The sequence below is a fragment of the Melanaphis sacchari genome, unplaced genomic scaffold (assembly GCF_002803265.2).
Source record: "Melanaphis sacchari strain LSU unplaced genomic scaffold, SCAv2.0 Contig77_pilon_pilon, whole genome shotgun sequence".
In the NCBI taxonomy this organism is placed as follows: Eukaryota; Metazoa; Arthropoda; class Insecta; order Hemiptera; family Aphididae; genus Melanaphis; species Melanaphis sacchari.
The window spans coordinates 1,403,898-1,475,986 of NW_020271547.1; the positions used below are offsets into that span (position 1 = coordinate 1,403,898).

The window sequence follows — 72,089 nt, forward strand, 5'->3', positions numbered from 1 at the left end:
TGCACCACCACATCTAAAATATAGTGATTCAAAGGTATGTTTTTACTCCACCAGAAAATCATTGAAATAAAATTTGTATACCTATGATATTATTTTTAATTGTATAACTATCTTTTTGTAAATATATACATAAACAGATACAAAATTGTAATTTTCGTGCATGTATTAGACCTTATCAATTAAATTATTATCCCTAACTTTTTTTTTTTACGGCCCTTGAGACCATCTTGCCATAGAACAAATCTTCCAAAAGTTAAAGAGCGAATGATTTTTTCATTTATGTATTATGTATTCATGTATGTAGATAAAAAAGCACACACGTATTTGTAAAAATTGTAAAAATCAATAAATTAATCGATTCTCTCAGAGTCTACAAAATTTTATATCGAGATAATAGACAAAAAATTGTATATAATAATTAATTAGCTTGTTTTGTGTAAAAGATTTTAGCAATCAAAAAAATGAAAAAAAAATGGAATTCCTCATATACCTACATATATTACTTAGGCGCGTAGTTAACATTTTTTAAAACGAAGCATTTTAATTTAATCCATAATGGAGTCATATACGTCAGTACGTCACATTAATAAATTAAATATATAATATATTTAACTTTTGAATAATTCTTTAAATAAAGAATATGAAAAATATAATCAATCCAAACCTAAATACTATATCAGCAATTTTTATACTTTTATTCAAGTAATGCATGTATTTGCGATTGCTATTTTGCAGTATAAATGCCTATGTAAACATGTTTAGTAGTTAGGTACTATATGTATAATATTACACCGTTATAAATTTATAGTGTTTATGACCTACCTATGTATTTATTTTTATTACATTATTTTTATGTAGGTATGCATATTGAAATATTATATTAAAATATTCAGTTAATTGGATTGTTAGAATTACTATACGAGATTTCTTCTACTTTTTACATCATTAATGATAATGTATAGGTTTATCATATATATATATACATATAAACGAAAGGCTAATAAGATTATCCTCATTTATTTAATGATAATAAAAAAACAGCTTGAAATTTAGGTAATAAAAGTAATGTCATTTTGTTATTTTATGAAGTAGAGAAAGTGCAGATTAACAAAAATTTTTATTTTATTGTACTGCAACAATCTTTTTAAACATCTTAATAAAAAATAATGTAATTATATGTTTATGTTATGAATAAAAAAAAATATTATGTGTAAATATATTATAAAAATTACTTATCTGTGGTACCTCTGAATACGTAATATAATTTATACAGTATTTTGTTGTTATTGATAAGCTGAAATTCGCATTATACAGCTAAAGGAACTAACTAACTTTAGGAACTAATTAGGTATAGTTTAATACCTAAATATTAATATAATATAATGAACAGATAATTGTTAGAAAAGCAAGTACTTATAATTTACAAGTTCGCATAATATGTACCTACATGAAATATATGTTTTAACATGTTAAGTTAAGAACTTATTGTTTCGAATATTAGTTGCATTTCATTAATATTACACAATTAACTAAATATTATACAAAATTATAAAAAAATATTAAAGTTTTATTATAACAATAAATTACATTCATTATTTGTACCTAAATATTATAATATAATATAACTTATAAGTAGAGTTAGCATGTTGATGACCTAAAAAACACACAAAAATGCCCTAAAAACTTCAAAAAATGACCTTAAAAGTTATCTAAAATACTAATTAAGTAAGTGAAAAAACTTATTTATAAATAATAATTTTTATTAGAGATATGGGTATAATAATGGGTGTAATAGTAGAAGCATTTAAATAATTTATAAATAAATTTCAATATTAAAAATAAATTAAAAAGTAAAATATAAATAAAAAAAAATTATATTAAAAATATTTGCGTAACATATTTTATGTAACATTTGCCCAAAAATCTATAAATTTGTGAAAAATGCCCCACATTATATAAAAAGTACAAAAAATGCCCTAAAAGATGAAAAAATGACTTAAAATGTTAAAAAAATGACGTTAAAAAAACAAAAAAATGCACTTATAGCTAAAAATGCAAAAAAATGCAAAATAAAATTAGAATATTCTGCATCAAGGGAGCATGAAACAAATTTTTAGCAATGATAGCATTGTACAAAATAAAAGGAAAAAAAATGCAAGTCATCAACATCCTAACTCTACTTATAAGTTATAAGTAATGCAGAAGTAGACAGAGCACTGTGCTCTGGTAAAGATACTATTAGTATAATATGTATATAGATATATGAAGTAAAAATGGAAATCTTTGTCACTCATTTTCTCTGAAACAACTTATCCGATTATTTTAGTTTATTTTTAAATAAAAAAATAGATCGTGGAGTAGGCTTTAAACTTATTTCTAATTCTATAAGTTAATGAAAAATCGAGTAATTAATTTTTTAAATAATCGGAAAATACAAACATAAAGATATTTCTTTTTCATCTGTGTTACTAATTATTATTAGTTATTATTAGAAATAAGTATTTTAGTGGAAAGTTGATGTAGTATAGTATAACAATACAAAACTTTTTGTTGCTTATGGTTAACAGTATTGAAACTTTATGAGTTGTAGAGTAGTTGATTTTTGGTTCGGAATGAAACGGAAATTAAATTTAGGATATTCAACAAAAAAAAAAAAGAAATTTAAAAACAATGCTGCAGTTAAATGGTCAAAAAAAAGTAATGCGGGGCGGGACAGCTATGTAAAGTTGATATGTCGGAAATATCATCTTTCACTAAAACCAAAAATATTATTTATTCACACGCGATACGCTAAATGTTAGCATTAGGCGACTATATTAAACACGGATGCATTTTGTACAGGCAACGTTGTGCATGGGGATACCTTGTATAATATATATAAACACATAGTATGAGACAGGTGCGTTGTTCGGTGAGAAAAATCATATTACGCTCGTCGAATAACAATACTAAATAAAAGGATGGAGAACTGAAAAAGTAAAACGGACGTAATAAAAAAAAAATCGCCAACCACAACGGAAGAGTCCGCGATTACCGAGTGACGGTCAACGTTGTTCAAGTGTCGAGTTCAAGGTAGGGCGTCACACGCGTGCGCATTTGGACCGCGGTATGTAATGGTAATAGTGGTAGCGGCCGTGGTATCTCGCGGCAGCGTCAGCGGCGGTGGTAGAACCGTGGTACTGTAGTACTGTATTACTGTAGTCTGCTCATTGCCGCAGTCAGAGCGTCTTCGATATACCTCGTCCACTACGCACACCACCACTGCCCTACGATTGCCTCGTCAGTATTATTATATATTGTAGTGGTAATAGTAGTACTGCACATCTGTCTCTCCAATCCGATAGGTGTCGCCGGGCGATACGTTCCTCGCCGGCTCACCGCTACTCGACCGGCAGCCCCTTCCCTTTCCCCATCGTCGATGTTATAAACAAATAACAACATTACATAGTACGGAATCGTAGTAATCGTAGCCGACCGGCAGTCCCGTTGTTGCACTCTGCGTGTCTGCTTGTGTGTGTCGTGTCTCCTCTCGTCTACAGTTTTACGTGCACCATCATCTCTACATCCCCTGAAAAAGCCCGTCGTCGTCGTCGTATAAAATAAACAGTACCCAGACGCAGTCGGTATGTATACACAAACGACATCAATTATTATAATAATAACACGGGTTATCTATTTTACATACTTCGCGATGTATAATCATGTCATGAGATCCGAGTAAAAAAAAATTTAAAAAGGATTACTCTCGATGACAATAGTATATTTTAATATGATCTTTGTGACGAATACATAGTCAGGTTGTTTTAAATATTAATAAATGTATGCGCGTTCCTCGTCCGAGCGGCTATTATAGCGTACGGTTTTCCCGACGTCGAATCGCTCGGCGTCGTTTTCGTTGCGCCGAAAATCGATTTTCCGCATCGCGGATATCATTTTGTGTACACGATTGAATCAAATTTTCAGGAAGCTCATGTGATATATCACCGCCGTCGTCTCCAATAGGCACCATACAGTTGTTTACTTTTAAATAATATTAATTTCAGTGCACGTACAAACGCTATATATTTAATATTATTATAACAATATACTATACATCCCTCTCTAATACCACCCCAATAAAGGGTTCTCGTCTTGGTGGTAGATATGAATTGTACCATAAAATCGTATGTAGCGTAGCCGCCCTCGCTCTGTCTGTGACCAACCCTAAACCATTACTTAGTGCGCGCTTAGTTGCTGCTGGTTTGCTGACTTTTCCTCTATACGTTTCTGTAGGTTATATTTAAATATTATTTAGTACAAATGTATAAGAGATTTATATCATAATAATAATTTTATATTTATATAACACATTTAGTAAACTGACGAGTAAGCGGTTTAATTATAATTTATATGACTGGAGGGTATTCCGTATTCGTTAGACTTAATTTCTTCAAATTTTCACGCGTTATGTGCAGATAATATTTTTTTCAGATAACTTAAAAATTTATATTCTTCAAACTGGATTTCTGCACAAGTACGCCAAACATCAATGCTTTCTCATCTGTGCGTATATGGTTGTGTAAAACCATATACAAGCATTGGTTAATTATTTTCTTAACTGGAATTAATCAATGGTAATAGGTATTCAAATAATATATGTACCTATACAAAAAATATTGCGAGAATTTAACTAATCCAATGATCCATGTGTTCTACGATTTCATAAATTTTTGTCACAATACAATGAAATTTTAAGCATTGATTTTTTGGTTTTGGTACGTTTAATTATTATAGTAGAACGCATAGGTACTTCATCGACTGTGTATATATATATACATGATTTTCCAGAACAAAATGCCACGAGGTTTATATTTAAAACTTTAAAGGTCAATCATTTATTTTTTTGTTTGGCAGAATAATACCAAAATTAAAAGTCTGGTCCATTATTATCGGCGTTCAGTTCCAACAATTCAATATAATTCCTGATTTATAATCTTCATATTAATTATTACATATTATTATTTATTTGTGTGTGTTGATTAATCCAATTTAATATACAACGTTTGTCTTTACAGACGTTCCACACGATATAAATATGTTCTAATTTTATAAATTTTCGTTATTACATTATTGCGTTTACGTATCGTTTAATCGTGTATTTGTGTACACTGAATATTAGTTTACAAATATTGTACATCAAATTGTTGTTTCCATTTAATACAATAAAACATTTCAAAACTTTAAAGAACTTTTATTATCTAAATGTTAAAATATTTTTAATTAATTAAAAATTCTTGTTTTTAATTTTAAATAAGTTCTTAGTTATAACTATTTATATTACATGTAAGTGTATCACATTTTGGAATTTACTTGCATAAACATATTTTGAAACATATCATAACAAGTCAAAGTTTGCATAAATTACCTAGATTAGGTTAATTTTTAAATTATTATCAACACTTAACGTTTTATTATATTTAATTGGAGTTGAAAATTAAGGTTATCAAAAAATTATTAAATTATTAATTTTATTTTATAGGATTCACATTGTACCCTGTGTATGTATATATTAATATATTAAAGTCCTATAGGTATTGCCATCAGGTACTTATTTATACTTTCAATTATAAACTTTTTATTCTACTTATTTGATGTACTTTTATATTTTAATGTGTTTATAGACTGGATTAATAATAAATAATTCATGATGGTTGTCTGTTAGTAAATGGTTATGATGTACTCGTTATCTATAATAAAATAAAAATAACTATATAAACATAATATATTGAATAGATTATAGACTGCATGAAGGCTTCATTATAGATGGCAAAACATAATGCAATTGATGTGCTTATTAAGAGTGATATGGTTTGTACAGTATTGTTAAATACAAGGTTGAACACAATATTTGATTTTTATACTTGATACCTATCTATCGTTTTAAGAAAAAAGTATACTAAGACAAGCAGTTTGAAAAAAAATTATTATATTTCATTAAATATTTTTTTTATGAAATATGTTTATAATTATATAAAAGTAATAAGCTATTAATATTATTACAATAGTTTTATATTTGCACTAAATAAAACAATCATTAAATACATAAATAACAATTTTTTAACTAGGTACCTATTTAATTTTAAAGCATCTAATGATAATATTAATTTATGTATTCATTTGATATTTTCATAAAACATTTAACTTGGTGAAATTAAACCTGTTATGATTTTTATTAAATTAAATCATTTTTATTTTTAGATTGATATTCAGTCATGAACGGATTCAATAATCATGAAATCAATGAAGGAGGTCATAAGAATTCAGTTTCACCATGCAGTTGCTGGACAATTGGTTTAGTCAATGTTGATTCTAAACGTTATTTAACAGCTGAAACATTTGGGTTCAAAATCAATGCTAATGGTGCTTCGTTAAAAAAAAAACAGTTATGGACTTTGGAACCAAGCACTAATAATTCATTATTAAGTGATGGTCCTACTACCACAATTCGACTGCGATCACATTTAGATAAATATTTAGCAGTAGATACTTTTGGAAATGTGACTTGTGATGGTGAAGATCCTACTGATCCTGGAACTGTATTTCAAGTTTCTGTAACTGATGGGAACTCTGGCAGCTGGGCATTGAAAAATGTTGTACGAGGTTACTACTTAGGTGCTTCCTCAGATAATCTCAAATGCACAGCGAAAGCACCAGGATCCAGTGAACTATGGTTGGTTCATTTAGCTGCAAGGCCACAAGTAAGAGATTTGTTATAATTTAATTTAATGTGTGTATATATTTATGTAATTTATTTTAAAACACTTAATTTAATCTAAATATATTACTTAAGGTGAACCTGAGATCAGTTGGACGAAAACGTTTTGCTCATTTGTCTGAAAACTTAGATGAAATTCATGTTGATGCAAATATACCTTGGGGTGAAGACACACTTTTTACCCTCGAACTGCGACCTGATGATGATTTCAAATATGCCATACACACATGCAACAATAAATATTTATCTAGAGATGGAAAATTAGTTGACACGTGCACATCCAATTGCTTGTTTTCACTTGAATACCACTCAGCTGGGTCTCTAGCTTTGCGAGACAAAGTTGGTGGTTATTTATCTCCAATTGGTTCTAAAGCACTTCTTAAAACACGATCACAGACGGTTACCAAAGATGAATTGTTTACTCTTGAAGATTCTTTACCACAAGCAAGTTTTATTGCTGCTCTCAATTCAAAATATGTGTCAGTTAAACAAGGTTAGTACCTAATTAATATAATGTTAATCAATATTTGGATTGATAAATAAACGATTTAGTGTTCAATTCCTTTGCATACTTTCAATATTCTTTTAGTATGATAATAAGGGTTAACTTTACAGGTTTCACATATTGATGAATCTCATATAATATCTCGTAATCAAAAAATTATGTGTTATTATGGTGTTTGATTTTTAGCCTATTCACTCTATTCAATATTGTCTTATCTTCTTTTTAATTTGGGAAGTGATCTATTATTTTTCTTGAAAACTGTATTATTTTTATTTGTTGCAAGCCTTTTTTATCACCATATTATTTTCAACTTCAATTGTAAACTATAACTTTAGTCTTATTTTTATTTTTGATTCTTAAAATTAATAAAAAATATTTAATGTTGAGTAGATAATTAAAAAAAAAATATTAAATTACTAATCTGGTTTCTTAGAAATAAAAGTAATAAAGTTACGTCTTATTACTCAAATAACTTTATTTTTCAATCAGAAAAGTAACTACAATATTTTAGTGTTTCATGTAAAAAAAAGTTCGCTGGTATTTATTTAATTTTTTAAAATTTACCAAACAAAAAAAGTAAATATATATGTACTTCTAATTTTAAAAAAAAAAAAATGTAAAATTTTTTAATTAGCAATCCTCAAGATGGTAATACATTATATTATTGGAATTACTTATCAAAAGTAATTTCAATTACATTTTCCGTTTTCGTTACTTGGAAACAATACTTATAATATTATTAAACATTTATAAATAAAGTTAATAATATCGTTAAAATAACATAATATTTACGTTACGTTTGCCCACACTGGATATAAATAGAACAAATTATAATTTAAATTAATTAAAAAATTTGCAGTTTATATGGATATCATTTTAACTTATTTTCTGAAAATAAAGTATAATATTTTAATTTAATAATAATATATAATTATGTCATTACGTTGTTTATAATATGAATTATTCACAAAAAAAAAAAAATTATAATTTTATAAACGTATTAACTACAAATTTATTATTGAAAATATTTGGTTAAATACAATTCATTAAAATCCGACTAAAAATTTGTGAACAAGTAACTTTTACAATATTTAGAAAGTTTTAAATAAGTTCATATGTTTCAAGTGTCTGTGAATGATAGATATTTTTTAAACAAAGTTTTTGTCTTAAATTTTAAACGCTAGTAATTTGTGTGGAATCAACTCGACATCATTAAAACCTGTTTGCTTTCTTGTAAAATTTTATTATGCACAGATAATTGACCCCTTTTATTCAAAATACATTTTATTAAAATTAAGTTTTAAAATTTAATTTGTCGTGTTAATTAATACAGTTATACATAAATTAGAGGTATAAAATGTTTTTATGTTTTTACTCATTAATTTTAATTACCTATACATTTTATTTTATAATTTTAACATTGAATTTATATATAAAAGCATTTTTTTTTTTTCTATTGGTTTATTTTTAACAATTTTTATTTAATTCTATAAAAATAAGTATAAACAATCGTCGTGCATTAAAAAACTATGACTATACGTATTTAATTTTAAAAATTTATTGAGATTAAATTTGATATGGCTCATTAATTATGCTCATTATAGTATATATTATGTTCTTGTATAGTTAATAATTTGTACAGTAGCTATTATACGAGTACTACTAAAATACTATATTTTATTTATTTATGAGTTTTTTTTTTTCATACATCCTAAAATCATACTTTCTTAACTATGTTGTTACAACTGTTTTAAAAATAATAATATTGTGGTACTCAAAGGAAGTTAACATTACATTGTTATACGGATAGAATAATAAAACATAATGGATGCAATGAATCAATATGCGTCATTCGTATTAGTTTTGTTTTGATAAATTTGTTAAACAACATTTTTTACGAAATGTGTTCAACTAAAAATCTAATTTATTAAAGTTAAGCATAATTTTATGTGAAAAATAATATGCAAATCGCTAGAAAAAGTTAACTCGCGATAAGTCACTATAGGAACTTTATTATATAGCTTGGTACTTTTTAGCAATTTATTATATTATATAATATGTTCTAATTAATAATTTTTTTCATTATATATTAACATCGACAATTCATCTTGACGTCTTGTTAAATACCACAGTACGGGGATTAAACCAATTATAACACAGGTGAATAAACCTCATTTTTCTTCTTTATAATTGTTGTTTTAATTTGACACGGTCTGACGGAGACGCATTTTCGTAGCTCTTCAAAATACATGCTTGTTGTATCTTCAATTTTAGTTAGTTATCGTGCGTATCTTCAGATATTCTATTCGCATACAAATAGTGTATAAAGCGACGTCACTACGTCAGTCATTTTTGTTTGCATTTCAATTTGATTATTAAAATTATTCTTTCTTTATAATATAATATCGTCATTATTTTTTTTTTAATTTATTATTACACAGATGTCTTTGTTATTTAATCTAAACTTACACAACGCTATACTTGCATGTACATAGACGTTACATGTATCAACGAATAATATATAATAAATATAATTAGTATTTCAGAATTCTTTTCGGCCATCAAAAATAAATTATTGACACTTGGGTGATGTGTTCTCACCTCTTCGTTAAAGTTATCTATAAATAACTTACACATGTACTGGTTGTGGTACTTATCTGGATTTTTATCTTTCAAACGTAGGGTAAGCACTGTTTGTAAGGATATATGTGATAACTACATTGAATACATGGTTATGTCATATGGATCTGTTGCACAGTTTAAAATAAATTCTTAGTCTCTTAGAGGTATAATAGGGTTTATAGTGAGACACACCCTTATTTTATCTTAAAGCAGTACGCAAATAGTATGTTTAACAGCTGCGTGCAGTAGTTATAACTGAAAGTATTTGTAAAGTAAACGAGCAATACTCTTTTTACTATGTATATCGTTTGATGAGAAGATGTATTCGTTTATTTTTAACTGTTCAAAGTGATAAAAATTAAAGAAAATATATCATAATCAATATTATTATTAGTTCTAAGGATAATAACATTTTGTAATTTATTTTAGTTGCTATTTGCTAATCGTTTTGATTATCCATGTGCAACTCATTTCTACTTAATTAATTTATACATTTTTAGATTTGCATGTACTTGATTTTAATTTATACAACATACTTTGTTATTGCAATTATTCACTAATTTACTTAAAATTTATAATTTTTTTTATCATCTTATTTTAACCATTCCGAGTGGGCAGTGATGTTTATTAATTATTATTATATATTGGAATACTACGAATTTAATTTGATAACTAAATTTGATAATAACACATCAACTATATTATGATACTCTTCGTTTAATATATATATTATTTTTTAAATAATTAATCATCACTTGTTACAGATAATGATTAATGAATAACTAATAAATATTGACAAATAAAAAAATAATGAATAATGATATGTTTTTTAATTAAACGGCGTTATCAAAATGGTTATTTTTAGATTGAGTCATTTAACATATAGGACTAAGTAAAATTTATAATTTTAAATAATACAATATTAATTTTAAAATGATTTGATGTTTAAAGTAAATTTTTTAATATTTTAAAATCATTGATATAAGCTTTATCTAAAATAGTATAATATACTAGCTATTATACCTAATAGTTATGTACATTGATCTAATTTTAATCGTGTTGTAGTAACTAGTAAATAATATTTAGAGACATTGAAATTTGATCAAAGTACTTTTAAATTATATATCTATTAAAATATATGATTTTATTTATTTTAAATGTTAGTTATTATTTAAATTAAAAAATTATAACTATTATTTATATTTTATATGACGCAATCGTTATATATATATATATTATAATGGAATAAGGATAATTCGTCAACATAAATAAAAAATAAAATACTTGATACTTTTCAAGTGAGTATTTTGATACTCAATTTACAATTGTACAATTTTATTTATGATACATGTATCTTCGGTACTACCTACTCTTGTACTTAATTAAAGTATATTATCTATTAAATATTATTAATTTGTAATAATTAATAAGAAATATATCAAATAATACTTATTAACATATTATACAATGATTATAATTTTTAAGTTAGTATACGTAAACTTAATAAGTAATCATTTAGAATCATTTTTATTAATTGTATATACAATATAAATTGAAAGTTTGAATAGCTATTAATTACCTATCATATTTTTCTCCTAATGTTTTTTCGAAGAATTAAAGGAGTAGAAATTATATTTCATTAACTATAATATTATACAAATGTAAACGGTTTTAATTTATATTTTACAGAATATATCAAACCTACTCTTAACTAGTCTATACTTTATTATTATACATTTATAGTTGATAATATTATTTTTCATTTAAGAAAATGAAAAACTGATGAAACTCATTAAAAAAATATCATACTTTAAATTATAGTTTATAATTATTGTAGTGTAGCAGATGCAGATTCTAAATAAAATAAAATATAGGTGTTATGAATATTTTCTAATGTAACCTTTCAGAATATTTTATTTCAGAATAACATAAACTTATTTATGGAGTTCAAACTAGGTATTTATTAGAATGGTTAAAATGTTTAGATGGTTAACTGTACAAAAACTTACTAAATTCTTTTCTCTATTGTTAATGTAGCTAATTATAGTTGAATCACAGTCTACTAAACACAGTGAAATAGTAAAATGTTGTTTTAAGAATTGGAAATTTTGCATTACCTATGTTTCTTATTCATATAACAATTATTATAACAGCATGTAGTTTTATGGATAGTCTTTATAGATAATATACATTTAAAATAAATAGTTCGCGTGAAACAATTAATTTAATTATTTTTGTAACCAGTCTGATGGTAAGATTTAAATCAACGTGCACCTAGCTTCTTAGGTGTGTGATGTACTAATATATCTGTTAAAATTAGTCATAAAACATTAACTTTATATTTAATTTAATTTTAAATAAAATAAATAAAACACTATTATACCATTCTTGGCTTTTTACTTCACTTAAAACTAAATCGTTTTATATTAGGTAATTATAAAAAAATTATGTTTTCAAGTTATTTTTTTATGCCTATTATACTTTAAAATATATAAGATATTTGTTTGTCTCTGTTAAATTTATTTATACCTACTATAAGTAAATAGTAAATAGTATATTTACGTTTAGCTTCATTAGTTTTAATATTATAACGAATTGATCTATCACCTAGCACTTATCAGATTTAAGGGTATCAATATTTACTGTACTTAGTTGGTGATATTTTTTTTATATCTGAAATTTAAAGCGAGCTTAAGAAATTTTAAACTATATTATTTTTCACTCTAACAAATTGTTTATAATAAAGTATATAAAAAAACTTACCAAATAAAATAAACATTTTCGTTTCCTTAAAGTTTGATAATAGGTCAGTTCATTTAAATATTTAAACTAACTAAAAGTGAACGGCTATTTGGCTAAATATACATTTTTTATCTAATTTTCCACTTTTAAGACGGAGACAACAAATGTTAGTAATTTTTTATCCTCTAAAGTCTTAAGTCTTTAAAAACTATTTCAGTGTTTTAATAGCAGAAATTTAAAATCTATGAAACGCTTGCTAAAAATTTAACGATATTCAGAAAAAATAAAGTTAATAATCATAAAATTTAGAATTCCCTACTTCCAAACATAATACATTTTTATTTACAAAATGTGGCTCATTCCAAATAATTCAATATTCATGTCTACATACCTATAAAAAAAAATACATACATGAAAATTTATTTTTAAATTGTTTCAAATCAAAACAAAATAATAATACATTGTTGAATAAAGATAATGCTATTTTTGTTTCATTAAAATATTTGAGTAACAAGACTAACAAAATACACAACTAATATTAAAAAATTACCGTGAAATTTCTTAAAACTACCCTTTACGCTAAGAAAACATTGTATATATAATTACGTATCTATATTTTACATATTATAACATATGAATATAATATTACTAGCACGAGTATTCTTTTTATAACTGTTTAAATGATTTTCGTTCGTGACCTGAAGTAAATTCTCCACTACTGATAAACACTAATTAATACTATGTATAAAATATAATATAGATTTCGATCAAATTCAAACTTTACTTGAACTTATTAGTTAATCATTTTGTGAGTTTAAAAAAAATGGATATAATATTAATTATTATTTTATTCTTGTTTTTCGTATTTAATTCAATGAAGTATCCGATATTTTATCTATAGTATAGACATCAACTTTAATCATGAGCGTAGATATGGGGGGATATGAGGAGATATATCCCCCCCCCCCCCGAGTCTTAAAAAAATATATACCTTCTTATTTCTTATTTCCATATCATATATATAAGCAAAAAAAAAAATGTTATTCAATATGATGTCCCGGTTTGATAATTTCAATATATATCCTATCACCCCTCTCCCGAACAAAATCATAACTACGCCACTGACTTCAATGGCTTCTTATATAATAATATTTTTTTTATAAATATAATTCGATTGTAGGGGTGGATGTAACAGCTAATCAAGACGAAATATCCGATCACGAGACTTTTCAACTGGAATTTGATCCTTCCACTAAAAGATGGTACATACGTACAATGCAGGACAGGTATTGGACTCTCGAAACCGGAGGTGGAATACAAGCTGTGGCCGATAAAAAGTATGCGAATTAATAACATTTTCTTATATTTTATATAGATCGAAAATTTAAATAACTTATTATAATGTTTTTTAATATCTATCTAATTACTGGATAATTATAATATTATTTAAAAAAAAAAAAATAGATCGTCGAATGCTCTATTTGAGTTGGCGTGGCAAGGAGATGGGTCAGTTTGTTTCCGTGCAAACAATGGTAAATATGTCTCTACAAAGCGCTCTGGTCATCTGTACGCAAATGTTGATGCAATTGATGACGCTTGCAAATATTTCTTTTATCTCATAAACAGGTATAATATACTTGCATAAAATATTTTACTAATTAAAAATACTAAATTATATTAAATATTTGTATCGATTAATTTTTTTAGACCAATATTGGTATTAAAATGCGAACAAGGATTTGTTGGATACAAATCATCATCAAGTCTACGCCTTGAGTGTAACAAGGCATCATATGAAACTATACAAGTTGAACGGTCAGATAAAGGAATTGTATTTTTTAAAGGTATTATCATAAAGTTTTGATTAAAGGATTTATTATTATTTCTTCTTATCTTTGTTTAGGACAAACTAACAAATATTGGCATGCAAATGATGAAAGCATTTCTGTGGAATCTGATGTACCTGAAGGATTTTTTATTGAATTAAGAGAACCAACAAGGATATGCATTAAAAGTGTTACGGGTTATTATCTTTCTGCTGGAAAAAATGGAATGTTTAAACTTGGTGATGGAGATTATAATAACGCTACAAAATGGGAATATTAATGAGTATAATACACAATATTGTAATTTCTTTGAATATGCGTGCACACAGAATAGGAAAATAAAAATTAGTAGCCGTGCATATAAATACTATGGGATTTTTTTGATTTACATTTATAAATATTTATTTATATAAACTATATGTTTAATCAAATAGTTTTATGATATATACTCAAGTTTATTTAATTATTATTATTTATATTTATAAATAATTATTAATTTCAAACAAGTCTTAATTTAACTTATAAACAATTATAATACAAAATAAACATAAATATAATTTGAAATATTAAAATAATAATTTATAACATGTAGGTAATTGTTTAAATTTAAGTTAAAGTATCATATCTTGTATTATAATAATTTTTTCATACTAAGTGTCTCAAATTTCCGTGTATTACTATAGATACAGTTTGATTTACTTTTCATTCACTTTTACCAATTTTCAAACTTATTTAATTGTTTATAATTCGTTATATAAATTGAATTAAACTAACATAATTTTGTCATAATTGTCAACAAATTCAATGGCAAATGCTTTCATAGTAAAATAATCCAATATTGATTCCATTTTATTTTATACATTGAATTTTTTACTTTATTTTTGAGATATGTTTAAATTACAAATTATAAAATATATCTGAATTTGAGGTTAATATAATTTTAGTAATAACATTATGTATCTCGTAAAGATACACATCACTATATGAATATATGATGATCATAGTTAATGGTCGTCATACATGGTTTTTTTTTTTTTTAATCGGGCATTTGTATTTAAAACACTTACTTACTTAAACTTAAACTAACAATAATACAATATTTTTGTGGCAGGCTTAAATTTACTTTAAAATATATATTAATGGAATGAATCAATAATATATTTATAAAATTGTATTATTATACAAATAAAATTGAATAAAATCAGGTTTTTTTAAACAGCTTATATTGCTCAATATTGGTATAATTTTGCTTAAAACAAATTGTAAAGAAATATATTTATAAACAAACAATGTTTTTTACTATACATTTTACACTTTTTGTACAAGATAATATCATCATTAGACTTAAGTCATATTACATAATATTATATATTAGTCACATAGTAGTTACATTTATATTATGTTCTCAATATTTTAATTAAAAATAAAAAACAAAACAACCTCAATATTTTTCTACTGTGTTTAGTTTAATGTGACTTAATAACAAAACATAATATAGAATTATTTTTTATGAGAATAATTAAGATATTTATACTTTAAAATAAATAAACACTAATACTTTCTTTAAATTAAAAATATTAAAAATGGAATGTGCAATATCAAAAATGTAAAAATTGAAATCAAGTCATAAAATTATAGTTATAAAAACAACTAGTTTTATGCAAGCAATTTTGCTTATATTATAAATTTATAACACATATAACATATATATACATACCTCAACTACCGAAGTACATTTAGTAGTTAAATATTGAATGAGAAGTATGAGTAATTGTCCTAGAATTCCATTTATAATTTATTTACATTGGTTACTAGTCTTCCAAAGAAATAGAATACTCATTTAACATAATATTTATTAATTTTTATACATTTTTTTACGTATTTATGGAGACTGTTTGGTATTTATTAAAATATGTTTTTGAAACTATTTTTGTGTTAAAATTACGTTTGCAATTTTATACTTGTAATTTTATTTTATATTTATTTTATAATATATATATATATATATATATATATATATATATATTTTTTTTTGTTAAAAATATGTATACTTTATATTTAGAATTATAATTTGTCTATACCCCTTAAATGTGTATTTATAATAATAATATTACTGCTTGATATTTTTTTTATATTAATTGAACAATTTTTTACTTACAATATAAAATATATTATGATAAAAGAACAAAATTATTTTATGAAATGAACTTCATTTTTTAATTCCATTTGGCTAAATGATATAAAAGTTACAGTTCATTCTTATCGGTTCTAATAATAGTTCTTTCCTTTTTTACATTAATGTTTCAGAAAAAGGTATTAAAGGCACATCATTTTTAGTGCCTATCTATCTGTTATCCATTTAAATAATGTTAAAATTAATTTTTTATTAATTTTAATTATAATTTAATGCGTTTACTCAATTTTAATTCTGTAATACAAACAAAATGTATGATTGATTCAAAGAAATAAAAATGAGTCTTAATTCTTGAATTGTAAAATAGATGATTAAAACTAGACAGTACTTAGGAATCTAGGATTCTATAACACACGTTAAGTATAATTTAAATTAGTTATTTTTTCATGCACTTTAATAATTAATGCAATTATATCTTAAAGTATTTATATTTAACTGTTCTATAATTTTCTTTACTTTCATATAGTTCATTTTTTAGAAATGTGTGCTGCATTGTTTTATATATATATATAGTTATAATCACTATAAATGGAAATATTTTATGTCTAATAATATAATATTCCAAAAACAATAATGGTATATATTTAATATTATTGTTTCATTATAGTTTTTTAAGTAAAGTGGGTGTAAAAATGCTTAAAATTTCCTTGTTTATTATTTTTTTATTAATGAATTTTTATAAAAACTTATAAATTTGTAAAATAGAGGAACATTATCAACAAGTATTAATTTATTATACTGAATTTATATAATTATTTGTATTGGATTATTATTTTGTATTAGTCCTACATTCACCATATTGCATATGTTACTAATATTCCATTTGATAAAAAACCATGTATAATTTACTAGTAAAATTGTAATAAAAAAATTCGAAAATATTACAATTTAACAAAAATAATCTTAAAGCTAATATAATCTTATATTTCCTCTGAAATAGTTCAAAGCACAATAATTAAAAGTACAGTACTTCTATATTACAAAATTTGATATGTGAAGAGGTTTTAAATAGATTAAATAAAATAAATTGGTTATGGTTCTCAAAGATATTTTGTTAAAAGGAAATTTGTTATGTGGAAATGTTACTATCTAATACTAACTAATAACAAAAAAATAATAATGATAATATTCACGAAATATATTTAGACAAATAACAATAAACACATTAAATATCATAATATTATTATTAATTAATTTTAATAATATTAACATAAGAGATTTAGGAATTAAATTTTACACAGCCTCCTAGTTATAGTTGGAGAGAATCATTGCCTCAAGATAAAATTATATGAGTTTCTTTGAAATCGTTTTTACTTCTTTATCACATATCCTTTTAGTTCCATTGGTTCTATTAATTGGGGTTTTAAGACATTAACTTTTGATCCAATGTGCACAAAAGACAGAGAAGATTCATAAATAGTTATGTTTTCAGTCGATGAAGATGTCAGTGGTTTAAGATCGATCTATAAGTTACCATTAAAAATTAAATATAATATTTTCAAAATAAAATAAAGTAAAATAATCACTTACTGCAACTGGACCATAATCTAGATTAGCTTCCTTAAAACCATAACATTCAGTTGTCTGGGTTCTATGAAAAACTAAACCTACAGCTGGTTCTGAATGCTGAATAATCATTGAAGCCGTAACTAAGTGAACGTCCTTTGGTAATAATGCCAACTTTTTATTAATATATGTATCTTTGAGGTCATTATATCTCGATATATCAATTAACTGCACAAGTGGATACAACATTGTTGACGTTGATGTCATACCAAGTGCTGTTAGTTGTGGTACATCCATCTATATTGTATATTATATAATTAATATAAATGAAAATTTTTATAAAAAAATGTATTTACTTGACAGTAGCCAATCTTTTCTTCAACAATTAATCTGAAAAATGTCAAAGTGGGAACGTTATCCAAAACTCCTTGGCCTAATCCACGATTGTCGTCTTGACGTAATCTACGATCCTGTATTACCTATCAAACAGATTTCAATTTAACACAATTATTATTTTATTTTTTTCATTTAATTAAAACCTATTCAAAATATGAAATTAGTGATATTACCTCCATTTGACCATTATATAATGAAGACGCACCCAAAGGTTGGGCTGATAATAATGATACTCTGGTAATGTCATCTTCTATATACATTGCACTAGACATTGGATAAAAGTTTCCTTGAATTGGTAGTTTGTTATAATGTTTTCTCCTGGTCATCTAATTATGAAAACATTATCATAATAAATCAATAATATAAGTAAATCAATCTTAAATTTATTATTATTACTTGGAATCCATTTAAGTCTGTGTAGAAAACATTATCGTTATTCACTTCTGTGGTAACTCTCATTGAAAGTTCATAATTCATTTGTTGTCTAATGTCAACTAAATTTCTTATTTCAACATCATTAGCATCTAAAAAAAAAAAAATTAATTGTTTAAATAAATTATCTTTTAACAATATATTGCGATTTAGTTATTAATTTTTTTTTTTTTTTATTGAACTTATTTTAAGCTCAGCAATTTTTACACCAATAGCTGTAGAAGAAACCGTTGGTTTAATTTGATATAGGGTTTATTTGTTAAGTTGGAACACGTGTGTAAATGTGTGTTCATCATGGATTTATCATTAAGAAACCGGGTGATCACACATCCGAGAGCTAGAGATGGCAGCCGATGCTTGACCTCGGAACACACTAGTGACTGAAGCCAACCATCGCACCACACCACATCAGACCACTAAATCATTTTAAAATATGCAAGAACTATGCAAATATTGTAACAAATGTCATATTCCATAAATGCTAAATTAAATTCTTATGATTTTTGGTTTTTGCGAGCTCAGCAAATTTCTTTCCATGGATAGTGAACATGAATCATTTGATCATTTGTTTAAAGCAATCAGTAACCCATGGCTTAGCCTCAAGTACCATTTATTTCTATGAGTTATTCAATTTAACACGTAAAGTATTGAATTTATAATTACTTATTTGTGTAATTCATTGTGTTTTATTTTACACAATGATATTTTAATTAAGTTAAAGATATTGACTTTTTTTATAACAGTTTATTATTTTTGGATTTTTTAAGTACACTCAGTGTGTTACTTGAGTAGTTAATAAACTATTTTGAAAAAAGTACATTTTAAATTTGAGTTGAAGAATCAAGAACACACAATGAGAAATTACCTTTTGTATGACGGAGGAGTACTGAGTGTTTTACATTACTATACTGAATTACCACTTGTGACAAAATATGTCCTTTAACCACATAAATTGTGGGTTCATTCTCTGTGACATGAGCATCAACAGCATCCCTTGATGGCATGAATAAATAAGCACCACTCATGTCTTTACCATAAGCCGCATCATATCTGGAAGTAATGATGTAGTATTTCAAATGAATTCACTATTCATAACATAAGTTACTGTAAATGTACTTACTGCACAAATTTCAATGAAATAGGATATTGTTTTCCAGAAGACTTAAGGGTAATATTTTGTAACATACCGTTTCGACCAAACGATGCAACAATATTTTTGTTTTGAATTGAAAATTCTTCAATATTACTATTTTCAACATGTATCCTAGGATCCAAAGCATCATCGAGTTTTGGGTTGTAAACACTGATTAGTGACATATACTTTCTAATGAAAAATTATAAATAAATAATATTAATAATCAATACTTAAAACAAGAAAAAAAATTCTACAACTTATACATTTTTTATACAAAAAAAAAAAACTCAGAACAAAGAATTTGTATCTAATTTACTTGGAACTGATGTGTGTGGGCTTGTTAATGATAGTATACTTTTTAATTTCCAAAGGACCAAGTTCAGCAATAAAGTGTAATTGAAAACATGGCGCCATTATCTGTGTATCTAAAAGATTACAGGTAGGATCAACTTGAAATGAAATATCTACACCTTCTGAATTGACTACCTGTATTGTTTAACATATAAAACCAAATGAAATTACCATAAAATAATTAACCACTCTAATGCTTAATTTGCAAATAAATTCAAATGATTTCTTTCACACACATGCATATTCTTATGATGTCAATTTTATAGATAGAATCAACAACTTGTTGCTATGTATAATTCATACATATGAAAAATATTTGTTTTAATGCGATTACTGATTATATTAAATGAATGCATGTTGTATTGAAACATAATTATGAATATAAATAATCAATATAGTTTATTAACTGTTAATTATTATTATTATTATTTATTTTTTTTTTTTTGAATAATTGTTCATTTGTTATTATAAATAGACTTATTTCCTAAAACTAACCTTTACATTTTCACTTTCCACAACTAAAGTGATTACTTCATTTCTGGTGATTGAAGTCAAAGGGTTAAATACAATAACATTCTGTGAATCTTGATTATTAGTAAATTGTATAACACGATATTGGGCAATACTGTTTGTATAGACTCTTGAACGATCTACATCAAAGTATTTATTATTTGTATCAAATACATATTGTTCCTAAAACAAAATAAATATTTCATGTTTTAAAACAAATCGCTATTAACTAACTCATCAATGTATATAACATGTTTCAGGGCCGGATAAGGTAAACATCATAAACAGCAGCTCCAAGTTTTAAGTTGATAGTTGAGTTTCAATATATTCAAATGTGAAATTATTTTTACTCCTATCCTGCCAAAATTTTATTGAAAAAATAACTAAGGTTGACAAAGCAAAGTAAATATTTATCTAAATAATACAATTTTGTAAATAATAACTCTGACATTTGTTAAGAATAATTATTAACTAATAAGATTATCTATAATAGTAATGCAATTTTCTACATGAAAATATTAAACTTATAACCTAATTTAATAAAACAAATATAGAATTTTTGTAATTAGATATTTTATTTTAAGATTTTCTTGAAATTAAGTTAAGCTTGATAAAATTATTTTAATTTTTAGGGCCTTTTCTTATACTTTTTTAGACCATTCTGTGGGTCTAAATCCGGTCCTGATGAGTATGATTGTTTATAGATATAAAAAAAAAACCTGATTTTGATTTAACAGAAAATATATACAGTGTTGAATGATATGATTTAGATTAGTTAATGAATCCAACATCCTGAAATAATGATAATTGTTTAATATTTATTTATGTTATATACAAATATCATTAGTTTACTTTTGTGCATAATCATTCACTACAGCATTTTTTGCTGTTCCTGTGATTCCATCATGATGTTGAAACAAACTATGAGCGTCTCTAGCAGCTTGTAAATAATTATATAATTCAGAATTTGGTTTCCATAACCAGGAAGTTAAATTTGAAGGTGCATCAAGCCATACCAAAGAATATAAAATTTCTGTTGCTCTATAAAATATGAACACAAGTATTAAGTAAAATTCATAACATTTTTAAGTTTTATTTTAGATTTATAGATTAATGATACATATACTGAGTGTATTAAAATGATCAGACATATTTAAATTTTATTTTAATGTAAGATTGCCATATCTCTATAATTTATTATCCATATTTAAAAATAAAATTTAAATGATATATCATAAACATACCGTAATCTAGCAACTAGTTCTCGATCCATACATTTGTAAAAAGGTCTGGAAGTGAAATATCCACTCCAGTAATCTTTATCTTTATCTGCATAAGTAAAGAAATCGCCAGTCAATGTAGGAAAATTCTTGTAATCAGATGACATTTGTACAGCATTAAAATAATCGCTTAATGTACCAAATGATGCCTAATAATTAAAATAAATAATAATTTACTAACTATTGGAATCAAAAAAATATTAAACTATATTTTATTTATGACAGTAACCTCTGCATATAAAGTGTCACTATTGCTATTTATATAATCAAATAATTTTTGATAGTTTTTCATTTGAAAATCCCATTCTCTGTCCGATGAATATCTAAAGTCATCCCCTAAAGGAACGAGTAATACATTTGTTTTATACAACTCTGCTTTTTTTTTATATTGATCCAATAACATTAATGCTCTATTAATAATAATAGTAATATTTTAATTAAATAATATTAAAGCAATTTTTTTAATCTAAAATGTAATGTTTAACCTTTGGTTAACATTTGATGAAGTAATTGTTACTGGTGATACTTTCCAAGGACAAGTTAACCCAAAAATTGAAAACACTTTAAAATCAAATTGACAGCAAATACTTGGATCTGGACCACAGGTATGAGGAATGTCATAACTGTAAAATGGCATCATATGTGTAAACAGCTCATTTTTATCATTGTTACATTCTGTATCTAAATGAGAATGATAATTAAAATAAGAATAAATCATTGTGCTATTTTACAAATAAAATAAAAGTATTATTTATTTATATTAATATATACCCCAATGTTGTCTCCATCGAAATTCCAATTGTTTTTGTTTTGCCAAATACTTTTTAATAGAATAATGAGTTCGTTGAATAACCAAACTAGAAAATTTCATCCTATTCAAAATATATGGCATAGTTGAAGAAACACCAAAAGGATCAATACACCAGCTGCGACTGTAAAAATAATGATAATAAATTACTTAAAATTATCTTTTTATCGAAATATTAGAATAATTTAAAATTGTATTGCCATGTTTAAATTATTAATAGCTTCTGAAAGTATTAAATCTTACTTGACAGTAATATTTAAATTTTTCAATAACCACTGGTGTCCATTTGTAAGTTGAGTGATCATTGATGAATAATGAGTATTTGCTTCATCTGTCATTACCCAACCACCAGTGACTATTTCCAATTGTCCATTGTGAATCAATCTATACATGCACAGACATACATTTTATAAAAAGGAAAGTATTTAAAATAATTAGTTAAAAATGTTAATTTATACTTCTTCACTTTAATTTTTGTACTTTCATCAATATCATTCCACCACAATGATAAATATGATATCTCCGCCCATATGAACTTGCGTCTATAGTCTTCTGATAATTTAATTACCATATTATCAAGTATATTCTTTGTATCACTTCGATAGTACTCTTCAAAGGTTCGTCTCCATCCTGGATCATTATGTGAATGAGGCACAACGAATACCCTTAACTTATTATTTGCATTCCATCGCCCTTTAGTTATCTTGACATCCCAACCTTGTTTCCATGCACCTCCATCTATATTATCGAATTGTAATTTATCATATAAATCCCACATCTAAAAATTAAATTTTATTATTTGTTTAAATACTTAAATTAACACTCAAAATTAAAATTTCTTAAATTTATATGAATAAATAAATTATAATTTATAGTAACAGAATATATAAGTAAACATTTATTTTAAATTAACATCGTGTTTATTTTAACTATACAAAACATTCAATAACTTTTATTAGTAATATAGAATAATGCTAATATTGTTTGTAGCTATAATCTACAGTGATGTATTTAAATTTTGATTAAAAATATATTGTTATCTAATAACAAATCAAAGATTTTAATATCAAGAAGTCCTATATAGCATTAATATATTTATTACACTACAAATTTATAAAGGTCCTCCTTTAAATATTTTTAATAATGTTTTATACAGCTTGAATAATTTATCTTACAGTGGCATATTTATGAGGAGGAGGGTTCCTTGAGTTCAACCTCCCACCCAGAACAAAAAAAACATGTATCTATGCATCAACGCATCATAGAAGTTTTTAATTAAAGTATTATTTATAAATCATAAGAAAATATCTGACCAGTATGTGTGTACAGAGTTTTTGATAAACAAATTATAAAAATATTGTCCAAAATCCACAAAAACTATAATAGTAAAGCTATTACACCTTTTTAAATTTAAAATTTGAAATGGAAAAAAATATAAACTAAAAGATGGCGTTATAATTATTTTATTTGAAAAATTATTATACTGATACTCTAATAGATGTACCTAATTACACTAAAAACTAATTTTACTAAAATTGTGACATTTTTAATAATTTATAAAATAATAATGTTTGAATGTATTAATTTTATCTTTCTATTTCTTGTTTCATTTCTAGCTTTATTATATGATTTTTAAAAATTTAACACTCCCCCTCCCCTCACCATAAAAATAAATAAAATTATTGAAAATTTGCCACTGTTATCTTATAATAAACAATCTATATTTACCATAAATAATTAAATTATATTAAAACTGCATAAATTAAAATAAGGAATTATATATTTTACAAAAATTTTTTAAATTAGTTTACAAGAGAAACTTGATTTTATAGTCGCTACAATATTTTAAATTAAAAAAAAAATACTAAAATTATCAATTTAATCCAAAGATAACTTTGCTTACTAACAAGTAAATTGTTTGTAAATGGTATCTAAGTTGAGAATTAATGCAGTTTATATTGCTGTTTCATGGCCTGAATATTATATAAAAATCTCATTTTTAACATATTGGATTTACTGTGTACTAAATAGGTAATTCTAAAATGATAATAATAACTTACATTAATTTTTGGGTTACATACTCCACTTGATAAATATGTGTCTTCAAAATTATCTTGTGATGCAGACTGAAAGCATGAAATTAAACATGAAGATATTATTGAAAAATATAATTAAAGCAGTAATGTAATATATAAAATGGTACACTACAATATGTAGTAGATGCTTTAATAATTATCCTATAGGTCTATAATAATTAAACTTTACCACAGATGAATCAGGTGTTTCTGCAGGTTCATGATTTAAATCACCGTATTCCAAATCATTTATATTTTGTTTATCGAATGTATATAACTGTGATTGTAACTTATCTACGGAAGAAACTGGAGTTTTCACTGTTTCAAACTGCTAAAATATAATGTATATTAAATAAATATAAAAAATAGCAATACAACAATCTATGAACTATTGGAAACTTACAGAGCAAATACTTTGATTCTCCAAAAGAAAATATAAAATGAAACATATAATTAAAACTATAAGTAAAAGTACAAAAATAAACCTTTTTTTAAAGTTCATTTTTATTTTTGAGTTCTTTAAATCATGGTACGTAACTAATTTTCCACAATATTTTAAATGGAAATGTTTAATAGATAGTGTTATAAAATAGGTGTAAAATAATGTAAATAATGAAAAACTTGTTTAAATATACGATTGTTACTATAGTAAATAACAATTCATGGCGTTAATACAACGTAGCTTATGCTTTATCAAATTATAAGCTTATTTTATCACTTTTCTTATCATATTTTGAGTTTTATTGAAAACAACAACAATGAAAACTTTGAATAATATTTAATACATTTTCATGATATTAAATACAAAGGTAATTTATAGTAAGTCCAGTGCTCGACTTTTGGGGGGGACGCTAGGGGACGGAGTATCCCAACTAATTTTTTAGAAATTTTAGCGTACCTCTACTTATCTTCTATTATTATTTATCAGTGTTACATTATCACAACGGTTGCCTTATCACATAATAATTATTAACAAAATCTCCGGCTCTACCGGAATCCGAACAGCATGTATATGTTTACACATGTTGTTTTTAATACTGTTGTCATAACATGTGCATGAAAACATTGAAAACAGATGAACACAACATTCACATACAAGTTACAACAGAAATTACCTTGCAAGAACATTGTTCATTTTATTGAATTATTAAATAATCTAATTCTACTGAATTAGATTCCTCAGACCAAGTATCATCTGATATTTTGATGATATTATAATTATTTTTTAGAGCAGAGCGATGTCGAATGATGTTGATGCAATAAATGTAGATCTTCAGGTCAAGCGATTTGCTCAGAATCCTAATAAATCTTTAAATCCTATTATTTTATGTAAAATACAAGGAACTGAGTATTTCCCATTAGATAAAGATGATTTCTTGATGATTATATTAACTGAAACACAAAAGGCTATTCTTGAGAAGTTCAGTAGTGAAAAATTATGTATAGATTCTACTCACTGCACAAACCAATAAAATTTTAATTTAACAACTATTATTGTAATTGACGAATTCGGTGAAGGATACCTTGCTGCTTTTTGTATAAGTTCAAAGATTGATAATGTGCACATAACTGGTTTTTTTTTTTAAATAAAGGAAATTACTGGTTTTCTCACCCCTAATGTATTTATGAACGATGATGCTCCTGCATTCTGGAATGCATGGATTAAAATTATGTCCCCTATTCCTAAATTTCATCTTTTATGTAAGTGGCATGCTAATAATAATTGACGCAAAAATTTAAAAAAAATTGATGGTTTGCAAACTACAAAAGCTTATATTTATAAAACCCTTCGTGTCCTACTAGACGAATCAGATGTAACAGAGTTTGAAAATGTATTAAGTTCTTTTCTGTGCAAGTTAGAAGAAGAGCCTGTAATGCATAATTTCAAGGTATACTTATTGTAAACATATATGTTTACCGGAAAAAGCTGTGGGCTGCATTCTATCGACGTCAGGCTATGCTCAATAGAAATGTGGCTTTAGAAGCTTTTCATAAAACTTTGAAGCATGTATATCTGAAAAGAAAGAAAAATCAACGGCTTGATGTTCTATTGTGGTATTTACTAAAAGTAATGCAAGATAAAAATTTTGAACAACTTGTTAAACTATGTAATGGTGGTAAAGTTACTCATTTTGTAAATGCGATTAATAGTCGACATCGCTCTGTTCTAAAAAGTAATTATAATATTATCAAAATATCAGATGATACTTGGTCTGAGGAATCTAATTCATTAGAATTAGATTATTCAATAATTCAACAAAATGAACCATGTTCTTGCAAGGTAATTTGTGTTGTACCTATGTGAATGTTGTGTTCATCTGTTTTCATGCGCATGTTGTGACTACAGTATTAAAAACATGTGTAAACATATACATTGTTCATGTTTACAAATTATGAGTAGGTAGTATTTTGTTATTGTCGACTGGTTGTTATGGTTTATAAGATACCTATCAGTATTTTACTATGCAATATATATATATACATTCAAGATCTATAAAGTTCTACCTGTTTAATCTTGAATACTCAACACTAGATTAAAGATTTACGCATCTCAATAACATTCATTGTAGTTACAAGGATTTGTAGTTTTTCAGTTTTTACTACAATACGCACGGCTAAATCCACCTAGGTACTTGAAATTAAATAGATAGGTACTTATAAGAAGTTAAACAAGTAATTGAAATAGGATTAAACACACTCCTTATAAGTCATTGACCATTGTAGTATATTATATTACATTTGTATTTATTTTTATAATTTAATTTCTAATTGTCTTCAGACTTAACTATAATAATTTTTTCCACTTTTATTGATTTAGGTACCTTGATACCTAATATTTAATTATGATTATTATATAAGTATTTATAGTTTTATAATTTGCTTTACAAAAAAAGTAGGTGTTCACGAAGATATTAATAGTACAAAATTGAAAAATATTTAGTACAGTATAATGTTTACTTTTAAAAAATCAATAAATAAATATGCTATTCTTCTATCCACTTATCTCCATAGTCTTTGTAGTCAATATCCTTCGCTTAAGTACTATTTGTTTTGAAGTGCTAACCACCGGGCGACTTTTTCAACCACGTCTCCATGTCTCCTGACTCCTTTTTAGGTATTTCACGTTTACTTGCTGTATATATAAATATATTACATAAGTTGTATAATTACTTATTTTAGATAAATTTAAAAAGGAAGGTACGATTTGTATATTTTAAGGAAGATTTAACTTCTATACCTACAGTTATTAAACTTTTAATTAGACATAACCGTTTAAGTATAGCACTATAAAGGTAGCGGGTATATGCACACTGTGTTATTTTAGCTTTATACAAAAAAGTTCAATAATTAATATACATTTATTATTATATAATATTGACAATATTGTGTAAACTGTACACAGTAAAAATTGATACATCAGTATAATAATACATAAATGGAAGTTATTGTATTGATTAATTTAACATTCAAATTGTAAAAGAAACTAATACTTTGTTAGTTATTCTAAATTATTCAACATTACTATTTCTTTTTTTCCATTTACTTTTTTCGATTTTCATTGGGCGACTTCCGACATATTTTCCTGAAATCATTAACTTTAAAATTAATTTTAATCATTTATTTTAATTACATTATTTAATTAACTTCTTATTCTTAATAATGTCCTAAACTAATATAATTATGTACTGTATTATATTTAAACACTTATTATTGATGTCATATTTAGGCGTTTATAGCAATTAGTAAGTACGTACTTATATAATATACACAAATAGTTTATAATATTCTATTATAGACATTAAACATAGTTATTTTATGTCTAATTTTATTTTTCTATAATACATAATTTTTTATTTTTATACATTACCATGTAATTCTTTGATAGCTCGTAAATAATCCACCGAATTTCCAAATGATACGAATCCATAACAACCACGTGACATGCTTGTTTCACGATTTTTTACTACATGAGCTTTGATGAATGAAGGATACTGCATAAATGGCATACTCAACATATGGTCATTAACTTCTCTTCCCAAATTTCCCACGAATAAACGAAAGTCATCTGTGTGATAATTTTACATTATATATTCTGCTTATCAGTTATCATCGAAAGCAAAAAACAAATAATTTACAAGTAGGTATTTACTATTAATAAGGTTAAGGTATACAGTAGTTTATTTATTATTTTTAATTATATAAATACAGGTGGGTACAAATAAAAATATAATATTTGCTTATACATTTAATATTAGGTTATGGGTAGTCTCAAAAGTATAGTAAGGAAGAAGGGAATAGATCAAATTAAAGTTTAAGTAGATATATTTATATCCATAAAAAGTATGTTTATTATTTAACATTTGAGAAATTGAAATCAGTCTTATTTTGAGTCCAACAAAAAATAGTGCCCAGAAATTTTTATTTAATATTATATATACTTTTAATATATGCAAGTGTTCACGTTAATGCGCCCAGTAATAATAACTAATAAGTTAAATAATAATTAATTTTAAATAGGAATAAAATAATCTTATGAAATTCTCACCATTTGACCATTGCGCCAAAGTTGGATCGTACCAAACTTTTCCAGCGGCCTTACGATAGAATTTTTTTTGTTTTGTACCGAATACTTTGGAAGACGATGATGCACACCCAGCAGCCGCAATCGCTATGTGCGCTTTGTTATTTAATTCTCTCTCGCCTATCAAAGACTTATTTTTAGTCCTAAACAAAATTATATTATATTTGCTTAAAAAGATTAACATGGTTATTATTGTATGATAAATAAAATATATGTTGTATAAAGAAGTAAATACTTATATTTTCTTACTTAGAAATTAAAGTAGACACGCGTTGATTTTGTAATAGTGAATCGATTTCTTTACACAAAGTAATATTCAAGGGAGATTGTTGAAAACGATAAAAATAATTTTCTATTTTTTTTAAACAATTTTTTAGTTTTATTAACGTTATTAACATCATTGTTTATACCAATATCTTGTTCAAATCTAAATGAACATATATTCAATTTAATATAGATCAATATGCAAAGGTATTTAATACTTAAATGTTAATACGTAATAATTAATAAATTTGTGAATGAAAAAGTGATTGTTGATTGCGTGTGTAGAGAGAGGTAGCCCCTTGTGGTATTTCAAGGTGAATTATAGGTAATTTTTAAATTGCCTCTCTCTTTGATATAGAACTTAAGATACATCATTGATTTGAGACAAACAATTTTTTTTAATTAAAATATTTTCATAATTATTTAATAAAAATTAATTAGAGTCCAAATATTTATAGTTAGAAAGTGATAATAACATGTATATTTATTATTTATTATAATTAGTATCATGGGATCAAAATGTATAAATAAATGTTTGAAAATGTTTAATCATTTATATCCATTATATTATATTATTCCTACTTAAATTGTATTTTATTTTATGCAAAACTTAACTTACAATACAAGTATCAGTTTCTAGATGTCAGTTAATTACTTATTACATATTTATACTAACTATTACAACAAGTTTTATTTATAAAAATAACCCTATGTTCTAATGGTTATCACTCTCTATAAGCAAGTTTGAAAAATATAAATATTAAACTGTATATACATAGATATAGATTTAAAAGTAAAAATTACTTGTTCATTTCTTCTTCTATTAATTTCATTTTTTTTAAATAATTAGTCATGATTTGGTATAACTGCTTAAAAAAAACAACAAAAACTATAAGTAAGTACTCGTAGTAAACAAATTTTTGGACAATTAAAAGTTTCAAAAATGTCTTTAAATATTCACTGTTTACTGTTTAGTGAAAATGTATTATGCAATATGATATTAATAACTGTTTTACATAGATATAGTTAAATTATATAATTTATATTATATCCATGGCCCTAATTATAGGTACCTAATCGTTTACAGCGGTAGAAAATAAACATAACCATGGTAAACAAAACGTTTATTTTAATTAATTACGAATAGGTATCTAATAAGGGCCACGGATATAATATAAATTATATAATTTATCTACCTAGGTAGGCGAATAAAATGAACACTTGTGTCACTCGGTATAACTGTATAAGTAGACATATTATGATATTAGGTATACTGAATACTTATATCATATAGTATAGTATTTTATTTTATTTTCCAAAAAGTTTATTTTTTAATCATGAAATTATTAATTTAGATACTAATATATTTGTAACTTATACACATGGTCACAACTATTGTATCATAATATATTAATTACAATTTATAATAATAGAATAACAAATATGTTTATTAATATATAGATAGTTATATTTCATAAAAAACAAATTTTATATAAATTAAGAACTTTTATATCATATAATTAAATTAAATGAAAAATAAAACAAAATTGTTAAAAAGTTGCTGAAGTCATCCTATTATCGCGGTGTACTCTAGATCTAGATAATGTTAAAATTATTTATTAATTTTTCTTAAAAATAGAAACAATCTGACAGAACCTTGCAGTTTACATGTTTATCCATAAATCTCATGCATTTATATTCCTATAAACTAAAAAATCGAGCGCTGTTTTACATGAAACTTAGTTAACTTACTATAGATACCTGAAAGAACAGCTGTCTGATAAATATAACAGTTAAATAGCTTGTGGTTTTTCATCGTTTCGTCAGCACACTATCCGCTGAGTTTTTACAAGGAGCCACCACAAAGTTCTCCGCAGATAAGTCAACTCAAAAACTCTCAGACAAGCTGTTGCAAATGATCTCCAACACGTTCATCTCAGCAAACGGTGCAATAAGTAATGACTGACACGTTAGGAAACGGATATTGTCAGGTGACGATTCGACATGAAAATATATGTATATGTGATAATGGGGACATGGGGTGATGAAATAAGAGATTGATTTCTTAACTATTATAAAGGTAATAGTAGAAAATTCATCAAGTCACTTAATATAAATTTTACAGGAGAACTAAATTGTACATTGTTTGACTAAGTCGGAAAATTAGTTATTTCTGTTGTGGAAAACGTTTATGGGTTTATGTTATAATCCGTTGGCGAGGGCTGTACAATTCATTCAAGATTTAAAATCCTTTTTGTACAAAACACGCCTACTATTTTTGCTTATACAACATCACTTACTTAAAGCTTAAAGGTAAAAATATTATCTATTCATCTGTGTTTATTCGTGGAATTATTACAATATTATATTTTTTCAGTAAATTCTGAGTACGTAAAATATACTTGTTTAAATATTTTTAAAGCTTAGGTACTTAAAAATTAAAGTTTCGTGAAAAATCCACAAGAAGTATTAGTATAAGTACTGATCTAATTAGTAAAGTTCACTATACTACATCGGAACTACTAAATAAAAATTAATTATGACGTATGTTAATTTAACATTGTTATTTGTTAATAAGTCATGGAGACAACACGTGCGGATAGAATTCTATTAAAAATCTAAAATACAATATATTTTCTAATTTGTGAGAAAAATTGTTGGAAGGATTTAAGGTCGGAACTATACATGGCGTATTCCGAAAGACTATAGCTATATAAGGCGTATCCGCTGAGCGTATTTTACCGTGTATATTTGAAATTTGTACAATATTTAAAAAAAAAATCATAAAATTTTGGACGTTTTCTGTCACCAGTATAGCCCACCCTAATTTAAAACGATGTAAAATTAGGAGTTTGTGTTTTTATTACTTCGGCGTTCGTCCGCCAAAACGTAAGCCGACCGGCGTTTTCCGCCGTGGATGAAAACGTGACGTATTACAACCGTCATGTATAGCTACTTTGATATAAGAGAATGAATCTTGAACTCGACGGAAAATGCCTCGGAATATGCCGTGTATAGCCATGGACCCTCGGCCTTAAATTTTACATTGTTTTAAATTAGGATGGACTATATTGGTGACAGAAAACGTCGCGTTTATACTATAGTTTTATGATTTTTTTTTAGATATTATACAAATGTCAAATATACGCGGCAGAATACGCTCTAAGAATACGCTTTGTATAGCTAGTCCATCGGAAGACGCCGTGAATAGCACCGTTCTAAGTCATTCTTGTTTCCGGTTGTTTGCAATTCAAGCAATTAAAATTGAAGATAAGAGTACGAATTCACTGATTTGTTCATTCCGGACGAATCGAAGTAAACAATCGATTTAATAATATTCACTATATCGGTTACCATTCTCGGAGATAATGTAGTTTATCAGCCACAAACAGTTTTATATATTTTTTCGGCCGTTTGGTAATACCCTACGTAGTATGGACATGTTGTATACGTCTGTAGTTAGAAGTAGATCTATAGTGGGGTCGGCGAATCGATTACCAGCAATAATATTTTGACATTGTTTAATATACCTAAATCTTATCACGTGTCGTCATTACGGCGGTATGTTGTCACGGAGTCACGCGAAATTTAATGACACGAGTCTAATCACGACCTACAGTACATATTATATCACGATACATCACCATATAGTTCGATCGATCGAACGAATTATTCTAATATAATATCAAATCATCTGTGAAGCGTTTATTATTATTCAATTAGTTTTGGTATAGCATGGATCGAGTGTTCGATGTGAGTATAATATTTAAAAAAATATTTGGTGCTATAGTAGATAGGTAGGTATACAAATAATCAACAGTAAGAGGTAACATAGTGTAAACACGATATATACTATAATAAACTGCGTATTATTGAATAATTAATTAAAAAGTTGAGTGTTAAATGATTTAATTAAATTTGTATTCATAAAAAACTGCACTTATCATCAAAGTTAATAATTAAAACGTAACATATTTACATTACCTATGCTTCTTCAAAATAATAATTAACTTTTTTTGTTTTAAGAACCATAGTTTTGTGCTAGTTATGTTAATAAATAATAATAACGAGATAGGTGGTTTTTAGTTACGATCATTGTACTTTTTTAGGTGAACTCGATACAGCTATAAATATCTTATCTTTAAAATTGATAACGACAATTTTAAATTTATTACTTTCAGTTACATGTATAATATTATGGTATGTATTTATCGAAGGAATTAGGTATATATTTATTCATAATATGCGTACAAAACTATAAAAAAAAAAAAATATAAAAACTATTCGTTGTATTTGTACAAATATTTTTAGACTTGAAAAACCTAAGAATGATAAAAATAAGTTAAAATTCTGTTTTATTTATAATTTTAGTTTATGATTATTTAGATAGGTATATTCCGTCTCAATATGATAAATAAAGAAATAAAATTAATTCTACGTCAAACACGACGTATCTACTACTTTGTAATTAAGGTGTAATAAAAATGTTAGATTAATATTTTTGGAATTTTAAATGTTTGTTCTATGTAATTCAGGAATGCCATTCAACGCTAGTATTCAAATAAAAATAATGTCGATAATTTAATTTATTTTTGTAGTGAGGAGAGAGATGCTTTAAAAATGTCAAATGAAATGTAAATAATAATAATAACATTGTGTATTTACGATGGTTGACGCCTTTTGTGTTCAAAGCATTTGCGGTATGTCCGGTGTCCGACGTGTTCCCGCGTTTTCTGCTGCACCAAACACCGGGTGCAGCATGAACGGCGCGTACATGTCGCGGTTCCAGGGGGGCCGGTGATCAGGCGTCGCTTCCGGTCGTCGCATGCGGTGCAGCAGCCTGCAGTAAAACACAAGACGACCCATGTCGGCGGCCCTTCCCCCGCCAATTGTCGGAAGAGGTTGCACGTGGCCATCACCCCGACCGCAGCGCAGTCCATCAGCAGCGGTTTGCGAATTATGGAACAGCGGCATCACCGCCGGGTCGAGGAGCTTCGCCGGACCGAAGAACAGCGCCGGACCGTGGAACAGCGCGCGGTGATGATAGAGACGTGCGCCCGGAACATACTCAAGGCCCGTCGATCCAGCCTCACCACCATAAGACACCTGCGACCGGTGGCCGAAAGCAGTCCCGCGGTTCCACTGCCGCCGCCGTGCACGCCGTACACCACGACCACGGACGTGGCCGAGTCTGCGATCACGCCCGTCGAGTGGTCGGTAGTCGTTTCGTCGGTGGGCAGCCCGCCGAGCTTTTACCAGACGCCGATGCAGACGCCAACGCAAACGCCAACGCAAAAGATCCCGGACACACCGTCGTTACAAAAGCTTACAGAAACGCCGTTACAAACGCTTTCGGACACGCCGTTGCAATCGTTGCCGGACACGCCTTTGGAAACGCTCTCAGACACGCCTGTCAACGGCAAACCCGTGTACGACGGAGGAAATGTTAAGCGCGTACCGTCAGGCGGTGGTTCAACGCAAAAAGGTGTGTATTTTATTATCCGTCTTATGGGTTAATATTTACCGCACAATTTTTTGAAAGTTACAAAATATACAAAATTAAATAGTTTGAGTTTTCTCATAAACATTATTCAAATGTATTATTCTATAAACCGTACGGTTTGTAATTTGTATTGATATTCGGCAACAAAATCGATTTAAAAAAAAAATAATGGTCCTTCTTACCCTTAGTTCATGGTTTAATTATGATATTTTTTTTCAATTTAACAGTTTCTGTATGCCAGGTGAACTGAATGGGTTAACTTAATTTTTTTCTTCAAACGTTTTAAAATTATAAAAATTGTGCTAAGAAATGCTTTAAGGCAAAAAAAAAATAATAACTTTAAGATAATGTGAATTTATGATTTCCAATAATTTACTTGAAATGATAGATAATAATCATCAAATTGGCATTCGATAGTTAAAAATTAAAATCTATAACATCTAAAACTTGTAACAGGATTTTTCTGGTCGAACATGGCTCGTCGCTTCCGGTTAGCGCTGAGGCCTGCCAAACCCAAAGTCGTCGAGAACAACTACAGTTCGTCGACGCCTGTATCAGTAAACGTAGACTGCATGGTTAATCCGTATGGCAACATCCAACCGAGGCGACCTATCTGTAACAACGACTCGTTGATGACACCCGTCCATCCCAGGCCGTCGCTTGAGGCCATCCGCAAGGCCCATGAAGAAGCGAGCAAGGCCTTTAATAAGTTCATGACCGATTAAAGTATGTTGTCTGATAAGTGCAACAGACACACTTCACTTAGTGTCAAGTAATTTTTTTGTATACACATATATTATGTTATCATTCTATTGATTTTTATATATTTTTATTTTAGTTTTAGACTTGGGGAATTAATTGAATTTTTTATTTATAAATCGTTCATATTACAATTCATGGACTTGTTGTGTTTTTTACTCACTTCTGTATTTTTATCCGTAATGTACTAAATATAATAATAATTGTGTTTATATGTTATAAAAATAAAATTTAAAAACTTGTAAATTGTCTGTACGAGTTTCTCGTTTTAATTAATCATTATCATGTTGGACGTTTCTTAGTGTGATATTTAAATATAGATGAATTAATATTATAATATTGTAAATGTTATTTCATTACTAGTCGGATACTGTCGGGAGTTAACTTCTGTTTCTATCCTTGAATATATGTTATGAGTTAGGCAAATTTAATTTAATTTAATTTTTTTCATTTGTATTTAATATTTAAGAAAAAATACTTACAACGTACATAACTTTAAAATAATTACGTATAATAAATAAAATTGTGATAAAAAAAAAAAAAAAATAAAAACAAATATATGGATTATGGATTTTAATGTATGTAGATAACTGCAAATTCGACATCATACTAAACGGATTTACAATTTTGTTTGTAATGCACTCGACTAAATTAGAAAAAATACTTACATGAAAGACAAAAGTTATAAATATAAATATTCTTACACTATTAATATTGTAATAAAGTATACAATATATTATCATCGATTATAAATACTAGTAATTTTATTACAGTCAATCATAAAAATGATAAAATATACAAAATATGCAACATAATAAAATAATATTATGTGACGACGATAGTGTAGCCTACTTATAACGCCGCATAATCCATGGTTAACGATTGAATTATTAATGTAATATCATTGGCAAAATCGTTATTACTAAAAACTGCCAACTGGTATCTGGAAGTCGATAATGTATTTACATTGTATTTATATTTTTAATTGGCAGTGTAATAGTATATGTATTACTTTTACGTATTACTGACGTACAGTCAATCAGTAATACACCGACGACCGACATACTGTAATCGCACACCGCATCAAATTCAAAAGTTTTATTGAAGATTATGTTAAAGATCAAGAGTTACTTGCTAAATTGTGAAGGTTATCCGATATAATAAAAATAATTTAAAATATTTCAAAAGAAGGATAATCTTTAGGTATGTTAAACAATGTTACTTTAAAAATTGTTTTGATTTTAATTACATAGCTGAATAAATATAATCGTTTAATGTTTTATACATTATATAGGTAACCTGATTTATTACATACTATATAATTGTTTAAATACAGTAAAGCCAGTAAAGGTTATGGTATTTAGGCTTACTGAAAATCTTTTACACATTGATAGTATAGAATGTATAATATAGTTATAGGTAGTAAATACCTATAGTCTGATTTTCATTTCTCATTTTATTATTATTTAAATTTATTAATATGAAATGTTTCATATTATGTTTATAATATTAAAAAATCAAACAAATAGTAACAAGAAATAACAATATTGCGTGTTGAATTCATTCGCAAACTTGATTGATTTTTTCAGTACTTCAGTACGAGTTTATGTTTACCTATGTTTGCCTTAAAACGTTAATAAAATACACACTGTTACTAAGCAGTTAAATGGTGTCAAAATATAGTACGCGAATGTTTCTTATTGCATTGAAAAAAAAATTTTTTTGAAGGTTAGTATTAAATATAATATAATTTTAAGTGAATTATTATCATTACAGAATTACCTATATTAGATTGATGGTGTGGCTGTGTAGGTGGTAGAAAAGTAGCACGATTATTTTTTTTTATGTGTGATTATATTTGTTTTTACGATTTAAAAATTTCTTCGAGAGATTGTACTAGGTTATTTAATATTTTAAAATAGACTAATTATCAGACGATAAATGTGGCCCGGAAATGCATATTATTAACTTATAACTCCAAAATTAAAGATTGGCTCGTACTATTATTATACTATCCGTGTCGATAAAAATTATAAATACCTCAAGAACCGCATATATGATTTATTTTTATCTGTTTTTCTTATTTTGTCCTAAATTATAGTTTTAACTTTATTATATTAAATATCATTTAAGAATTGCTCGTTGAATCGATACATTGGTTATGTTGATGTGAACTTTAATTAACTGAATGACAATAGTGTTATAGTAAGTATTATTTTATATTGCAATTTTTCTTTAAAGTATGTACAAAGTATATTAATTTTTTGAAAATTTTTAATAATTAAATATAACATTTAAAAATACTAAATGAGTTATAATAGTTTATATTTTTATAAAAATTAAAATTTGTGTTGTTTAGGTAGTTCATAGTTTAATTATTTTTATATTTTTCTAATAGTAAAAATATTTAACGTATTATAATTCATAATAAGATTTTTGTTATTTATTTTAAACATTAACATTTTTATATATATATATATATATATATATATATATATATAGCAAATTAAATAAAACATTTAATATGACAATAACACAAGTAACATTATGATTCTTTATTTTTACCTCGGAATTTATTTATACCATTTAAATTTATAAACATTTTTGATTAACAATAATATAAATTATTTTTTGATTAATGTAATTTTTTTTTAAATAATTTTATTTATTACTATAATGAAAATGATGATATGTGGAATGATGAGATACTTTTGGTAGCTTATTAAATATTATAGCTGGGTCGAAATATTATCAGGATGATATTGGACTGGTATTTAACATTATTTTTTAGATTCATTATTCATTGAAGGATTTGTAGTTTGGTTTATTTTTAAAATTGAATCGTGCCTTACTACTTGCTTTTTAGTTCAGCTGTATTTTGTTAAAAATTGGTTTTTCATGATTGAATATTTTTTAAAACTGGAAAAAAGACATTTTTTTGTATTTTATATATGGTAAACATTGATATAATACAGCATTCACAGCATAATTTTTACAGTAGAATTTTGTACGTTTATAATCCAAGTAGCATATGAATTATCGTGTGGGTAAATAAATCACCTGTAAATAACAAAGTGAATTAATTTTAAATATATTACTGTTATTTAAAATTATATCAAATGGCACAGTCAACAAAAAATAGAGTCATCAAGATTTATTTGGTTGGTACAATAATGTTTCAGTGAAAAATCATATTGGCCTAGTTCCCCTTTTTTAAACTCTATTGGTGTTGTACAATATATATAACGATGCAATAAAGTTTCATCGCTTTCAGTTGTTAGGCATTTTTTTACTTTAGGAATTTTAAAATAGCCAAAAATAAATCTGATTTAAATAGTGTTAATTTTACAAAACTCATAGTATTTTTTCAAGATAATTTGGTTTCTAGTCTATTTTTTCTTTTAATATTTTCACAAAAGCCAAAATAGTTAAGTAAGGTGGTTTTTTCTTCAATAATACTAGTATTTTTTTTCATGTTACATTATTAAACATAATATTAAAAATTATTATTAAACATCATAGGTATATAAAAAGGTGTATTGAAATACTCAACAATCATTACCATTATAGAGTGTCAAGGCCCAAGGGCTAAGTTTTGATTAATATTTATTATCGTGTTAGTTGAATTTATACTATAAATTAGAAGGACATATTCATTGAGCAATACAAATTCATATACGATTTTTTTTAAATAGCATAAAACATTTTACAGAGGGGCCACCCTTATTGGTTAAAATTGTTTTAGAGTGAGCAACATTTGAAATCTTTCCGTGACGGAAGAAGAGTTATCCAGAAAGTGACGTTGAAAGTGCTTTTAAAGTATGATTAATTAATTTTTAAAGATATATTTTAATTTTAAAATCAGTCGGAAGTAATGTGTAAATATAGTATTATTATTTTCAGATATTAAAAAATAATATGGATACAATCAAAACTACCAAAGTTTCTTTTAACATAGTGCCCATTACTGATGATGATAAAAAAGCTGTTATTAATTCCTTAAAACAGTATTTTTTCCGCGATGAACCTTTATGTGCATGTTCAGGATTAATAGAAGAAAATGAATCAGTAATACAACTTGAAAATTTTTGCGTTGATTTATTAAAAGACGGTAAGTTAAAAGATATTAACTGTAATTAATATATTCTTAATAGGTGTATACTATTTAGGAGTAACCGAATTGGTTCCCATTTGGCCGAATTGGTTCCCGTTTAAAAAAGGTATTTTATTAAGTAGAGCCGAATTGGTTCCCGTTTGTGTGCAGGTAATTTTTAATTTTTAATAATTGGTACAAAATATAAATTAGGTAGTATAAAATATAAATATACCTACACGGCTACACTCTATAGTTTATAGCAGTTAGTAAATATTGTTTCAAAAAAAATTCGCGGGCTAAGTTTTTAGTGTCATTTTTATACTTATACACTAAAAAGTAAAAACTAAAGGCAAAGATACATACAAAATCCATTTATTTAAATATGACTTAATATATTATGAAATTACTTTTATTATAATTACTATTATTTATTTTAATTTTAATATTTTGTACCCACACCTATAAGTGATGACTATAGTTGATTCTAAATCAACAATTTAAAATTGTATATATTATATCATTCTTTTTTAAACACACATTAACGCACATTTTCAACCAAGCCTACTTTTTAGTTGACAGTCCTAAGCCTGTAAAATTAAGAAGGAAAATGTGCTTAATTAAACGGGAACCAATTCGGTTCAATTTAATAAAATACCTTTTTCTGATGGAAACCAATTCGGCGGGAATGGTAAATTAGGTCCCAAATGACCTTATCTTGGTAAATTGGGTCCGAGAAAAAAAAATATTGTAGGTAAGTTGAGTCCCAGAAAAAAATATATAAATTAAAATGTATGTGGTTTTTATAATATTATGTTCTCAATAAATAATTTTTGGTATAAATGATTAAAAAATTGTGTACCGGGAAAAAAATATCAATACGCTAAGTAATATAGTACGTAACATTTTACAATATATGGTATAAATGATTAAAAAATTGTGTACCGGGAAAAAAATATCAATATGCTAAGTAATATAGTACTTCAAATTTTACAATATACCTGTCTATACACACATTAACATCATGCGTAGAATTAATTGGTGTCCAGGCGGTGTACCACACTGTATGCAATATGACGTATTATTGTAACAATTATTTAAAAGTAAATTATATAATTATGAAATATTAAAGTTTTAAGTTTTTAATATTTTAGACCTAATTGCGCCAATGATTTATAGCCGGGACCCAACTTACCTATTACCTTTTTATAGCTGGGACCCAACTTACCTACTATCATTTTATACCCGGGACTCAACTTACCGCTTTCAAAACGAACCCAAATTATCGCGGACCCAATTCACCTAGCTCCCAATTCGGCACATGGAGTTGGAGCTTGAGAACCAATTCGGTATCAGCCTACTATTTATTTCCTACCAGAAGTAGGATATTATTGTATGTATAGTTACCTGTCTAAAATAATAATATATTAGATTGTAATGTGTTAAGGTGTTTCACGTTGAGCGATAAAAAAAGGTTAAAATACTTTATCTTATTAATGTAGTTTTAACATAGTTAGTTTAAATTATCCGTCACTAGAAAATTTACTGTATCTTATCGGACCTATTTTTTTTCAGCGATTTTTATTATTTTTATTTCAACTTATATCGAAATTATAAAAAATATGATAGTGTTATAAATCCATAAAATCTTGAGTGGGAACTCTTCTATATATATTCAGTGATATATATTTTAAATGTTAAAAATATAACACTTAAAATTAAAAATATAGTAAGGCACGTGATGTTTATTAAGATAAGATGATTATATTTTATGAACAATAATAAAAAAAAAACTGATTACAAAAAAATGTAGGTGCTATTGTGGCATCGAACATGTTTTTGAATTTGGTTAATATTAATACATAACTTGTGAAAAATGTTTAATCAGTAACAATTTAACATATTTAACTTGACTTTGTTTAAAATATAAATGAACAAAGTAAGTTAAAAGTTAAGTCTTAAAAAAATAAGGAAAAAAGTTAAAAAGTAAGCAAATAATAAAATGTGTATTAAGGTAAATTTTCTTTAAGGAATTTTGTCTATTGTAAACGTACATTTATAAATATATAATTAATATAAATAATAATACGAATTTTATTATTCAGGAATATCGTTTATGGCTGTATCTACAGAAACAGGTGAAATTATGGGTGTCTCGTTGAATAGCGCAACGTGTAGGGATACCAAAATAAAAGAAATCGATGAAGAGAAAAATGATAAAAGTCCAAAATTTAATGATATCATGGATCTTTTAAGCAAAGCTGAGCGAGATATTAATATATTTGAGAAATATCCAAGTATTGATCGTATAATGGAATTAAAGATTATCACAGTAAATGAGGCATATAGAGGACAAGGGGTTTGCAAAACCCTCGTCAACAAGTCTAAGTATAATAAATATAATTTGTTTATAATTATAAATTCTTCATACTTTACCAGAAGTGTGTGTACATTAAAAATTAACTAATAACATTAATTGCTTGACAGTTGCTATTTGATATTAAAAATACCAATGATACCCATAATTGTTGATCGAGTATTCATTTTATATCTTTAGATATTCTTCTTGTTATCAATATTTTATTTGTGTTAATAACAATTAAAAAAAAAAAAAAAAAAAAAAAAAAAAAAACACATTAGTTATAATTGATAGTTTAAATACTATTATCTTGTTAGTGCAGTTATTTAATATTTTAACTCTTCTCCTCAAATCGTTATTCAATAACATTTTTTAATTAAACATTTAGGTATTATAATAAATTCTAATTTTTACAATACCCCTCCCTCTAAAAAAAAAGTACTTTTATGTGATCACAACCAACTAAAAAATCTGTTTTTTTTATTTAAAAAAAATAATAATTTTCATATATTATACCACTGATTATAAATACTACAATCAGTATAATCAATGATTATACATAATAATATATACGAGTAATATACTTTATTAACATTAATTTAATAATATCTTAATTTCTAGAGAGTTGGCATTGGAATTAGGATATCAAATGATTTACGTGGAGTGCAGCAGTACTTTTACTGCAATGGCTGTCGAAAGACTTGGATTTCAATGCATATATTCGTTTCCTTATTCAGATTACGTGAACGATCAAGGCGAAGTAATATTCAAGACACAGCCTCCTCATAAATACCTCAAAGTCAATGTATTACTTCTTTAAAATATTTTATATTTATTTAAATACCTAGTTACACTAATGACCGATTAAACCAAAAAATCAGTATATTAACATTAAATAGTTTTAACCTTATAATAATAATTATACCACAATAGAAGTTAAAATTATAAATAAAAAATAAATAGTTTGTCATTTTGGTTTAAAAAAGAAAATTTGATGGCAGTTTACCGTCAAACATAAGTGTGAATAATAAAGGCAATATGTAAAATATTATAACGTATGAAGTTTTAATTTTTAAATATAATAATTTAAACTCTGAATCTTGATTCCGGTTTATGATTTATGAAAATAGTGTTAGTAGTACTATAGAGAATATAAAAGACACATCTATAAGTTAAAGTATCTATTTTTAACCTATAAAATATATAATAAGTATTTAATAATAAATTAGAAAATTTATTTACCTAGAGTAATAGTATTGTTTCGATGTACCTAAGTCGTATAATGATGTAAAATGTGGCAACACCATTTATTTTTTACTATCTGACATTTATATTAGTTTACAGTTTTACATGCATTAAATGATAATGTTTTATTATTTATTCTTTTTAGACATTTTATAGATTTATGATTTTAATTATTAAATCTAAGTATAAATTATTATTTTTAAGTAGGTAATAAAAAAAAAAAAAACAAAATTGTCGATGGATAATGAAGATCGTCTTTAATTTAAAGAATTGAAATCTATCTTACATTTTCAATTTTTACTAATTATATTCAAAAATTCAGAGCCAAGTAATAAATTAACTGAAAAATTCAAAACAGTCATCCATTTAATCTTAAAACCTCCTTAAAATCTTTTATTCCCCAACGTGGCTGTAAAAAGTTGCTAGTACTCAGTTAAAATCAGCGTCAGTGCCATTTATTTCCGTGATCGTGAAAGACTTTCAGCAAATGCACAATGAATCGATCGCTATAGATAGGTACTATTATAGTCGTTAGATGATACGATTTAGTAATAGTATCTGGCATCTGCTGTATCATAAACTTTTACCTAGGGGCTAGGACCTAAGTATTTCGATGACAAAATAGATAAATATGGTCACAATTTTACTGTTACGCCCATCCTTCACCGAACTCTACTAGTAACAGTAGTAACTAGGTTCTTAATTGATACTTATAACTTATAAGTTATAACTATGTAAATTATTACAATTTTAAAATATTCGTAACTAGCTTTAAAATTTATATTATACCATTAAAAACCTAGTATATTTTATACATCATTTTATCATCTTTAAGTTTGATATTAGCCATACTAGGTCAATGCACTCTAATATTTAAACTAAAAATTGAAACTTTTTGAATGAACGATAAACAAGACTGATGGCTAAATTATAAAAGTTATGTATTATGATAAATGATTGACGTCATTGTGGATTGATTATGATTAACTGTTGCACGATAAATTTGATACAATGAATTGACAGGACACTACAGTATACATAGTTTACATAATACATCATTAACCTATTATGTAATCACCAATTGTTTTATATTATTGCAGTAATAATAATTAATAATAAGTAATAATTGATCATGTTTATTAATATTCCATGTACAGTGAAACCTCTAAACACCGGACACTTTCGTTCGCCGTAATTTTGTCCGTTATTTAGAGATGTCCGTTCTTCAGAGGGCGTGGGGGGGATACTTTGTCGTGTGTCCAGGCTTCGTGAGGTTTATTTTTCACACGATTATTCTATATTTACGATAAAAATTGTCAAAATCAAAATTAAATTGCTATAAAAATGTTTGTTATTTAGAATGTCCGATATTTAGGGGTTTTCCTATATGAAAGTAGTGAAAATGTCCCCATTCCCATAAAAACGTTCGGTATTCGAAGGTGTCCGTTAACGGAGGTTTCACTGTACTATACGCCGTGTTACATTCAAAATGAGTATCTGACAAACATAATATGCTAAATCATGGTTTTATCAACTTTATTATTCACAAGATTGTATGATAAATAATTATATTGCCTGTAGCATTTTATTTTATTAAATGGATTAATTGTATAAATCAAGGGAGACTGTTAAAGAGATTAGATACTGTCTTGGTTTGGTACTTCAAAAAAAAATTCCAACACCACTGGAATTAGTTTGGTGTTAAAATAAATAATAATTTATATATGATATAATTTTACGCGTATTTGATTTTCATTTTTAAATGAATCGAGAATTAAGAAAAAGCATACCTATATAATTGTCTCAAAAAGTAAGTATATTGAAAGATAAGGACGATGATGCATCGATTGTCAAAATACAAAGGTTATTAATTTTTAATGTTAAAAGCACAACAACGATTGGATACACAAATTCAAATTTGATGATAAAACAAATAGATGACATAAACATAATAATATTATAATCATATTATCATTGTATGTAGTGAGTTATTTATTTTTAATACTCTGGTAATATTGATACTCTAAAAGTATTATGTAGGTATAATGTGTGTGACATTAACCATACTTAAAATATTTTGTGACTTTTTTATAAACTCACGTCTTGATTAATTTTAAACTATTTTAAGGCTTTTAGCTCAAATTTACATGATATATAAATTAAAGATAAATGCCCTATAAACGATAAACTTTATGAATATTATTAAACATTATATCATTATAATACTCTTAACGTACTAGTTACAAGATTTAGTTATTGTGAATTATTATCCTCTTTAGACTATTACCATAAATTATATACTTTAAATATTTTAAGAGAGATTGACAAGTTCTATAAAATTATGTTAGTGATTCAACTACATATATGCCATAATAAATAATCATCACTTTAGAGTACATAAGTATACCTATACGAATTACGAATATACGATAACAAGAAATCTGCTGCCGGTCCATATCGGCTGCTGTAATTTGACAACTAATAAGTAGATTCTTACCTTAACCTTTTGTAACTTTTGTATGAAATATCATTAAACAATAATTGCTCGTTGAATTTATACATCAGTCCGCGTTGATGCGAACCTTAATCGATTCAATGATATTAGTGTAGAAGTATTATTTTCATATATTTTTGCAACAATTTAATTGGATTATAAGTTTTTACATAACAATTACACATATTAAACATATTAATTTATTGATACTTTTTTAGAAAAAAGTATTTTCAATGTAATTAATATTTTGGTTATTACACGAATTTATATCATTAAAAAAATAATAATAATAATTAGAAACGATAAACGGGATACAATTGATTATACTTTTATAAATAAAAATATTTTTTGTTTTGTTAATAATTTTATTAATTTTATATATTTATATTTTAAGCTAATTTGAAAATTTAACTAACAGCCAACACTCATCAATTATTAGAAATAATGAAAAGATTTAGTGATTTTAGGCGAATGTTTCTTATGAGATAAGGGCTATAAAAATAAGGAAGGATGTGATTTTTGATATTTAATAGAGCAAAAATACTAAATAGTTAAGTCAAATAAAATGCATAACTACGTTGTATTATAGTATGATGAAACAAAAATGACGTAAAATACATCGAGAATTCGAATTTTTAATACAAAATATGATTACATTTTTTTTGTTGCGAGTGTTCGACTTTTTTTAAATACAGATGAATAATAATGGCAGCGTCATCTATCGCCACTATCATGTTTGACTTGAAATAAATGCATGTTGAAGCGACCACAGCTGTAGCTAATAACAGCTACTAGATAACGCTGTCATAACTGTTTTTTTTCAAATTTAATTTTCTGATTTATAAAATAATTATTAAGTTTAATTAACATGTTTCTTATGAGGAGGACGAAAAGCGATAAAGATACTAGAGACTTACTAGTGTTACTACATAATACCTATATAAACTGCTTATATAAACACGAAAATGTCAAGTATTTACAATTATTTGTTTATAAATTATAATTTATAAGTAACAAAAAAAAATAAAAAAATAAATATTTTTGAATACTAATCTTGACTTTTGAGTAAATTTTTAATAGTGTTCTTTAAATTTTTTTTATACTAATTATTTTGAAAAGTAAGTACTTGAAATTTTTAATTTTGACCTAGAAAAGTACTAATTAATTTCACTTTCTTACCTTTAATATATTTAAATTGAAAATTAAAGCATTTTTTCTATTTCAAATCGTGTAGACATATACAGAGATATAATTATATAACACATCATTGTAAATTAATTTATTCAACGCCCCACTCAGAATTTAAAATATTTAATTGTTATTAAAAATATACTAGCTAAATAGTAAATAATAATTTAAAATCATTAGAAATCTTCACTATTCAATAAATTATTTATTTATAGTTGATACAAATGTATCGTGCTCATAGAAAAATATAAACAACAATGATAATTTTATATCTAGTCTTTTGTCATGTTTATAAATTATTATGTATTGAATAATAAATTGTTTATTATTTAATGAAATATTTAATATGTATTTACTACATTACTACATGATATAATATAATATTTATATTTTATGTACAATGAAGTGTGTACTGTGTATCGTACTTATAAATTAAAAAGATAATACAATCACCTTCATTTTTCTAATAAAACCCGCCAAAATTATTCATGGTAAACATGGTTTGTTGTGTAAGACCGTGGTCTATTTCCACTATCTTACAGACGCGCAGAGCCAGTGATAAGCACTTGTCCGAAAAATGATATGAACACCATAGAGTTACTCTATGCTCCATGTACTGAGACTACAATTATGTGTTCATTTTTATCTCGTACGTAATTTGTTGGCACCACTGTAATTTTTAACAGTGGTATAATATGTTTGGTCGTCAGACTGAATGATTCGATAACCCCCTCCTTAAAACTGGTATGCTCTGAAGCGGTTTATGCTCTTGCCGGAGAACTCTGGTTACATGTTATAATCTTTTTTGCTCGTGCTTGTTGACGACAACATTACCAAAATGGTGAGTACACTATTTTATTTTCGATTTTTATCCATTCTGATCGCAATGGGGTCCGTCCAGAACAAAAAAATGTTGGACGCGATCGCTACTAAACGCGTCCGTCTACTGAAATCTGACGGCACCTCGTTCGTTGACGTACCTTTCGCAGTGGGTTTAGTCGTTAATTGACGATTAATATTTTTCAGTCTTTGGTCATCCCAGAAAAATTCCAGCACATCTTGCGTATCCTCAGCACCAATATCGATGGCAAACGTAAAGTTATGTTCGCCATGACCGCCATCAAGGGTATTGGTAGGCGGTTTTCCAACATTGTGTTGAAAAAGGCCGATGTCGACCTCAACAAAAGAGCTGGAGAATGCACCGACGAAGAGGTTTGTATGATTTGTTATTTAGTTACATTTGTCAGATCTATCTGTATTTAATTTTACCTATTTCCGTTGAAGACGGTTGCAAACGTCTTTGAGAATATTGCGTCAATTATTTCACGTAGTACTATTATATGTTTGCTAAAGAAAATGCCTTGCAATTACCAAGGGCTTTTGGTGGACTTTTACTAAGTGGCCCATGCATGTGAAGGAATAAGTTCAATAGTTGGCAATCAAATATGATTTTTGGTCATTGTTTAAATAATGAAATTGTCAAGTCTTCATTACATATTATATTAAAATTTAGGTTTTCTAGTATTTATCTTTTATTCTGTTTTTGGAACCTATATTGTTGATAATTAGCTCTGTATAAAGAGTCCTTATTGCACAAATTGAGAAATTTTGCTTGCTAATATCTGTAATGCTAAATGGTTGAATTGTGCAAAATTAAATAGCACTGTTTGTTTTGGAGTTATTTATTTATTTTTAATTCTTACATTTGTGTTTACAATGTCCTATTATTAAGTATTAAATAGAAACATATGTAAGTAGGAAATTAATTCAAATCTTTATTTTCTGAAATTTAGTTCAATGCACAGTAAATTATAAATATTGTATTTATTTCATTTTTAAGTAAATGCTGCAAATTATGTGCTAAACAAAAAATCTTCATTAGGATAATATAAATGCAATTTATTCATTTGATATTCTATCGGTGAAGAGACAACAAACTATTGTTATTTTAATAGAAATGTACATACTTAACCACCTGTGTATAATGTGATAAAATTAAGCATAATCAACGGTTCATTATGTTAGTATGTAATGAAATTGGTAAATTATGCAAAATTAATTATTTATATATAAATCTATTTAGTAAATTCTATTTAATTGCGATTTATTAAGATTTATTTTAAATACATAACTACAAATTATCATTTCTATATTGTGTCAACAGTATAATGATTTGTTACTATTATGAATCTATTTTAGGTACTTAAAAAAGCATATTATTTATAAATTTTAGTTAATGCTTAGTATAATATATACTAAAAATATAATCAAAAATGTTATTATATCTATTCATGCACTGTTTTTAAATAACTGTACATTTATTTTCTTATTAAATGTCAAGAAATCTGTGCTAAAACAATAATCTACATTAGGATAATATAAATGCAACTCATTCATTTGATATTCTATCGGTGGAGAAACAATAAAGTATCAATATAATTTTTATTTTACCATAAAAGTATTGTGGATTATTATACAAATATTTTACAAATAATGCTTTTTTTATAATTTTAATCTTTTTACTGTTATGGATTCTTGTCACTTATTATTGTTTTTTGTCTATAGAATAAAATATACAAGTATCATCTTTGTAATCATACCATAAATACATATTTATTTACTGTGGTTTAACTTTTTTTCTATTAGAAATTTAAATCTATATTATATATGCTATTTCATTTTTTTATAAAAAAAAAAAAGGAAATAATTTAACAGTGATAAAAATTTTCATCAAAAATATTGTTTACACAAACACTTCTTAAGAATATAGTTTTTTTCTAAATTATATAAAACAGTTAGCGTTCTTAGATAATAAATTAATTGTCCTGTATATATGTATATTTATTTATATGTTTGTATTTTTGAATTCGCGTATTCAATGGTTCATTATATTTGTTTATAATTTAGTAATTCTTAATAATTGTATTTTGCTAGATATTTTAACTATAGTATTGTACAAAATAGTGTTAAAAAATAAACATATTTCGTTATAATTTATCTTGAATTTGTATTTAACTGCTATTTTAATGGTGCAAAGCACAATCAACGGTACATAATGTTTATATGTTATGGAATTGGTAAATTGTGCAAAATTGATCATTATTTGTAGAGATTTCTTGACTAATATCTTATGAATTTTGTCTAGTTTCTATTTAATTACATTTATTTATTTTTATATTTTATTCATTCAGTTTGTTTTGTTTTTGTATCAAAAAGTTAATATGAATGCATTTTAAATATTTATTTTACTTTTTTTAGGTTGAAAAAATTATCACAATTATGCAAAATCCTCGTCAATATAAAATTCCAGATTGGTTTTTGAACAGACAAAAGGATGTTGTTGATGGAAAATTCTCTCAAGTATGTAAATTTGTATTAATTTATAGTATGATTAAAATTTAATTTATATCATTCTTAGCAACGTTTATTTTTTTTATTTATAGCTTACGTCCAGTACCCTTGACAGCAAATTACGTGAAGATTTGGAAAGGTTGAAGAAAATTAAGGCTCATCGTGGTCTACGTCATTACTGGGGGTTAGTATATTTTATTTTATTAACTTAAATGAATAATTAGGTTAAATTAAATAAGTATTTCATTGCAAAATTATTTTTAAGAAATGTTAGATTTTAAAATAGATTAAGTTGAATTCAAATCTGTTTAACTCCTTAGACTGGTATGCCTTGTTTCAAATACAATTATTTATTTATTTTTATATACATTGCCTGTATTTAAATATAAGTATTCTGTGTTATTACTTCACTGTATCTCATTTTCATTCCTATTTTGTTACTTTTTTTATAATGCCTTTATAATATAATATTAATGTTTTAAAATATATTATGTATATAAATGTATTTTATAAATATTAATTTTTATTTTCTACCAAAAATGCTTATAATGATAAGTGTTTATTTTTGTGCCTAGGTTTTATTATAAAAAAGTCATTTTAATCTAAAGTCCAATAATGCAATATTATTCTTAATAGTTCAGAACTATTTTATTGTTTTAGTGTGTAATTTAGTATAATTATTAAAAAGTAAATTTTATTTATAGTTTGAGAGTACGTGGTCAACATACCAAAACTACCGGACGTAGAGGAAGAACTGTTGGTGTATCTAAGAAGAAATAAGTTAATAAAAGTGATTATTTTTATTCAAATTTTTAGTTGTTGTTTTTTACCTATTATAACTTCAATTTTTCATTCTATCCTTTTAAATTCTAGTGGATCAATTAATAATGTTAAGACATTTTCTTTTGAAAAAAAATATTCTTTGTAGTTAATTATTTACTTAGTTATTAAGTATGAGGTTAAAAGAGGGGTTTAAAAAATTACTTTCAAGAATAATAAGAAAAATCTTACCAGAAATAAAATTATACCAGTTATACTAGTTTTTGGCTATTTTCTTTTTTTATAATTCAAAATTAATATTGGTAGATTTGATTTTAACTTCAACCCATGACAATATTTTAACACTGATAGATAATTGACATTTTAAGTTTCTTCAATGTATATTGATAAAAATTTTTGTTTACAAGTTTGTAAATTTAATTCAAGGTTTTTATATAATTTTTGAGTGCAAATTATTTTGTAATTGTAAAAAATAAAAATATATATATTCTGAATATCTTAAGGGTATAAAATGCAATACAAATGTTCATGTTCTTATCCCTTATAATTATATAATTTTTAAAATATTATAGTTTAACATACATAATAATTAAATGATCGAAATTGGGAACTGCTTTGCTTACAGTAGACGTCTTATCACTGCGTGTGAAAAAGGATTTGAGCAGAGAGTTATTTAAATGCCTTAAACAGTTTATTTATAGATTTGTTAGATCTTTTAATTAAACTACTTACGAAGAAGCTTATTTTAAATTTTCAATCCTTAACTATACATGTTCTATAAAAAATTACTTAGGTTGTGAATTTTGTTAAAATTTGAACTTCAAATTTTATAAAAATGTGCTTTGTATCTTGAATATTTTTTAATAATCAGTTAAAACTGAAAAACCTTGAAGCTTGAATTACCAAACGAAATAAACCGAAAATATTTGTCTAAATAATACAAAAAGATTCAATATATTTTTTAAATGCTAATAGCAATATTTGTTGGGAATTTCAATTATGAAAACAATTTTTCAAAGAAATTTTCGTTTTTTCGAGGACGTCGTAATCGTCTGTAGTATTGACTTGTATTCATACTTGCGTACATCAGTAAATTTTCATTCAGAATCTATTTTATGATAGTTTTTGAAATAGTCAATTTGCTATTATCAAACTTAAAGGTTAGAAAATTATCTTGGGCATTATGTAGGCTTTTATTGATATTTTAAGTGAACCATAGCCAGTGGCGCCACCAGGATTTATTCGAGGGAGGTCCAAAAAAATTGATTTATCTACTATTTTTCTGTTCTTTCCTTAAATAACACATACATTATATTGTGTAATAAACAAAATTATATTGTTTGATATACATATTATTAAAAAGTTTATTGAAAAAAGTTTTCAAGCTTACATCTTTATATATTGGTACCTAATACCTATCATACTCTTATAACATATTTATAGTTATGTATAAACATAACTTTATAGGTATTAGGTAAAACGTATATTTGTACAATATAACATAATCTATACAGATATTTTAACTTTAAATAATTGATATTGATATCTATAGAATAGTCAATAGTACTTGCCGTATATTAAATAATAGTACAAAATTTATATATTTTCCAATCAATTAAGACAAAAAATATGTAGTTTTAATAGTTATATAAATAATTAATGTTAAAAAAATTGACACGACTAGTTGTTGGTGTAGTATATGTATTATATTTTTATAATGTATTGCTATAAACTCGATGATTTGATGATGCGAACCTGACTCATCCGCCCATATTATTATGGTATGTTAAATAATATTAGGTATTTTAAGGCCATTGAAGTGAGTTTGAGATGCTAATGCACTATATGTTATTATTATTGAACTGCACATTATTATTATACTACGTATGTCATATAGTGAGCACGTACACTCACCGCTATAAAATTGTAGGTCGATATGCAGCAATAGCCAATGTAGGTATTTACATAAACTTAAAGAACTAAATAATCCGCCTACTATTGGTGTATGTATATATTATATCATATCATATGATGACGTTATTCGCATATACTTTTATCTATTTTCGATGCGTATATCTTCAATGTTAGTTTATTTTTTTTTTGCCCGGATTCTCCTATTTATTATAATTTATGAGTATTATACTATCATCTATCCAAAAAAATGGTCTCGCATCTAAAAAATGTTATGCATACCAAATTGACAATTTTAGCCTATAAGATCTATTTGGTTATAAGACACTTTGTGCTGGTCCCAATGTGAGTATAAATGGCATCCATTGTTTAATGTATGTAAAAAATAGATACTAATAAAAATTATAATTTAATATAATAAAAAAAAGAGATATTTTGAGTCGGCAAATTAATAGGCGTACCCCCCTCCCATGAATTGTTTGGGACAGCCCTGGTCGTATAGTTAGTTCCGCTTTGTATAACAAGTCGATAAGCATGAATGTCTATAATAACATTTTAAGGTTAAGACTAAATATTTTTATATAGTTGTCATAAGTCAAAATTTTCCTTAAATTTTATGCTTATTTATATTATATAGTGATGTGACATAATGTCATTTGTAATTAATAAATCGATAAAAATTATACCTATACGAGTAAATTAGTCCATTTAAATCAAATTCAATATGTAAATTTAATGATAATTATTGATAACATTCTATACAAATATAATTATAATAAAAATAATTGTCATAATTCGTTAAATTATTTGTAATTTTATGGTAACACTCGTTATTATAGACTATAGTTTATTTTATTATATAGATACCTACCTAACTTACACGTTAAACTACTTACGTAAATATATTTTAGAACTTGTAATATTTACTGCTCGATTTACTGTTTATGAAAATTGTCATACATTTTTATTTTTTAACAAAATTTTTTCAATCTAGGTACATTAAAATGAACTAAATAAGTCTTAAGGAGGAGTGGAGGTGAACCTCACCCATCACCCGTACCATAAAAACCGTTAACGTAATTGAATAAACTGTTAATAGGTAATTGTTTTATTTTTTAAATATTAAAACAATTAATAGGGTTTACCACATACCCAGACGCGTATTACCCTTAATAATATATATCACTCCCTTCGAATCATCACTGTAGCGGTTCGTATTAATTAATTACTAACACACATATACCCGACAAGTATACTACATTCAGTCATCCATGATCCATCATAAAATCTTAGGAAACAGTCATATAGTAATATAGCGAGACACTAACGTTAACGTAGTGATTACTTATTACTGAGGTATAAGTATAACGGTCGGTATAAAAATAATAATATATACCTATACTGTTCTATACTATTTTTATTATATAATTTGATTACTCTTAGAATTTATTATCGTCAGATAAGATTAGCCATGATTATAATCTTAGTCCAAGAATTTAATTATAGTATTTTTTTTTTAATTAAAAAGTAGTGAAATCTGAATTTAAGAAAATATATTTAGTTTTATTAATTTATTTAAGGCATTTAAACTTAAAAATTATCATTAGCATATTTTCACGAATATTACTGAGTAGATATTTGTATAGGTACTTAATACTATTATGATTATTATATAGAGAGTGAAGAGACGCAAGGAATATTTTTCAGTATTTTCACATGGTGTGGAAAAAAGTCATTGCCTGACAATAATGATGTATTAATATGATTATATAACGTTAGTTATATAATAATAATTTAAAATTTCTTTGCTGTAATTTTATTTGTTATTATTATAATAATTAATTACATGAACTGTTTTATTTTTTTTATTCAAAATTATTCTCATTTGAATTTATTTATGACTCATTAAGGTAATAATATTTTATTATTAACATATCAGTATAGTATTAGCTAATATTTCAATTTTTTATAAAACTTAGTAGAATAAGTTATTTTTTTATCTATAAAAAAAAAATACTATTATGATTTTTACGGTTAATATTTATATATTCATAATTCTTTGATTTTATACGTAAAATGTAGATACCTATTTAGACTTACCTACCGTGTAAATCTTAACATTAAATATTTACCCGTATACAATTTAATGTATTAAATATTCAAATAATTTTAAATAGTTTATTGAAAAGCATGAAATATTATGTATTGTAGTTATTCGAAACTTGATATATTACAATGAAAATAATATTTCCAATACCTAGGTATCTAATTTTTTTTTTTTATATACGTAATATACCTAATATCCGAAGTTAATTCTATATCATAATTTTGTGGATTTAGTTACGTGCGCATAGTCGTGATGTAAAGTAACGTTAAGTGATTTTTACGGAAATTTATATTTTTCTATTACGACAAATGGGACTTTTAATTATAAATGCTTAAATAATTTTTATTGTCAGAAACACTTTTATCTATTAACATGATTTTGCAAGTATCAATAACATTTCTACCTAATATGACGATAATACATTATTATAAGGAAGTAGCTATTTCAACGTCCATTCTGCAGTATATATTTTACCGTTCTATACTCTAGTCTCTAATGATTGGTACAAAATTTGTAAAACAATTGTTGTTTTTTCGTCACCCCTGATTTGATTGCCGCCTTAATTTAAATTAAAATTATAACAGGAACGTCAATTCAGAAGTACATTTTTCCTATACGAGTATCTTAGATTTTTATGGGCTGGTTAGGTATTTGGTACTGATTAATTTTAGAACGTCTGAAATAGTATCTAGCCCAAAACATTTATAATTTGAAAGACGGACTTACATTAGGTTAGGTTAAAATCTTTAGGCTACTATTTCAGTCGTTTTAAAATTGGTCGGTATCAATTAACTACCAGCACTAACAAATTTAGGATGGAATAAATACACCTCTTAAATGACGTTCCTGTCACAATTTAAATTTGAACTGAGATGATAGTAAAATCAATGTTGTATAAGATTACAACTTTTTAATCAATATTTTAACTATTAAAGCATATGACTTAAATATGCATCGGATGCTGGGATAGCTATTTCCCCTCATAACAAACCAGTTGAACTTGGTGCAATTCTGAGTCATTTCCAACACCTTACTACCTTAGTCTATAGTGATAACCCGTATGTAATAGGTATCTGTATCCATTTTATTAATTAATAATAACTATATATACTTTAAAAGAACGACTCACCCGCATTGATGTTTCCGTCAAGTGTATATTGTCTACTAACTTTAATATTAAAATTAACGAAAACATGATTTTCGGAGTGTATATTTGCTATGTTACTTAAAAGACGATCAACGAAGATGACAATGACGCCCAAAAATAAATACTTTATGATATCTATACATTTATTATTTATTAATATAATTTTCTGTTGGAGTTTAATTATGTGGTCTTGCGTATAGACATATAGTTATACTTAATTAATATAATATCTTTTATAATTTTGTTTTTTGTTTTTCCTGATTGTAAAAATGTATTGGGAATTTTTAATTTTGACTTCTTTAAAGTATAAAACTAGTTCCAATTTCCTATCTAAAACGTTGAAAATTGAAGCATTTAAATGACTACTTATCGTGCACATATACATAAAAAGTTGTAAAATTAATACATTCATTGCTTCGCTCAGAATCTAAAAAAACATGTAGCAACAGGTATATAAAATCTTTTCACTAACATAACAATATTTTTTTGTTTCAAATTTGAGGGTATTTCACTTTTTTATATTTAGAACCAAATTTATCGATTCCTATTTAGAATCACTTAACTCGTTGACTTACAGATTATTAGAGTTCACTGCAGTATCTATCATTTATGTATATTGTCTTTAGTAAAATTAATTCGCTGTTGTGCATCTAAATTGTCTTATAAATATTTATTTATTTTTTCTTTTATTATAGGTCACATCAAATAGTAACTATGATATAATTTTAAACAAAACATTTTGAAAAATATCTATTTTTTAACGCGGTATGTTTGTTACGTGTTCATTATTGTCACAGTTTAAATGTTTTCGAATGTGTTTATTAGTATTTATACCGTTATTTTGCGCGTAATTCTTGTTTTAAAAACAAAATAGTCGCTTATTATACTAATTTAAACAATTATAATTTATCTTAAAAATGTAATGTTACGGACTTAATACATTTTCATTTTTATATTGCATAATATTTACACTTTCACGAAATTATATATCAATCCGTTTTAACATTTGTAAAATAAGTGTTTTAACTATAATAAGGAAAAGTCGAAGAGGTATTATTATATACACATTATAAATTATACTTATAAATATGACTACTTTCTTGTAATGTATGATATTTTAATGTAATGACAGCTTAAGGTTCGTAACAATTGGATTTTCTATTTAATCTTAAACATTGTAATATTATACATAAGTACCCAAAAATTCTAAATTATTAAGAAAATGGAAAAGATTATTTTGCTATTGAGAAAAAATTATGTATAGAAATTGGATGACTGCCTAGTTCATGAGCAAAAACTATAGGTAACTACTTTTAATCAGTAGATATCCACTACCCATTCAATAAAAAAATTAATTACATATTATTAATTAATAAATGATTATCTAAGAAAATAAATCATTGAAAATTGTAATTGATATCCCATAGTCCAACAATTTCGTTTTGTCTTTTTAGGTTCTATCACTGATTTACTCATGACAGAATAGTTTTTCGTATTTTAAAATTGTATATGATTTTAATTTTTGATAAGCGTAAAATTAAATGATAATACGACTATTAGATAATGATTATGTATTTTTGTATGGTATACATTATTATAGTCGAAGTATAATTATTAGTGAAGTATTTTGATGAAAAAAATCTAAATTTGTTTTGTAGTAAACCAGGGATTATATTATATATTGTACAGTCAGTAAGTATATACTTATCATTTTACTCTACATTTATATTATGTATTATAATTTATAGACAATCTAAACATTGTTATTTTAATTGTCTATTTTTATTTATTATTATTAGTTTATTTTAGTTTGAATATTCTACATAATAAATAATGTGGTATTCCGTTACAATTAAATTTATCGGGTAAATGAATATTCTTTTTTAAAAGGTTGTTGTTAAATATATGTAGATTATACTGGTTATAGCTTAAAACATTTTAAAATCTAAATAAAGTAATGTTATACATTTTATAAATTATTTAATTATTTGTTTATACGTTGTTGATGATTTTGTTGTTAAAAATTTTATATACTCAATATCATTAGGAAGTCGCCACTCGCTACTATATTTCATAAACTTACATAATACGTAAGAATAATGGTCATCGCTGCGTTACGTAATTTCCAGTGAGTGTTTACACTATCATGAGGATTAAAAAAATACCGTTCTATGGACCACTGTGACAGTGAATCATTTTGAAGGTCCTTGTATGTTTCATGTAAGTAGGCTTATATAGTTATGTGTATGTAGTCCCCCGTAATTTGGTGGTGAAATTTTATGAAGCATTTCCTCTTACCCTTGCTACATCATCGCACAGGGAATGCGAGTTTCGCGGAAGAAACATTATTATTGCAATATATTACAATATATTACGTTTTAATATGTGACACGTGCAGTATACACAGATACCAATCGACATATCAATAAGAGAAAATGTAAAAAAAAAATTAAACGACACCATTATATACGATATAGGAAATGAAAATATGAATATTCATTTCGTGCATGTAAGTTCTCTATCAATCGAATAAGAAAACGACGGAATAGAGTGAAAATATTCATAATTTATACATCTATTGAAAACTGAGAAAATTTTCAAGATTATAAATTAAAAACGTTTTAAAGTTACAATATTGTTATGATAATATGAACATCACGATTTTGCGTTATATTTATTTATATATTATATACCAGCTAATACACTATGCATTCATTTTTTTTTCTATACATTTTTTGTTGTTGCTCCAGAACTTATATACTAATACAATGTATAGCGTTCATAAATCACAATAGTATTTTATGTTTAGGTAACTATTTAGTGTATAGCGTACAAACTGTACACATTAAAATGAAAAGCGAGGTAAATAAATATCTAGTCAATAATTTTGCCTTAAAAAAAAAAAAATAAAAAAAATAATGTACCTTTTTACCAGCTATATATCATTTTTATAAAACGTTTAAGGATACTTATACGATTTGGAGTAGATATTATTATATAAAAATTTCGATCAGTCTATTGTATTTTGATTATCAAAAACGAACTAATATTTAACTATTTGATTAATGTTATGCCTACATTTGATTGGTGTTTTATTTTATGAAAAAACCATAGAATAAATATATGTAGAAGCATAATATCCTTTAATTCAATTGCACTACTAAAAAGGTTTAATACGAATTGGTATTAAAACTGTAACACCTAATATTAGTCAAATCATAAAAATACGTTTTAACAGCTTTTGCCATTTATACCGATTTAATGAGATCGCAAATTGGCATTATTTTGATAAATTTAATTATTTAATTTAATTTAATTAAAAAAAAACTATTAATTTGGATATTAGCCCTTCACGCACTAATCGTCATAATATAGGTAATAGATCATCATAGTTTATACTTCATAGTGTTTGAACATTCTATTTTTACTAGTTATATAATAGTTATCAACGATTATGTTGATGGTGCATGTATACATATATTATAATATACGGTTATATATGATAAATAGATACAGTAATTTTAAAATAAATTATATGAATAATCTAATTGTGTACCTAAACAAAATACTTTCGCTCATGAATTGTTAATAAGATTTATTTTTGTTGTTATTATAGTTATAAAAGTCACGCTGGTAACTAAAATTGCATAAAAAAACAAATCAATTACTTGTCTAATATGTAAAATTAATTTTAAAATCGTGAAATGTTTAGTGTAATCTATATAGTATATAATATATACAATACCTACACATATATATTATACCAGTTATTAAAAATTATAAATTGTTTAATGGCTGATATTGCAATCTCTATTGTTTTATAAATCATTGAATTTTAATGTACCTAAACATTTTTATGAATAATTGATCAAATATTCAAATATCTAGATATCAATGTGTCATGTCTAGTTGAGGTAACATTTAGAACTATTAGATATGTGAAATTATTGCTTCTAGTATTCCTAATACATAATATAATATGGATCACTATTAAAATAAATAATCGTTATAACTTAATGTAGGTAATTTATTTTAATAAATATAAATATAATAGAATATTTATCTTTATCAGTATAAATATTATAGTTGTTATATGTAAATATGTTGTAATAAATAAATGAAGATTAAACAATGTTAGGTGATAGTTTAATTAATATTTCTGTATAATTATTAATCATTAATAACTTAAACTAAAGATTAATTTTTATATATAAAAGTAATTAAGTGAAGTGTACATTATCTACTGACTGTAGATACTTAAACTGATTAATAAAATATGTACATTATTATTGCTTGTATGGATAAATCACGAAAATAATGTGTTTAATAGATCAATAAAAATTTGAACATAATAACATCCTATACGTGTTGATATACATTTTCTAGACATATCTGCCATGTTTATTTCGTCGTTCTAATAATTCCAAATCCGATGAAATTTAATTAAAAAAAAATCAAATCTTAGGTATATAATGTAAATCATTATTATTTCAACACCCGTGAGCTTGTAAAGTAGCCACCAAATGGCGGGGTTTATGTACAGTAGATAGGAAAAAACACAAGGCTTCTGATTTACGTTACCGCGAGGCACGTTATCGTGTGGATGTTTTTTAGAAAAGCAAATGATTGTCACTGTCATAACAGACTTAGAAAATTTTCTGTGTGAGCTGATCTTTTCAAAGCGATGCTGATTATTGCAAATTGCTTTGTCGATTGTTGTAACCGTGCTCATAAGTTATTTTATATGCTTTTGATCTTAATGTATTGCACATCTATTAACCTATTTATTTGTGACGATCGTGTGTGGTATGATAATTTTTATATACTAAATACTAAGATTGTTTGCACACGAGTATTGTCCGTAAAGTTGGCACCCCGACTTTGTCTCATCGATTAAGAAATAATACCGATATTTCGATATTTTGAAAATTAATTAAAAATAATAAATTGCAAATTAGTTTTTACAATTTTCAAATCAATAGTTTTTCGACGAATTTTATAAGTTTCTTTTTCTAGTCCCTTAACTTTGTCTGATCAATATGAAAGAATATTTACAAAGCAAACTCTAAAAACTAATTTTTTCAATAATTGACTTGCAATTATCGGCTAATTGCTCCAAAAGATCGAACAAACTATTATGTTCCTAGTTCCAAAGATCAAAGCTAACTTGTTTTTAAATATTTCCCGACTAACGTGTTTTTGTTTTAACTTTCAATCTATTTTATTGACACTGATTATTTCCATATTTTAATAGAATTTTATTGTATCGTTATTGTAATATTGTAGCTAATATTTAAATGTTTACCATCACATTACATACATGTTATACACATTGTACTTACATATTATTTGTTTGTACTAATTGACTGTTAAATCGGATACTTAATTAGGTTTGAATTATTATGGTTAAGGCGAATGATCTCACATCTTTAATAGTTAGCGTTATTAAATATTATTATTTTGATTATTAGGTACTTTAGTACTTACCTATAAATTTGATAAGTGTTTGTTATAACTTGTAATTATTGTCAAGTCTATACACATTACTAAAAAATATGACTATATCTACATATTAAATTTATGTTGCTAGAGCAATTTATGAGAATAACGATTAATATTAAGCCAAAATTTACGATATTAAGAGTTTAAGGTAATACGCTGAAGGTTTTCTCATAAATATAAAATAACTTTTATATTATTATACTCATTATTATTATTATTATTATTTATTTATTTTTAAATAATTCATATCCTTGTAGTTTATTGATTGTGTCAATCGTTGTTGAATTGATCACTCTAGAATATTAAAATTATCAGTCAAAAATATTTTTAAGCAAGTAAAAGTTGTTCACAATTATTATTGGAAAAACTGAGATGATAATATATATTTATAAAATATTTTATACGTTTGAAAAACTTTGGACATGTAAATTAGTAGAATATAAAGCAATTGTTATAATATTGTGTTAGCTATTGTAAAGCTGTAAAGAACAGAATAGGTAGATTATGAATAATTTCAAAAACTATAATAGTTGTGGATAAAGATTAAAGATATTTGCATTAATATTATTTTTTTATTTTAAACGTACATTAATTTTTTATTCTGATTATTATTTATTTCCAATGGTGGCTGATTTGTAGGTACCTATACGTATTGCATTGTAACAATGTAATATGTAAATGTTTTAAATTTATTATTTACATCAATACATATTAGATGTATACTATTTATTTTATAGTTGGCTGTCAAGTTTTATTTTAAATACATTTTAATATGTAAACTTTTATGTTAACGATGTTTATGTTAATTAAGTGATCACATAAAAAGTTTAAAATGTCAACACATATTATTACATAACATGCAATAGAATCCTCGTACTACTTAGAATTTAAAACTTTTGTTTTATTAATCGCAAAAACTTAACATATCTATCTATACATATTATGTAGGTACTATAGTTACTAAAACGCATTTCTGTCTTTATTGCAATTATACTGGACATTTTGCTGTAGAAATTTTAATTTAGCATTTTATTAACTTTGATCATAAATCTATGTTTATTTATATTATTATAATTATCCAGTGTATTATTGTGACGTGAGATATTATACTCCATTTGCATAACACTTGAACCCATGAATAAAAAGAACTGAAGGAGCTGGAATGTAAAAATAGCAATTGTATGCATTCGTAAAATATTTCATTACATTATTTGCATGTTACTGATAAACAGTGGGTGTCTCTAGTCCCGAAGCACAACACATATTATGGTAAATGTTCATCTGTATATATAGACATACCACATACACATATTATAGAATATATTTAATTTTGTTCAAGTATTTAATCTGTGTAATCGGTATTAAAATACTTTAGTATGCTAATAGATAGATATTTCATAAACTTTGTTTTTCAAAAATTATTGTTTAATATCTAATGGAATAGCTGTTTTGTTTAACAAGTGGCAGACCAGAGTGGTTGCTTCTAAATTAGGCAGGTACTAGCAAATTTTATTAAATAAATATTAATTAAACTTCATAGACTTATAATTTTTGTAAATATATTGAACTTAAGCGTTTCTAGCATTATAAAATAATTTTAATTTTTGTTGCCCAAATATTAGGGACTCCAAATAAATTGATGTTTGGTAGTCTGACCGAAAATGATATTTAATGTAATGTATAGTATAGGTATTCTTTTAAATTAATTTTCCAGTAATTAATTTTAAATCGTGTATTCAATTTAATGTTAATTTAACGTTTAATAACTTAGGAACACTTCTGTAATTAATGTTCATATATAGCAGTCTGATTTATTTCTCAATCATTTTGTTATACTCCTTATATTTATTACAAGTTCTTGCATTGAAGGAGCGAACTTCATATAATATACTTATTTATACTTCTAAAAAAAAAAAAATAATCATAATAACAATAATAGTATAATTTATAAAAAAAAAAAAAAATAATAATAATAATAGTATAATTTATAAAAAAAAATAAAATAATAATAATAGTATAATTTATACTTATATACTTATTTATACTTTTATACCTACTTATTTATGATAATTATTTTGAATTTAAATTTTAAAAACATTGTCTAATGTAATTTTGTGTTTATTTGAATTTTTTTAATTAATGTCAATAATTTAAAATATAATTAAAAAGCTGGATATTTAATTCATTTTATAAATCAGTTGATATTGTAGTGTGATTGAATTTTTAATGGAAATCAACACTAAAAGTACTAAAAAGTTTCACGTTGGTGTAATATCAAGTAATTACTTTTGTCAGGATTTGGGAGGTATGTACATTTATGTATTATGATAACAATTGTCAATTATATAATAAATTATTTAAAGTATTTAACATTTTTCCCCTTTCATTTATGTAGGCTAAATTTAAGTCGATATTAGACTTAATTTTCGGTACTTACCTATACATTAAAAAGTAAAAGTAAAACGTCATAAATATTTTATGACAAATATTGCGTTTCATGATATTCTGTTACATTCAGTCTAGTGAAAAAACAACCAAAACACTATTAGTCAATACTAATTTTAATATTTTTATCACTTTATAATGTTTTTAGAATTGTACATAATCGTTTATTTTATTTTAAGTCAAGTCATTTTTAATTCTAAACACATTATATTTTTTATAATTCAGTATCCTTATCAGTGGCGCAATTTCGAAGTTTGTGTTACATTTTTAACACCTCTTCATCTAAGTAAATATTCTAGAGATGTAATTTTTTTTAAGGTATTATTATATTATGTCTTATTAAATACATTATTTTGTACTGCTGATAAGTAGTCAGACATAGTATCTTGATTGAAATTATCATAGAACTCACAAATTTTATGAATGTTCACCTTATTTAATGCTTTCGAGATATTAGTAAAAATATTTTAATTTTCAATAATCATAAAAGTTCAATAATTTAACACATACAAATCATGAATGTTGTGTCAATAACATATTATAATGTTTATATTCGTACAGATTATAGTACAATAAACTGTGGAAAACAGATTTAAAATGTTAAACTTAAATTCCATTGTATTTTAAATTATCAAAAACAGTTTAAGTAGGCAATATTATATAGTATAATATTATAAAAATAAAATCATTGTACACTTTGGGCTCTTAATAGTGTCCAGGCCTGAGTGCGACTGCATTCTCTAATCCTTTTAATAGTTTTGGCTCTAATAATTTACTTATGTATTATGTATGTATAATGCACATATTGTTTACGATGTATAGTTCTTGAAAAAATTATCATTATTATGTTTTACAGTACGAATAACTATTTTTAATGATGTTAAGTATGTATGTATTTTTATAATTTAGTGTTTATATTATTTTAATATTCTTAGAACTAATGTTTTAAAATAATGTTTTTTGTGTTATATTATTGAAGATTTATCATTTTTGGATCACACTTTATAATTAAGTAATATTATTAGTTAAGACAAGTATACTTTTATGAATTATAATTTATAATATTTAATATAATTTCTTATTTTTTTTTCTGTATATTACTTTAATATTATGGATTTATTTAATAAATAAATAAATTAAAAAAGAATTGTATTAATAAAAATCTCCACGAGATATTTTCATTAGCAACGCGTTTGTTCCTTATACTTTTTGTTAAAATACAACAAAATTTATCAATATTTAATACAGACTCACGCTTAACAAACAAAATACTGTACCAGCTATACATAAATGGTAAATAAATCCAAAATTTCTCAACCATGCATCGATTAGTAAGCATGTGCAATTTTAAATAAATCTTGTTTGAAAGAATGCTTTCGTTTTTATTGTTTTTAAGTATAAAGAGCGAATTGGAGATAGCTTGTGTAGAAATCAACGACGGACACGTTTGGAAGAATTTAAATATACCGTCTAAGATCCTTAAGACGTGTTCAATTTGTGATGTTCGAAACGTATTGCCATGGGTTACTATAATCAAGTGTAAGGGTGAGTCCATGACCGTACTACTCATTTACTTTATGTCCATATTTAAATATTTACACTGTAATTTTGTTATTGTTTGTTTATAGAGTGTAAGATGGTTTGTCATCGGAAATGTTTGGCTAAGGTTGATAAGAAAATATGTCCTTTGATCGTTAACCATTACGGAAAAAATTTATCGACGATCTCAAAGTCGAGTATCTATCGAGTTTAGAAATTACTAAATATAGTTATATTGTTGCAATTATTACAATATATGTATGCCCATGAAGTAGCCAAATTTTGATTGCTAATAGTAATTCGTGTGTAAGCAATAATAACGTGGGGAACTATAAAATACCTTTACCTTTGCAATTTTATATTCACCATATTATAGTTCACGTATGGCGCTTGATACTTACCACTTCAGCTATAATAATACAGATTTATAGTGCTGTATTAGTTACATCCTTGATTTTTTTCAGATTTATAAACTTTGATTAAAAAAACTCTTTCACTATAGAGACTTATGAATGAGATTTTTTTTCTAATCGTAATATTAGGCTTAAAAGTATTCATGGTTACCTATTCAAATGGAAAAATCGGAATTTATGCAGATTTCATAAACATACATATGTATTATAATAGATAGGTATAACATATTATGTTATAAAATATAGAGTGTCCTAGCAGAAGCGCACATTTTGAAATAACTCAGCAAGAAACTATCGAAATTTCAAGAAAAAAAAAATTTATTGTAACTATTTAATGATGAAAAATTATGTCGAGTAAATTTCCATCTCTATAATGCTTATCGCGTTTTCAAAATTTGCACTTCTGCTGAGATACCATATATATATATATATATAGGTATAATACCTATGTTAATATTATAACACACTTCTATGAATGTACAATGAAATGAACGAACCATCATCCGTTGTACTAATTACGGGAGAAATTATTGATGACGACGTCGAGGTGGCCATGTACGACTGCGAAAACGGCGGTTGTCATGCTAATAAGTTGGCGTCTGCTTCAAATGCAGCGCACTGTTTGCTCGTCGATCGCCCGCGAAGCAGAAAATCTTCTACCGATCCTAAATACGAATCACCATTTATTTTAGAAGTATAAATGTGTATTTAAAATTATACACTAGGGGCGATTTTTGTAGTGTGATAAACAACAAACATTAATCATTTTGATTTAAAAAAAACATTAATAGTATTAGAAATTGTTTTTTGAAAATTTAAAATACGCACAATCTTACTATTTTCCACTACTTTTGTATTTATCATACTTGCAAATATCTTCTGAAGAAACTTTACTGCAGGAGTTTTAATTTTTAAACAAATATATGGGTGATAAAAAAAGTATAATTTAAAAGAATCTATAATCTGCTAAGATTACATATATTCGTAAGTAAAATATACCTGAAACTTTACAAAAAAACCAAAATAATCATAATTTTTGTAACACTCTTTGATTTAATATCTGTTTAGTATTAACTATAAATATAGATCCACCTTACGTGTGTAAATTAATAATAAATAGGTTTTTAGAATAAAGTCTGTGTAATTAGAATAGTATTTGTGTTTCCAGTTTCGATAAGATGAAGATTTGAATTATGCTGTAGTGATAAAAATAAACAAATATACTTCAGGAAATAAGGTTCATCATATGTTTATGTACACAATTTTAAATTTATCATTTTATTACTTATAACAGTTATAACACTTCCACTTCTATTATAATTTAAATGTTCTGATATTTTCTTAATGAAATATTTATTTATTTATTTTTTTGTTTTTTTAAGCAATTACTTTAATAAGTAGCTAGGTATGCAATAATAATAAATTGGTAAATATTCTTTCTTTAAACCAACAGTGCTATTTTTTAAATAATTTTTCATGCATGAGATTGCACATTAATTTCCTAATATTTAAAATGTATACGCATGCAGTTTGGTATTATATATGTAATTATATAATTTATAATACAAACATCATAATCCAACTAATTAATGTACACTTATACAAGTCAACAGCGTCAAAAAAAAATTAAATTAATCAGTCTTTCAAATTATTTTGTTAAGAAAAATATAAGTATATCTGACTATAAACTACCTATATCTTCCATGTTTCACACAATATAATACTTGGTAACAACATACACAATACACACGTACATGGGCGTAGCTAGGATTTTAATCGGGGGGGAGGGAGGGGTAGTTAATAACCTTTTTTTTTTTTTGCTTTTTCCACATTTTATAGTAAAATTTACACGTTTGGTATAAGAAATAGAATTTAGTTTGAAGCTGCCCCATTCTCGTCCATGCACATGTACATATACACATAAACTATGCAAATCAATAAAATATATTTTATAACTGTATCTGTAAATTAGTATTTTTTAAACTTAACAAATTGTGCACGAGTAATGGAACTATTTATTCCCATCTATTACCTATGAAATAAATTTACTCATTTATTATTCATTTTATATTATTATCATATAATGACATATACAGACTCTCCCATGTTATATAAATAAAAATAATATTGAAAAATTACCAAATACTACATGTGTCTTTTGCAGGATGAAGGTTGATAATGCAAATGTATGGATCATTATTACTTTTAAATAACTCACATCATGTTCCTAAAGAAATGTTACGTTATTTGCAATTATTGAGTATATTTAAAATCTAAATAGCAAGATAAACTAACTGATAGTACAGATGTAAAAAAAATTGATGTCAAGTTCAGTTATTATACGAATAAATACTTATGTAATAATACACTTTGTCATTCGAACTAATTATTAAAATTAATTTAAATCAAATTTATAATGTTTACATATTATGGTGTGTTAGAAGGTTAATTATCTTGTATTGACTGCAGCTAAATTTGTTATGAAATTGTTGTGCTTAAAAATAGAAAACTCATACTGTAAGAAATAGAGCCTTTTTTGTGAATGTAGAATCCAAATTGTGAGTCGGGGAGAACGGAATTTGTCGTTATGCTTGGCAGAATACGTTCTAATAAAAGTCTTTCTAGGATTTTAGCAAAAAAAGGTAATGGACTTATTGGCCGAAAAACGGAGGTGGAGTAAGGAAGTTTATTAGGTTTAGGGACTAGAACAATAATTAAGTATTTCCAAATTATTGGAAAGTAGGAAAGTCTAAGAACAGCGTTGAAAATATGTGTGAGATGAACAATTGCTTTTTTGGATAGAAATCTGGCAACTTCAGCTGTGATAAGATCAAACCCAGAAGATTTATTAAGGGGGTATTTGTCAATAGTATATTTCACTTCATTTTGGGTAAAATGTTTGACAGAGAAGGAAATAGAGCCTAAACATTAATTTTAAATATTTTTAATGATATATATAGGTATAAATGTATAGTACACTATTGAATATGATATAGCATAGTATTAAACACATAATATTTTTCAATAACATACCATAACATACCACTTATAATTATTTTCGTTTCTTTTCAATTTTTATGTACATTTATTATTTATTTATTCTCGATTAGCTTGACTCTTGTATAACAATATGTACTTACTAGCGAGAACATATTTTATGGCTTAATACAAATTAAATATATTATAGACATTTTAATTTTGGTACATAAATACATAATAATATGGTTATTATGGTATTTTTAGTAATTCTGAGCACTATAATTTTGTATAAATATGTAAGAAAAATAATAAACAATATTTGCTTATTCAGGTAAAAAAAATTATACTATGAGCTATGAGAAAATATCTTCCAGAAATTTTTTTTTTTATGATTTTGATTTATGTCGAGGTTAAATCAACTTAATTCTAAATATCTATCAATTACAGCCCACTTGTATAAGTATAAAATTATATTTGGTATTTTGTAATATTATGTATAAATCGTTTACTTAGCGATGAAATATTTATACATGTGAGAAAACAGGTTTTCTAGGTCATGTTCAAGGTTCAATTGAAAATAGAAAGTTTGCAACTAAGTTCGTCCTATTATGATTACAAATCTAGCAAAATCCCTAATTATTATAGCTATATATTTTTTTTAAATAACAATTATCTGTATCTAAAGCATTAAGTAAGCAAAATTAATATATTTGTTAATGTGCAATTTTTGTTTGCATTTTAATAATTTAAAATTTTCAACGGGAAAGAATTGGTATAATATTTTAATCACCTCATTTTTTTTTACATACGAGTAGGTACATGTTTTTGAGTTTCACCTTATTATATTTAACTTGATTTTAAAATCACTAAGCGTGTGATATTTATAACAGAGTTTTATTGTTTTGTATAAATATTAACCAATATTTCATCATGACATAATACCGCTTATCATAGGTTCTGTAGACCATGTCTTATAAAAAAATTGCTTATGTTTCGTTACTAATAAAAAAAAAAAAAATATGACGTCATTATTTAAAAAAAAATATGTATATAAATGTATTAGTATTTTAATATTTCATGATATTATGGACTATACCTAATGGAATTTAATAAATTAATAACTACTTAATCGTTGTAGACAATTATTATATAATATACAGATTTTTAGATGAGAATTCATTTAAATAATTTATATTGATAGTATATATATACAGCGATAATATTATTAAATATATTATATTATAACATTGATAAGTGGTTACATTATGGTTTTGTTATACAAGTGATAAATATCTAATTTTGTTTAAATGAATTGATAATAATAATATAGTGTGTCAATCAAAACAATTTCCATAATATATTCTAATGGATATTTATCTCTAAATAGTTAAATTAAAACTTAAACAATTTATTAATCAATTAATAAAATTGTAAATTATTTAATGATTACAAAAACAGGTTTATTATCATAAGTCTGTAACTCCTTAAAATTTTTTTAAGTGATTAAATATTATTGTATAAATCATTTAGGTATTAAGTACTTAATGTAGACAGATTTTTAAAATTACATATAAATAATTTCACTTTAAACATTAAGTTCATATTGAAACATGATAATATATTATATAATTAATTATAACAAAATAATATAATTAATATATTATTTATACTTTTACAAATTTGTAGTCTTTACTAACTTAGTTAATTTTGGTTTATACGAATATATCCACTAAATATTGTTTTAAGATTTTATTAAAAAATTAAAATGTACGGGGGTATTTTAGCATTTCTCATAAAAAATTTAAGTCAATTTTCAACTACCTGTATAACTTGATTTTTAACGTTTAACAATGAATTATAATTGCTATATTGATTGGCGTATCTCAGTTTTAGTGTACCTTAGTCAACGAGTGAATCGGCGACGGTGTACCTTTCTCTGTAAACTAATTCGACCAAAACGGGCAACCTCTTGTCGTGGTTGAATTATAGTACTTAGTATATTTTCAAAAGTTCAAACTACAGTTTAAACATTCGCACAATTTCAAGGAATAGGTGTGTAAAATTTGGAGCCAATTGGTTCAGTATAGTTTATAAATTTATAAACTGTATTTATTCATGTTTATTGTATATTATACAATTTATAAATAAAAAAGATAAAAGATGATGGATTAAAAATTTTTATACGATAATATCCAGACTATATTTGGTTGAATTTGAAAGTTGTTTTAGATTTTATAGCTAGAACTCTCATTATTATTGTATTTATATTTTACATCTATATACATAAAACTT

At 25.3% G+C, this 72,089-nt stretch overlaps 7 protein-coding genes across 15 annotated transcripts; 5 read left to right on the forward strand and 2 right to left on the reverse strand.

Moving 5' to 3' along the window:
* The first annotated feature begins 3,230 nt into the window (after positions 1 to 3,230).
* Positions 3,231 to 14,852, forward strand: LOC112601314 (protein singed). The gene is made up of 7 exons (XM_025348856.1): positions 3,231 to 3,623; positions 6,238 to 6,737; positions 6,830 to 7,247; positions 13,804 to 13,960; positions 14,088 to 14,249; positions 14,331 to 14,467; positions 14,527 to 14,852. The coding sequence occupies exons 2-7, from the start codon at positions 6,252 to 6,254 to the stop codon at positions 14,727 to 14,729; spliced, it is 1,563 nt and encodes a 520-aa protein (XP_025204641.1). The 5' UTR covers positions 3,231 to 3,623; positions 6,238 to 6,251; the 3' UTR covers positions 14,730 to 14,852.
* A 2,960-nt stretch (positions 14,853 to 17,812) lies between these two features.
* On the reverse strand, positions 17,813 to 25,722 carry LOC112601348 (alpha-mannosidase 2). Of its 3 annotated transcripts, none has more exons than XM_025348927.1 (20): positions 25,540 to 25,722; positions 25,327 to 25,464; positions 25,122 to 25,187; positions 23,520 to 23,839; positions 23,305 to 23,445; positions 23,025 to 23,185; positions 22,739 to 22,934; positions 22,483 to 22,663; positions 22,218 to 22,402; positions 21,826 to 22,014; positions 21,693 to 21,765; positions 20,959 to 21,156; positions 20,429 to 20,598; positions 20,098 to 20,301; positions 19,843 to 20,027; positions 18,942 to 19,069; positions 18,719 to 18,871; positions 18,506 to 18,628; positions 18,174 to 18,446; positions 17,813 to 18,106 (listed from the first exon to the last, which is right to left on the reverse strand). In XM_025348927.1, the coding sequence occupies exons 1-20, from the start codon at positions 25,636 to 25,638 to the stop codon at positions 17,954 to 17,956; spliced, it is 3,336 nt and encodes a 1,111-aa protein (XP_025204712.1). In that variant the 5' UTR covers positions 25,639 to 25,722; the 3' UTR covers positions 17,813 to 17,953. The 3 variants fall into 3 exon arrangements, with proteins under 3 accessions (XP_025204712.1, XP_025204711.1, XP_025204713.1); XM_025348926.1 differs by having other exon boundaries at positions 25,327 to 25,467; XM_025348928.1 differs by lacking the exons at positions 25,327 to 25,464; positions 25,540 to 25,722 and having other exon boundaries at positions 17,814 to 18,106; positions 23,520 to 23,799.
* Positions 25,723 to 28,562: 2,840 nt separating this feature from the next.
* Positions 28,563 to 30,836, reverse strand: LOC112601413 (RNA-binding protein 42-like). Its single transcript, XM_025349053.1, has 6 exons — positions 30,787 to 30,836; positions 30,129 to 30,145; positions 29,968 to 30,070; positions 29,683 to 29,861; positions 29,005 to 29,202; positions 28,563 to 28,719 (listed from the first exon to the last, which is right to left on the reverse strand). The coding sequence occupies exons 1-6, from the start codon at positions 30,834 to 30,836 to the stop codon at positions 28,646 to 28,648; spliced, it is 621 nt and encodes a 206-aa protein (XP_025204838.1). The 3' UTR covers positions 28,563 to 28,645.
* A 2,695-nt stretch (positions 30,837 to 33,531) lies between these two features.
* On the forward strand, positions 33,532 to 36,414 carry LOC112601350. 2 transcript variants are annotated; one of them, XM_025348931.1, is made up of 4 exons: positions 33,532 to 33,735; positions 34,675 to 35,467; positions 35,942 to 36,257; positions 36,324 to 36,413. In XM_025348931.1, exons 1-3 carry the CDS (start codon positions 33,718 to 33,720, stop codon positions 36,208 to 36,210), a joined length of 1,080 nt encoding a protein of 359 aa, XP_025204716.1. In that variant the 5' UTR covers positions 33,532 to 33,717; the 3' UTR covers positions 36,211 to 36,257; positions 36,324 to 36,413. The 2 variants fall into 2 exon arrangements, with proteins under 2 accessions (XP_025204716.1, XP_025204715.1); XM_025348930.1 differs by having other exon boundaries at positions 35,942 to 36,414.
* Positions 36,415 to 37,815: 1,401 nt separating this feature from the next.
* Positions 37,816 to 43,871, forward strand: LOC112601336 (dopamine N-acetyltransferase-like). 6 transcript variants are annotated; one of them, XM_025348902.1, is made up of 5 exons: positions 37,816 to 37,972; positions 39,990 to 40,063; positions 40,148 to 40,355; positions 42,443 to 42,725; positions 43,318 to 43,870. In XM_025348902.1, exons 3-5 carry the CDS (start codon positions 40,163 to 40,165, stop codon positions 43,514 to 43,516), a joined length of 675 nt encoding a protein of 224 aa, XP_025204687.1. In that variant the 5' UTR covers positions 37,816 to 37,972; positions 39,990 to 40,063; positions 40,148 to 40,162; the 3' UTR covers positions 43,517 to 43,870. The 6 variants fall into 6 exon arrangements, with proteins under 6 accessions (XP_025204687.1, XP_025204688.1, XP_025204683.1 ...); XM_025348903.1 differs by lacking the exon at positions 37,816 to 37,972 and adding an exon at positions 38,372 to 38,449 and having other exon boundaries at positions 40,133 to 40,355; positions 43,318 to 43,871; XM_025348898.1 differs by lacking the exon at positions 37,816 to 37,972 and adding an exon at positions 38,372 to 38,449.
* Positions 43,872 to 48,353: 4,482 nt separating this feature from the next.
* LOC112601331 (40S ribosomal protein S18) lies at positions 48,354 to 51,784 on the forward strand. Its single transcript, XM_025348888.1, has 5 exons — positions 48,354 to 48,464; positions 48,650 to 48,835; positions 50,882 to 50,983; positions 51,067 to 51,158; positions 51,679 to 51,784. The coding sequence occupies exons 1-5, from the start codon at positions 48,462 to 48,464 to the stop codon at positions 51,752 to 51,754; spliced, it is 459 nt and encodes a 152-aa protein (XP_025204673.1). The 5' UTR covers positions 48,354 to 48,461; the 3' UTR covers positions 51,755 to 51,784.
* A 14,372-nt stretch (positions 51,785 to 66,156) lies between these two features.
* LOC112601417 lies at positions 66,157 to 67,518 on the forward strand. Its single transcript, XM_025349055.1, has 4 exons — positions 66,157 to 66,197; positions 66,263 to 66,411; positions 66,495 to 66,604; positions 67,309 to 67,518. Exons 1-4 carry the CDS (start codon positions 66,157 to 66,159, stop codon positions 67,516 to 67,518), a joined length of 510 nt encoding a protein of 169 aa, XP_025204840.1.
* Positions 67,519 to 72,089: the final 4,571 nt, after the last annotated feature.

Bases quoted from the DNA above. Each gene is read 5' to 3' on its own strand.
- LOC112601314 (XM_025348856.1), top strand. From the start codon at position 6,252: ATGAACGGATTCAATAATCATGAAATCAATGAAGGAGGTCATAAGAAT. The intron at 6,738-6,829 runs GTAAGAGATTTG...ATATTACTTAAG, and splicing joins ATTTAGCTGCAAGGCCACAA to GTGAACCTGAGATCAGTTGG. The intron at 14,250-14,330 runs GTATAATATACT...TAATTTTTTTAG, and splicing joins TTCTTTTATCTCATAAACAG to ACCAATATTGGTATTAAAAT.
- LOC112601348 (XM_025348926.1), bottom strand. From the start codon at position 25,638: ATGAACTTTAAAAAAAGGTTTATTTTTGTACTTTTACTTATAGTTTTA. The intron at 22,664-22,738 runs GTTAAACATTAC...TATTATTAATAG, and splicing joins TCATCAAATGTTAACCAAAG to AGCATTAATGTTATTGGATC. The intron at 18,447-18,505 runs GTAAATACATTT...TATACAATATAG, and splicing joins AAAAGATTGGCTACTGTCAA to ATGGATGTACCACAACTAAC.
- LOC112601413 (XM_025349053.1), bottom strand. From the start codon at position 30,836: ATGACTAATTATTTAAAAAAAATGAAATTAATAGAAGAAGAAATGAAC. The intron at 29,203-29,682 runs GTGAGAATTTCA...ATTATCACACAG, and splicing joins TTTGGCGCAATGGTCAAATG to ATGACTTTCGTTTATTCGTG. The intron at 28,720-29,004 runs GTAATGTATAAA...TAATGATTTCAG, and splicing joins AGCTATCAAAGAATTACATG to GAAAATATGTCGGAAGTCGC.
- LOC112601350 (XM_025348930.1), top strand. The intron at 35,468-35,941 runs GTGTGTATTTTA...AACTTGTAACAG, and splicing joins CGGTGGTTCAACGCAAAAAG to GATTTTTCTGGTCGAACATG.
- LOC112601336 (XM_025348902.1), top strand. From the start codon at position 40,163: ATGGATACAATCAAAACTACCAAAGTTTCTTTTAACATAGTGCCCATT. The intron at 40,356-42,442 runs GTAAGTTAAAAG...TTTATTATTCAG, and splicing joins CGTTGATTTATTAAAAGACG to GAATATCGTTTATGGCTGTA. The intron at 42,726-43,317 runs GTATAATAAATA...CTTAATTTCTAG, and splicing joins ACCCTCGTCAACAAGTCTAA to AGAGTTGGCATTGGAATTAG.
- LOC112601331 (XM_025348888.1), top strand. The intron at 50,984-51,066 runs GTATGTAAATTT...TTTTATTTATAG, and splicing joins TTGATGGAAAATTCTCTCAA to CTTACGTCCAGTACCCTTGA. The intron at 51,159-51,678 runs GTTAGTATATTT...TTTTATTTATAG, and splicing joins GGTCTACGTCATTACTGGGG to TTTGAGAGTACGTGGTCAAC.
- LOC112601417 (XM_025349055.1), top strand. From the start codon at position 66,157: ATGGTAAATAAATCCAAAATTTCTCAACCATGCATCGATTA. The intron at 66,412-66,494 runs GTGAGTCCATGA...GTTTGTTTATAG, and splicing joins TACTATAATCAAGTGTAAGG to AGTGTAAGATGGTTTGTCAT. The intron at 66,605-67,308 runs ATCTATCGAGTT...TACAATGAAATG, and splicing joins CGACGATCTCAAAGTCGAGT to AACGAACCATCATCCGTTGT.